General features: G+C 35.4%; 2 protein-coding genes and 1 non-coding gene across 3 annotated transcripts; all 3 read right to left on the minus strand.

Moving 5' to 3' along the window:
• Nucleotides 1–16724: 16724 nt before the first annotated feature.
• Nucleotides 16725–26591, minus strand: REP (Rab escort protein). Its single transcript, XM_039045539.2, has 9 exons — nt 25723–26591; nt 25394–25516; nt 24804–24903; nt 24019–24057; nt 23669–23900; nt 23511–23586; nt 21486–21681; nt 17451–17531; nt 16725–17147 (listed from the first exon to the last, which is right to left on the minus strand). Exons 1-9 carry the CDS (start codon nt 26418–26420, stop codon nt 17061–17063), a joined length of 1632 nt encoding a protein of 543 aa, XP_038901467.1. The 5' UTR covers nt 26421–26591; the 3' UTR covers nt 16725–17060.
• LOC120089597 (U6 spliceosomal RNA) lies at nt 20992–21094 on the minus strand. Its single transcript, XR_005485272.1, has one exon. It is a non-coding gene; the product is annotated as a U6 spliceosomal RNA (small nuclear RNA).
• Nucleotides 26592–45895: 19304 nt separating the features above from the next.
• LOC120089195 (uncharacterized) lies at nt 45896–47710 on the minus strand. Its single transcript, XM_039046608.2, has 2 exons — nt 47548–47710; nt 45896–46646 (listed from the first exon to the last, which is right to left on the minus strand). Exons 1-2 carry the CDS (start codon nt 47642–47644, stop codon nt 46138–46140), a joined length of 606 nt encoding a protein of 201 aa, XP_038902536.1. The 5' UTR covers nt 47645–47710; the 3' UTR covers nt 45896–46137.
• Nucleotides 47711–72089: the final 24379 nt, after the last annotated feature.

The raw sequence follows: 72089 nt of genomic DNA on the forward strand, positions 1-72089 counted from the left end.
GGTGAAATGCAGCTACTCTCTCCCGGCTGTACAGATGGGACGGCTTTAATTCCTGATTGACGCGTCGAATGATTGTTAGCGATAAAGCTGAATATACTTTGTGACCGTTATCGGCTGTCAATTTAATTTGGATTCGACTGTCATTAGCTTTCTGTCCCATCACTCTTAATTGGCCTTTCACCCAGATGCGCCCACCTTGTTGCGCTGACCAAGTTGCGGCGATCCTTCTCGAGCAAATGTTTGCGAGCATGATCAACGCAAAGCCTTGCGGTGAAGTTGCACTCAACCGATGATTTCCTATGATCGCAATCTTGCATTGCGTTAACGCATATTCTGCACAAAAATACAAAACTCAATAGTTCTAATGCGCTGAACACATGCGACCGCAATATTATAGAATTTATGCTTAATGGACGCAATTTATCAACGCAATCCAACATTGTTTAATAACTTAGCACTATGATAACGTGCATTTCTGCCCGTTATCACACCCCCAAATTTAAACAATGCTTGTCCTCAAACATAAGCTAAAGATTCCTTTAGCAAGTCCACCGCAAAGTTCTTTTCCTAGATTTCTCAAGGATACTTCGTTCAAGTCCTATACACCAGAATTTTCTTAAGTCTTATTCAAGTCTCTTCTTAAAATATTTCTAAGACCTAGGGACTGCAAGCTTAACTTTCAAAAGGACTTTACTACATTTTGGAACATCGCATGATTTATTTTAAAAATAAAATTTTCTATCGGGGTGACAAATGATTTTATCCTTGCACAAAAATTTTCTTCATTGATTTTTTTTTTCTGACCTTGCGCTGATCTGAGTGCCTTGCATTCATTTTGGCTTGTCCCCACGTGTGTCATGCGGACATCCAACTACGAGCAATGCATTCTTTCTCAAACTACACTCATACCTATTTGGCAGTAGAGTTGCGGTCATTTATTTATGCGTTGGTCCTGGTGACTTACTTTCATTTTGGCTTGCCCCCACATGTGTCATGCGGGCATCCAACTACGGGTAAGTGCCTTTCACAACTTAACTCTTATCAACATGTGTTTCCTATTGCGTTGACAGTGGAGTTGTTATAATTTTTTTTTTTTTTTATAGAAATAGCAAGGTCGGAAATAAATACCCCACCCCCAAATTAAAAATGTGCTAATATCCTCATGCCAAAAGATTAAAATAAGTCATGTGATGGTCATAGAATGCGTTGTAAATAGCGTTTGAAAGAAAGCTAGCAAACCCCTAACTTCTAGAAATATTTAATGAGGCGACTATCTTAAGATTAAGTTGACTCTAATATATACAAAAGAAATATAAGCATATTTTTCATCATTGAAATCATACTTGGCAAATAAACAGAATGTGGTAACTCACTAAATTTATCTATGTCAAATGATTGCGGTGATTAAAGAGGATGCAGTGATAAAACTTTGAAGACTAAAATGCAATGTGATAGCGTAAAATTGGAAATAAAGATAAGGAAGAGTACACCCCCAAATTTTGCGTTGTCGTCCGCATTGTATTGACACATCCATCTTTGCGGCGATCTATCTTTTGTGGATTGCGGTGATGGAGTTGGATCATTTGCTTCTTCATGTAATATCTCTGCAATCCTGTGCCTTAATCCATGTAAACAGACAAAGAAATGGTCAAATGATTTTAAACAAAATAAAACTCGTTATCGCTTTTTTTTTTTTTTAGAGAAAGAAATTAAGTAAGATTCAGATAGCTAAAATAAAAGTAAAGTAACGAAGGGATAAGAGTTCAAGAATCATGTAGGTGAGTAATCCGGGTTTTTCAACTTTGCGGAGGCTGTTTCTGGCTGGAAGTCACCTCTGCAATATGCCTTGACCCGCTGTCCATTAACCTTAAATATCCGACTGACATCCTCAATGCTCAGCTCCACCACACCATGCAGAAATATTTATATAATGATGAAGGGACCGGACCAGCGTGATTTTAATTTGTCTGGGAAGAGCAATCTTGAATCGAAGAGTAAGACCTTTTGCCCGATTTAGAGGTTCTTTCCGCATATGTGTTGATCATGCCAGCGCTTGGTGCGCTCTTTATAAATCTTTGCATTTTCATATGTGTTGTTCCTCCATTCTTCCAGCTCGACCAGTTGCATTTTTCACGCTTCCTCTACCTTCTTTAAATCAAAATTCAGCTGCTTGACTGCCCACAATGCTTTATACTCCAGTTCCAAAGGCAAATGACACGCCTTGCCAAATACCAAGCATATGGGGGACATACCTATTGGTCTTTTGAATGCGGTCCGGTATGCCCATAACGCATCATCAAGCTTCATTGCCCAATCTTTCCGCGAAGGCTTTACTACTTTCTCAAGTATCAACTTAATTTCTCGATTGGACACTTCAGCCTGACCATTCGTTTGCGGATGGTATGCGGTGGCCACTTTGGGAAGGATATTGTACTTACGCAGCAACTCCTTGATATTGTGATTGAAAAAGTGTGATCTTTCATCACTTATGATGGCACGATGGGTGCCACAACGAGTGAAAATATTTTTCTTCAGAAACTAGATGACTACCGCTGCATCACTTGCGGTGCATGCTATGGCCTCTACCAACTTGGAGAGATAATCGACGGCCAATAAAATGAAATGCTTGCCATAAGAAGGAGGGAATGGTCCCATGAAATCAATCCCCCATAGTCGAATAATTCCAGCTCCAAGATAGTATTCATTGGCATTGCGTTTTTCCATGAAATGTTTTCTGTGCGTTGACACCGATTTCATTGCGTAGTTAATAGCATCCTTGAATAATGTGGGCCAAAAGAATCCACTTTGCAAAACCTTGGCTGTAGTGCGCTGCCCTCCAAAGTGCCCACCATATGGTGAGTCATGGCATTGTGACAATATGCGTTGTTGAGCAGCATTTGTTATGCATAATCGAATAATCTGGTCTATACCTATCTTATACAGATTTGGCTCATCCCAATAGTAATGTTTGCATTCGTGCTTGAGCTTCTTCTGTTGATGATAGGTGTAATCTTCAGGAACTTGCTCACAAACCAAATAATTAGTGATGTTCGCATACCAGGGCAATTCTTCTATGTGGAACAGTTGCTCATATGGGAACACGACACTCACCTCAGTCTCATTGCGGTCAACTTCAGAATTTTCCAGTCTAGATAAATAATCCGCAACATGATTCTCTGTCCCCTTCCGGTCAATTATTTCAATATCAAATTCTTGAAGGAGAAGAACCCATCTGATCAACCTCGGCTTTTCATCCTTCTTTGTCATTAAGTATTTGATCGCCGAGTGGTCGATGTGGATGAGTACCTTGGTTCTCAACAGATATGCTTGGAATTTTTCCAATGCAAAAATCACAGTTAGGAGTTCTTTCTCTGTAGTGGTATAATTTGTTTGAGCAGGGTTTAAAGTTTTACTCGCATATGCGAGGGGGTGCAAAATTGTTTTTCTCTTTTACGTTAAAGTTGCCCCCATCGCAAACCTACTTGCATCGCACATGATTTCAAATGGCAATGTCCAGTCTGGCGCAATCAGTACGAGAGCAGTAATCAGCGCATCTTTTAAAACTCTGAATGTGTTGAGGCAGTTGTTGTCGGACTCAAATTTTCTGTCAGCCTCTAGCAACGCACTCAATGGTCGTGCTATCTTAGAAAAGTCCTTGACGAATTGTCTGTAAAAACCGACGTGCCCCAAGAAGCTTCGCACAGTCTTCACACTAATTGGAGGTGGAAGTTTTTTGATTGCGTCGATCTTTGCTTTGTCCACCTCCAAGCCATCCCGGAAGACTTTATGTCCCAACACTATACCCTTCTTGACCATGAAATGACATTTTTCCCTATTGAGTACCAAATTCGTCTCTTCACATCTCTTCAGAATTTTCTCTAAGTTGGCTAGGACGACTTCATAAGTGTTCCCATAAATGGAGAAGTCATCCATAAATATTTCCACTGAGTCCTCGAGATAATCTAAAAAGATCGTCATCATGCACCTTTGGAATGTGCTCGACGTATTGCAGAGGCCAAATGGCAAACGACAAAAAGTGAATGTCCCATATGGGCAGGTGAATGTGTTCTTGTCTTGATCTTCAAGAGGTATCATGATTTGATTGTATCTGGCATACCCATTCAGGAAGCAGAAAAATCATTCCCTGCTAGTCTGTCTAGCATTTGATCGATAAAAGGCAGAGGGAAGTGATCTTTCTTTGTGGCCGCATTCAACTTGCGGTAGTCCATGCATATGCGCCATCCAATGATGGTCCTTTGCGATATTAATTCATTGTTCTCATTTGGGACTACCGTCATTCTGTCCTTCTTCGGCATACATTGCACGGGGCTGACCCACGTGCTATCTGCAACGGCACCAAAAACTTGATGCGTTATTTTATTGAATGGAAATATGGATGATATGCGTCGATGGAATTACGTTGTGCACTCAAGTTTCCCCAGTGGAATTCAAGTGTAAATTCCCCTGAGTTTCCTGGTAAGTTCAGGGTCGAACACAGGGACTTGTGAAAATAGATTACATTAGTAATTTTGATGAAAACTTTGCGATAACCGGGCAAATAAATGAAGTATTTGGTTTGTTGTTTGCGTTGATGAAAAAGAAATACATAAATGTGGCGAATTTGAGAAACGAAAGTTGGTTGATAGATGTAATGAGCATGCGACGAACGGGTTGAGAAGATCTTTAGCTAGCGTTACTCGGGAATGCACCAGACTATGCGATCATGTTACTACCATGCATAGCAAGTCATTTTCCAATGCAAATGCGATGCTCCTAAATCTAGGAAGCATGTGTTGAATGCAAAATGTCCATAGAGCTCATCCCTACGTCTCTAACCTTGTCCTATGCGTTGATGCAAGATGCATGAAAGAAAGGTGACCGCATACAATCATATCTTATCTCTAAGATGCATGCGATGCGTTAATAACAAATAGTGCTCATTCCTAAGCGTCTATCTCTTGTATTATGCATTCTAATCTGGTTCTTCCAAACCTAGATTCTAACCTGACCTTCCCAAGTCTAGATCCTGTCCTTAGACTATCCTTCCGAGTATCTCTCATGGATGAATGAAGCATACATAAACAAGATAATCGCAAAGAATGAAGATTCCCTAGTTGTGCTAGCTAAATGCTTCTCAACCCATTCAACTAATTTAGCTACTCATGCGTGAATCACAGAGAGTGAACAGATATATAGAAAGAAATTCCATTCTTATAAATGAGTTTAGTACAAAATGCCAATGGAAGTATAAGGTAGAGAGCCTGGTAGCAATTCCTTGTTAACCGAGGCTTTTTACACTGGAATCTCTATTCTGATCTAAAGATATTCCCGCTTCCGCAGGCGTTGACCCTTTCTCTATCTTTGGAGTTTTCGGCGCTCTTCCAAGCTTACCAGAACGATCTGCCAACACAACCTTCTCCCTCACGTCCGCCTTAAGATGAAAGAAAACTAAAAACGAAGACGTGCGAACTGGAACAAAAGATTGTAAAAGTGGTGAACCTCTTTTCTGAAGAATGCACTTGGTATTTATAGAGCATCAATGTTGAAATGCAGCATCTCTCTCCCGGTTGTAGAGATGGGACAACTTTAATTCTTGATTGACGCGCCGAATGATTATTACTGATAAAGTTAAATGTACTTTGTGCCGTTATCGGCTGTCAACTTAATTTGGATTCGACTGTCATCAACTTTCTGTCCCATCGCTCTTAATTGGCCTTTCACCCAGATGCGCCCACCTTGTTACGCTGACCAAGTTGCAGTGATCCTTCTCGGGCGAATGTTTGCGAGCACGATCAATGCAAAGCCTTACAGTGAAGTTGCGCTCGACCGATGATTTCCTATGATTGCAATCTTGCATTGCGTTAACGCATATTCTGCACAAAAATACGAAAATCAATTGTTTTAATGCGTTGAACACATGCGACCGCAATATTATAGAATTTATGTTTAATGGATGCAATTTAACATATTTCATCAATGCAATCCAACATTGTTTAATAACTTAGCACTATGAAAATGTGCATTTCTGCCCGTTATCACATCCCCAAATTTAAACAATGCTTGTTCTCAAGCATAAGCTAAAGATTCCTTTAGCAAGTCCACCACAAAGTTCTTTTCCTAGATTTCTCAAGGATACTTCATTCAATTCCTATATACCAGAATTTTCTTAAGTCTTATTCAAGTCTCTTCTTAAAATATTTCTAAGACCTAGGGACTACAAGCATAACTTTCAAAAGGACTTTACTACATTCCGGAACATCGCATGATTTATTTCAAAAAGAAAATTTTCTACCGGAGTGACAAATGATTTTATCCTTGCACAAAAATTTTCTTCATTGATTTTTTTTTCTAACCTTGCGCTGATCTGAGTGTCTTGCCTTCGTTTTGGCTTGCCCCCACATGTGTCATGCGGACATCTAGCTACAAGCGATGCACTCTTTCTCAGACTACGCTCATACCTATTTGGCAGTAGAGTTGCAGTCATTTATTTATGCGTTGATCAAGGTGACTTACTTTCATTTTGCTTGCCCCCACGTGTGTCATGCGGACATCCAACTACGGGTAAGTGCCTTTCACAACTTAACTCTTATCAACATGGGTTTCCCATTGCGTTGACAGTGGAGTTGTTATATTTTTTTTATAAAAATAGCAAGGTCGGAAACAAATACCCCACCCCCAAATTTAAAATGCGTCAATGTCCTCATTGCCAAAAGATTAAAATAAGTCATGCGATAGTCATAGAATGCGTTGTAAAGAGAGTTTGAAAGAAAACTAGCAAACCATTAACTTCTAGAAATATTTCATGAGGTGACTATCTTAAGATTAAGTTGACTGTAATATATACCAAAGAAATAGATGCATATTTTTCATCATTGAAATCATACTTGGCAAAGAAACAGAATGTGATAACTCGCTAAATTTATCTATGTCAAATGATTGCGGTGATTAAAGAGGATGCGGTGATAAAACTTTGAAGGCTAAAATGCAATGTGATAGCGCAAAATCGGAAATAAAGATAAAGAAGAGTACACCCCTAAATTTTGCGTTGTCTCCCACATTGTATTGACGCATCCATCTTTGTGGCGATCTATCTTTTGTGGATTGCGATGATGGAGTTGGATCATTTACTTGTTCATGTAATATCTCCGCAATCCTGCCTTAATCGTTGTAAACAGAAAAAGAGAAAGTCAAATGATTTTAAACAAAATAAAACTCGTTATCACATTTTTTTTTTAGAGAAAGAAATTAAGTAAGATTCAGATAGCTAAAATAAAAGTATAACAAAGGGATAAGAGTTCAAGAATCATGTAAGTGAGTAGTCCGGGTTTTTCAACTTTGAGGAGGTTGTTTCTGGCTGGAAGTCACCTCTGCAATATGCCTTGACCCGCTGTTCATTAACCTTAAATATCCAACTGCCATCCTCAGTGCTCAGCTCCACCACACCATGCGAAAATATTTCTTTAATGATGAAGAGACCGGACTAGCGTGATTTTAATTTGCCTGGGAAGAGCCGCAATCTTCAATGGAAGATTAAGACCTTTTGCCCGACTTGGAGGTTCTTTCCGCATATGCGTTGATCATGCCAGCGCTTGGTACGCTCTTTATAAATCTTCGCATTTTTATATGTGTTGTTCCTCCATTCTTTCAGCTCGACCAGTTGCATTTTTCACGTTTCCCCTACCTTCTTTAAATCAAAATTCAGCTTCTTGACTGCCCACAATGCTTTATACTCCAGCTCCAAAGGCAAATGACACGCCTTGCCAAATACCAACGCATATGGGGGACATACCTATTGGTGTTTTGAATGTGGTTCGGTATTCCTCTAACGCATCATCATGCTTCATTGCCCAATCTTTCCGCGAAGGCTTTACTACCTTCTCAAGTATCAACTTAATTTCTTGATTGGACACTTCAGCCTGACCATTCGTTTGCGGATGGTATGCGGTGGCCTACCTTTGGGAAGGATATTGTACTTGCGCAGCAACCCCTTGATATTGTGATTGAAAAAGTATGATCCTTCATCACTTATGATGGCACGAGGGGTGCCAAAACGAGTGAAAATATTTTTCTTCAGGAACTAGATGACTATCGCTGCATCACTTGCAGTGCATGCTATGGCCTCTACCCACTTGAAGACATAATCGACGGCCAATAAAATGTAATGCTTGCCATGCGAAGGAGGGAATGGTCCCATGAAATCAATCCCCCATACGTCGAATAAGTCCAGCTCCAAGATAGTGTTCATTGGCATTGCGTTTTTCCATGAAATGTTGTCTATGCGTTGACATCGATCACATTTCATTGCACTATGATAACGTGCATTTATGCCCGTTATCCGAGGTCAAATAAAGAAACGCGCAAAACTGTCATCCTTTAGGGGGACACTTCCAGGGTGCCTCAAGGCGATGCGCAGTAACTTTATTCAACCTAACAAGGGAGACCGAGGGATATGCTATCGCACTTCCCGCTCCCACTTACTATGAACATTCTCTTCATCCATCTTGATATTGACCTACCCAAACACCATCCGTTGAGGGGACACACCAAAGGTGCCACGAGGCTGAGGATAGATCTCATGGTGTGGACTTAAGGAGAAAAATGAAAGGTTTAAATGAAGCATCTCATGCCCCAAGTAGCTCCCACTAAATGTTTTACCTAGGGATTCATTAACCTAGACAATCCGGCTACTGATTTTAGTCTAAGTGGTCTTTTTAAAGACCGCTCATAAACAACGTTTGTTTATGTAATATAAACAAGTTCAAGTAGTCCCATTTAAACACTTTAATGAACTGTCCTTAACTTGCATGCATGCATCAAATCTATCTAATTCACCTTTCCAGGTAAGTTCCCAGGTAGGGGTATTACGTTTCTGTCAACTTAAATACCCCAGCCTAGACAGAGCCCGCCTTAGTCAAAAGGTCTCTTATAGATAGATTTGGTACACTTTAACCTTTTATTAGCTAATTTAATCTTATTAAACTGATTAAAAGATTAAATTCTTAGGGTTGTTAATCATATTAGAACCGTGATCTTAGGTCTATGTGATCCAAGTTTTAAACATTTTAAAACATGAATTAAACCTAAGTTAGCATGCATGTCTATCTTATTTCTTTTAGTTCTAATTTCTCTTTAACTTTTAAAAAGAAACAACTAAAAAAAATTGCACACAACTAGGCGTTTATAACATTTATAAAATAACCAATGTGTCATGCTTAATGCAATGTTAGGTCATTACTATATAACTTTTATATAACTCGTAATAACCAAGGAAACATGTTATCATTCACCCTTATACTATAACAATTATAATATAAAGATTATGCATGTCTATGTTTTTTATGCATGCATAAATATAACTCTTATATTATATGATGCATGAGCATGCTCTTACATAATTAAATCATACTTCTCTAAATTATAATAATTACAATAAAGAGATGATGTATGATCAATGCATAACCTAAGATGGGATTTACTATATGTGCATACCATATGACATATAAGACATACATCGCATGTATTAAACAAATAGATTAATGGACCGGGATGAGCTTTTAAACCGAAATGAACCGGAATGAAAAACCCTATCTATTACATTTATCATCGAGCAACCCGGTTCACAGGCGAACTGGGTCTTGAACCGCTAGGAGGTCTCCATCGTGTAGCAATCTTTATTAGGTAGACGATCGTTCAGCACACACTAGACGATAGGACTTTAGCAAACGATCGTGTAGACAAAAACGAGGTTGCGAAGCTTGATGTCCATGCGATCGTATAGCGCGACGATAGCTAAACGATTTACCTTGAGTTACTAAGCGATTTTTTAGTCAGTTACTAAATGATGAAGCTTGCTGACCTAAACGATCGTCTAGCGCGCTTAAACGATATGCGAACACCTGATTGTTTAACTTAGCGTGCAACTTGTTAAACGATTTACCTTCCGATGCTAAGCGATCATTTAATCAGTGACTAAGCGATGAAGCTTGCTGACCTAAACGATCATCTAGCTTGCGCGTAAATGATACGTGAGCGCCTGATCGTTTAACTTAGCGTGTAACTTGGTAAACGATTTACCTTCCGATGCTAAGCGATCGTTTAGTCAATTACTAAGCGATGAAGCTTGCTGACCTAAACGATCGTCTAGCTTGCGCGTAAACGATACGCGAGTGTATGATCATTTAACTTAGCGTGCAACTTGGTAAACGATTTACCTTCCAATGCTAAGCGGTCGTTTAGTCAGTTATAAACGACAAAGCTTGCTGACCTAAACGATCGTCTAGCTTGTGTGCACTTTAAATGATGCTCAGTGATCGCATGCCCGATCGTCTTCCCGATACGACCAACGCTTGATCGTATACGCCATCGTTCAACCGATGCGTTCAACCACGATCGCTTACGCCTTCATCTTCACGATGCGATGGACAATGATCGCGTATAACCTCTTCTGCATAATACGATGAACTCTTGATCGTCTCCTTCCTCAAAGAGTTGCAACCTTTGCCCAGAACTTCAACGAACGACTTAAAACTCAAACACTTTGAATACAGACTCGATGACGATTATATATGCCCAAAAAACGCAGGGGCCTTTACATACAACCGCAAATGTAAAACAAATTTAAACAAACCAAGGCAATACATCCCGTAAACATCCATTAATTCGGCACATCCACAACAGTATTAACATTTAAAACAGTGTAGAAATGCACCCACCACAAATGTATACGTTATTTTGTTGCAACAAATGAAATAAGAGTATCAGAAAACTTGGCTCTGATACCAATTGAAGGATCTCGAAACCGAGAATTCCATGAGCGGGTTTAGATCGCTCCGATTTTCATAGTGACCGGAATATAAACGATATACATTCTAACAGTTATGCATAATACAATTCAACAACAGCATGCTCAGTATACCATAAAGCATAGAGAAAGGGTTCATTACTAGAGGAAAATGATCTTCGAATGTATGAACCCATGACAACAGAAGAATTCCACCGATCTACCAGCACCTTGACAAATCTCTCATCTGATACTGCACGATCCAAACATACACGATCAAGAAGACAGGGACAACACCACCAATAGGGAGACCTGGGTATCCTTGGCATCAAAAACCCAGAGAGTGGGCTCTGGTGAGTTTGATAGAAGACGGAGGAAAAGAAATCGTGTAGACGACATGCGTGCACGAGAAGAACTTTGCTATCATATAACGGGGGTGTTAATCATATAGTAAAACTATACGATCGTTTAGGAAACTGATGTACGATCGTTTAAGGGACGCGTGAGTTAGACGATCGTTTAGACGACTGAGAAGCTATCGTATAGGCTCTTGACGATCAGTCTTTCACATTTTCGTTTTGGGTGCGGGGATTCTTCTGCACGACTCAATTCCTTCACAAATTGAAAACCATTTTCAACTTGTATCTCGCCGGTTACCCTAACCTTCGGTGCCCACGTTCCCATTTCCTAAACGTGAAAATTGGTTAATTAAAAATAATTAATCAATTAATTTATTTAACAAATATAATCATATTATATTTATATCCTATAGTTTGATATCATATATCTACTATAGTATTTTTCCTATATTTGATATAAATATCTAATTTTCTCCAAAATAATGTATCTCATACATTTAGCCAATTATATCATATATAATTGGCCATTCCAATTATATCATATATAATTATACTTCCTCTTGTCAATTTGAACATTTCAAATTAACCCAAACACTGGTTCTCGACTTTATCCAAGCTACCTAGGTGACCTAATGAACCTGTGGCTCGAAGCTCCAATGGTATGTGAATAGCTGACTAAACTCTTTAGCCACGAGATTCACCATCCATTAATGTCAGTGATTCCACTAAAGACCAACAGCTGAACTCTTCTTACCATAGATATATTTCTGTGTCCATTGGATATAACTAATCATGAGTACGATGACCCTTCAAAGATGCTCGTAAGTACAGCTGGGCCAATTTATCATTTTGCCCTGTAGTTACATCTCCTTAAGTACCACTGATTCCTCTAATGAACAATACAACATAATTCAGCTATGTGTGAACACATCTCGAGCCAAGAAAAAATGTGTGGCACCACATCGTTCAAGCCCCGGAATCAGCCCTTAAGGGAGCCATCTATCTACTTACCCCTACGTCGAGAAAGGAGTGAATTCCTTCTTGTGTAGCTGAGTTCCCAGCTCCCAAATCAGACGTATCCTCAAAATGGTAGGTTTGAATCGACGAATATACAAATCAAAGGACCGCCCTCGATGGCAGGAGTTCCCAACTCACTCAGGATTGAGGTCATGTTATCTATGGTCATCCTAGAAAGTGAAGTCTCTGTCATGAACGGTGTTATATAACGAGACATTAACACTTCGTGGTCAGGTCTTATACAAACTCTTGGTATAGAACGCCCTCGCTCGCATGTCCCCAACACGAATGATCAGGATCAGATCATCTGTGGCAAGCCACAACACTTGTGACCATTCCACAAAGGGGCCACGTTCGTAGCATTACCAGGATAAGGTTTCCCTCCTATATCCATATACTACAGACCATTTTGGTTATCACTCAAGACTGATCCACTTGTATGTCATCACATACATGCTTGAGTCACATACAGATAATCAGGGATTTTATGTTTATTGGTTTGTGGTAAAGCAACTAAAACAAAGTAAATATCATATATTAACAGTCACAGGTGTTCGTATGTACTGTTTACAAATTACAAGACATAAGACTTTAGGGCATCAACCCCAACAGCAATGTCGTAAAGTAGAAAGCTACTATGCTTCGCCCATTCATCCAATTTGCTCCGTTCTTGCTCCAAATTTTCACCGATTCGAAGCCAAAACTCCATCACGAAGGACACAAACAATTACAAACTCAATTACATGAAATTAAACACCCAAAACACCAAGCAATTATAACTTTAAACACCTTTAAAGCAGTAAATTCTAGGCTAATGTTGAAACCATCCAATATGAAAAACCCATACATTCATAATGCAATATTAACCCACCAAAACTCTGAATTAAAGTTTGAAAATAAAAAAATTGGGACTCAAATGACCTGACTCTGATACCAATTGTAAGGATTGAAATTCCCCGTAGCAGAAGAAATCGTGTCTCAATTTTAATTTTACAGAACAATAATCAGAGGACGGAAACACAAGATAAACAAAACTAATTAAACATGCTTTCTATTGTACAAGAAGAAGAAGAAAAGTTAGGATATCACGTACCCTTGAAGAGTAATTCTTCGCGTTCCTCTCCAATTCATGTCGGCTTCTCTCGATCCCATGAATACTACAACCGTACACCACTATGGGGTATTCTCTGTTATTTTCAGGGATGAGAATCGTGCAGAGGTGTGGACTTGCACTCAATCTCTGCTTAGGGAGGAGTATAAGAGATTTTTCTGAGAAAATATTCTGCAGAAAAAATAGAGAGAATGAGAGGGAAGAGAGAGGAGGGGAGGAAAGAGATAATGATTAGAGAACCTCTTCTCTCTTTCTTTTTTCTTTACGTAAAAATTGAGAGATTTGAGAGTTGAGGGAGTTATAACTCCCTCCCCTTTTTTAATTCAAAATTCAGATTTAAAATTTGGATTTTAATAATATAGCTAACTTAATATATATATATATATATATATATATATATATATATATATATATTATTAAACTATCTGTTATATCACATATAACCTATAGTTTATATTATATCACATATAATATAATCGATATAATATAAATCATAGATTTTATATAAATCGCATTCATATAATTTAACATTTGAATCACATTCAAATAACAACCACTCTCATTAAACTATATAAATTTAATATGAATCACATCCATATTAATTTTAACATATAGTTTCTGTATGAAACATATTCACATAATTAATATTTGAATCATATTCAAATATTTATTTCTCTCATAAATTTAATATGAATAAAATTTACATTAAATTTTAACATATAGTTTTTATATGAATCATATTCATATAACTAATATTTGAACCATATTCAAACATTTATTTCTCTCATAAAATTATATAAACTTAATATGAATCATATTCACACTAAATTTTAACAGATAGTTTTTATATGAATCATATTCATATAATTAATATTTGAATCATATTCAAATATTTATTTCTCTCATAAAAATATATAAATTTAATATGAATCATATTCACACTAAATTTTAACATATAGTTTTTGTATACATTATTTTACTGTATCTTATACAATTAATTCTCTTTGATTAATTTGAACAATTTAAATCACACCAAGATTAATTTGACTCCCATCAGTCCTCATTGAGCTAATGGGGGGACCTTATGGACCTATAGATTGAAACTCCAATGATACGAGATTAATTGATTAAACTCTTTTAATCAAATTAATCAACATTATTAACTATCGGACACTTTACTAAAGACCGATAGTTGTACCCTTTGCACTATAGATATATTTACGTGTCCATTAGATATAACCAATCAACAGTGCATTGACACTTCATAAATTGTTCGTAAGTACAGCCAGGTCAAATTACCGTTTTACCCCTATAGTTATATCTAACTCTTTAAGTACCATTGATCCCTCTAATGAACAATTAGTCATAGTCAAAATATGACCAAACCCCTTTCAGGCCAAGAGAGAGTGAAGCGCATCATTGTTCAAGTCCCAGAATCAGTTCTTAAGAATACAATTTATCTTCTTACGCTGACTATAGGGAATGAGTGAATTCCTTCTTATGTAGCTGTGTTCCCAACTCCTCAGTCAGACGAATTCCCAAAATAGTAGGCTTATTGAGTTGGCGAATCTGGCCACTCTCACCCATACAAATCAAAGAATTGCTCTTATAGGCAGGAGTTCACAACTCACTCAGGATTAAGGTCAAGTCACCTATGTGAAATATAAGTCTCTTCTAGCAACTGCATTATAAAGAGAGGCTTAACATTTCGCGGTCTGGTCTTTATACAAACTCTTTTGTATAAGATACCTTCACTCACATGTTTCCAAAAGAATGATCAAGATCACATCATTTGTAGTACTTTACAACAATTTTAACAACTACAAAGAGAGTCATATCGATATAGGCACCCAACCTTATCTATATACTACAAACCATTTAGGTTATCACTTAAACATGATCCACTTGTATGTCTCCACATACACGTTTAAGTTACATTAGATAGTATTGGATCTTAGGTTAATGGATTATTATACAAGTAATATAAAATTAATCAATCATTGATTCAACTAACATAAAACTACAAGGTTTTATGGCATCATAAGGATGGCCCCCGACCCCGTCTCCCTTTCCCATTTCATTTCCCATCCCTGCAGAATTCCACACGGAGACCGGGGCGAAGATTCCCAAGAGGGATTCGCGGGATCAATGATATAATTTATGTTAAAATAAATTATAGAATTATTATTTTATAATATTATATAATTTATATTACATTACATAACACATATTATATTTTTTAAAAAATGAATTATGTTTATAACACAACATTTATATTTCTAAATATCTTTATCTTTGTTTAGTATAATTCTATATTTTAAAATTTGAAATTCAAAATCTAGATACAGTGAAAACATAAAGATATATTTAAAATTTGCACAATAATCACAATAATCCGAAAACAATTTTTCAGAAACAGAATCTAAGTTGTCTACCAAAAACATATTTACTAAACTAAATAAATCTAAAAACATAAAACATATTCTAGATTCTCTACCGAGCAAGTCTTAAATTTGACTAATTTTTTTTATATGATTAGTTACACAGACAACTTGAATTTAAGAACGAATTACTCAAATTTTTTAATAGAAAGAAATAATTATTAATCAAATTATTCATATATATATATATATATATAGATTTAAAGGTTAAAATCAAAGGCTTTCAATATCTTAATTAAAAAATAAAACTTGAAATTCAAATATAATGTTTATATAATAATAACAATGTGACATTAAATTATTATAGTAAATAAATAAAAGAGGTTAATAGGACAAAAGCACATGAAAAATGATTTTTCATCTCTATTTTTCGGAATTTTTTCTCTCCCTCCCTCCCTCATTTCATGCCTAAACGGGAAGTTCAACCCCATTTAAGACGAATCCCCACGAAGAAAATGAACATCTCTAATGGCAATTTATGATAAGCCATAAATATTTTCTTCTATAAAATTTTTGAACAAACGTTTGTGGACAAAATTCATTTTCTCCTTTTGCCATGAGTACGTAATCAATTACGTTAGACTGAAGTAAGATTGAAATTTGCTTATTTGCTATCAACAATTAAACTCACAGACATCCATCCAATCCATAAAAACTGTAAGGAAGCAATTCATATAAATGAAAAGAACCAGGCTACTGCAAGAAGGCATGTTCTCATTGACAAATCACAATAGAAAAGGGTAAAACTCTTAATCTATGCCAATATTATCATATATGCCTAAGTTGGAAAATCTTTGACTATCAAACCAAGTAGCATTCTAACTTTGTATTCCCACAATGGAAATTTAGAACATCTTATGTCCCTTCATAAGTTCCCTTGACAAAAGGGCCTCTAGCCTAATGAAACTCATAAGCTAGACAATGATTTTATTGCCTAGTCTGATTAAATACGACATCAATCATATCAATGAAAATAAAATAATACCGTTCCAGAGATACATAAAAAATAACAAACCTCAAAGAAAGTTATGGTTTCTTCCCATTTAGGAGAATGCATATAATTTTAACTTGTGTAACATGGAGTGTTGAACATAGATATAGGTGTACAACATTAGGAAATCCACCTCAAATTCTTTAGCATTCTTTAAGAGAGCCCTTGTCTATGCATATATTTGATCGAGTCTTGCAGACGCCAAAAAAACACATCAGCAATATGCATTTTGTTGATTCATTGGAGGTAGGCCCGACACCCAACCGATCTCACAAACTAAGTTGAAGGAAGTTTTCCTGGACCAATTCAATGACGACAATATCCATAACAAGAAGATCTATTGACGCATAATAGGACACCATTAGCTCTCTTCGCCATCATCTTGACGAACTCCAGCTGAAGTTGTCTCCGGAAAGAACTCTTCATTGGGATACATCTTCTGAAATAGCTGTCAAGTACAAAAACCAATAACAGATAACATCAATAACATGTCTAGCGTGAATAAATTCGTTAAAATGGGAAAAGGTTGGAACCAGGTTATCCCTCATGCATGCAAGGGAGCAACACTCGAAATATGTCATGGACATGTTCATTGAGGATCTAATGGATCCTGGATGTGGTTACTAGATTTCTGACATGAAGCAATTGTGTGGGAGGGAATAAATTATTTCTTAGAGAACACTGGAAGGAGGTTCCATACAAAGGGAAGTAATATATGCAACTAAACGACTATGTCAAAGAAACTGTATACCTCAAAAGTTGCATTCAAAAGGTCATCGTAGTTCAGATTTCCATCAGGCATAGGAGTGAAGCTCACTGATCCAAATTGACCCTGACACAATTAACAACACATTACTGGTAGAATTACATTGCATATCAGCTGATCAAACAAAAGATTTAGTCTTCCAATTACAAACATCATCCCGAATGATTTAGTTCCCTACTATAGACCAACAATGAACTTTATAAATTAATTGTATGCCTTCAAAACATCAAAATTCAGTTCTCTAAAGATTAACCGTATACCTCCAGAATTTTATTCATTGAAGTTACTTTCTTTATTTCTCTCAATGGAAACCATTAACTTCACAGAAAGGATATAAAGGTGCAAAGAAACGAAATCAAAAAGAAAAAAAGTACACCCACCAAAGAAGCGATACCAATACAATATAGCACAAGAATCACGATCCAACAGAAACCAACAAATTAACCACCACAACAGAATTAAGATCATCAAATTTATCTTTCAAGGACTCTGCTGCACCGCAATCATAAAAGAGAAACAAGTTCTTAACAATATCACAAAATACATCATCGAAATGACCGATTCCATCGTTTATAGTCGAAAAGAATAGTCACAAGATGGCCAAAAAGAAGGATGACTGGATCAGATCTTTTATTCTATTGAAAGATCGATGATGTGCCTAAAAGCTTAAAAACCATTATCCAAAGAAAGTGTTTTTTTTTTTTTTTTTTTGGATATCTGTAGGCTAGTTTACGCACACCTCAACTGATCTCACAGGATAACCCACTTGACTCTACAAATATTTTGATGTCAAGAAAACTTGGAGAATATTAAATTCTAGAAAGATAGCCACCATAGATTGAACTCATAACATAACCTCTTACCCTTTATCAAGGGGATGTTCCCTTATTTAAGAAAGTATTTTAGAAGTTATCACAAGAAAAACCAAAGAAAACGTGCAAGATTATTGGTGGAATGGATTACTTAAAAGTTCTTTTTTGTTTCTCCCTTTTTCTAGATGAGAAATTAGAGAATTTCATGTTTTCAGATATGTGTTTGGTAAGCGATTCAGAAATTGGATTCTGATTTAAACAATTGTTTAAAATGTGTTTGATACTATATATATTTATAGATCATAAAACTAGTTGCAGTTACCCACTAATATTTAGTTGACAATAAACTATCATTAATTTATTTATGAATATGATTTCTTAAAAAAAGAAATTAAATAATAATTATTTTGTAATATTATATAATTTATAATACATATTATATTTTTCTAAAACTGAATTGAGTTTATAACATGACATACTATATTTCTAAATGTTTTTATCTTTATTTAATATAGTTATGCATTTTAAATTTAATATTCAAAATTTGGATACACTGAAAACATCAAAATGTTCTTTCAAAATTTGCACTATTTGGATCACAGAATCCGAAAATAGTTTTTAGAAACATAATCTAGGTTGTTTACTAAACACATATTTTTTGAACTCGGTAAATCTGAAGACATAAAAAATAATCCGGATTCTCTACCAAACAACCCTAAGCTTTCACTAGAATAAATGAAAGAATACAAAATAAAAGGTCCACAAGCATACAAAAAATAGCCTACACCAAAGGAGCCAAGCAACTCACTGTACAAAAAATCACAATACTAATAATAAGATGATGCATGAAGTTTTAAGTATATTTCTTGAGAACTTTCTCGCAATTCTTGTGAGGTTCTTTGGGTCTTTGTATCTGTTTCTTGGTTGGTCTTTGTTAAGTTTTTTAAGTTTGGTAAAGTGTTGTTTTACTACAGTTCAAGTTTAGATCTTCGGATTTGACCATTTGGTTTGTTATTGCTTGGTAAAGGTTGTTGTCCGGCCTATAAACATGTGTATTTTTTTCTTGAAAAGGAAACATAACTTTTCATTGATAAAATGAAAAGAGACTAATGCTAAAGGATACAATAACAAATGTACTTTGTGGAGTTAATATTGAAGAAAATAGGCTGCTGGTCACTGCATCAAGGTTGAATTGTAAAATAAAATCATTACCGTTTATGTATCTTGGGATTCCTCTTAGAGGATAACCAAGGAAGGTGTCCTTTTGGCAGCCAGTTATTGGTAAAATCCAAAAGAAATTGGATAGATGGAGGCAATTTAATTTATCAAGAGAAGGTAGGCTCACCATGAATAAGGTGGTTCTTTCTAATCTCCCAATTTATTATATGTCCTTTGCAATCCTTTGAAAGTATTTACGGAAATAGAAAAGATAATGCGGAATTTCTTTTGGGAAGGGTCCAACGGAAGCAAGATTGTTCATCTTGTCAAGTGGTAGTTGGTTTCAAAACAGCAAAAACACGGAGGTCTTGGCCTTGGTGACCTGAAAGACAGAAACATGGCTTTATTGGCAGAATGGGGATGGACGTTTATTCATGAAGAGGAAGCTCTTTGGTGCAGTTGTAAAGAGTATACATGGGAGTGGCTCATATGATTGGCATATGTCCGGAAAAGAGGGAAGAAGCCTTAGAAGTCCTTGGATAAATATTTCTCGAGCTTGGTTACAAGTTGCAGATTTTGCTTCCTTTAATCTTGGCCGTGGCACTAGAATCTCTTTTTTGGCATGACAATTGGGTGAATTCTTCTTCCTTGAGTACATTGTTTCCAAGATTACTCAGAATTGCTTCTAATCCTAATGGATTGGTTTGAGCGTTGGGATTCGATTACTTTATCATGGGAATTCAACTTCAGAAGATTTTTAAAAGAAGAAGAGATGCTGGATTTTCATAATCTTTTGGGTCTTTTAGATGGTCAAAGAGTAGTCAAAAGCAAGACTCCAGAACACGGTCATTGGACGCTTCAGGAGTGTTCTCAGCTAAGTCTTTGTTAAGACATTTGGCTTCATCCTCTCCGATCGATAGCAAGTTGCACAAAAATCTATGGAAACCAAGCTGTCCAAGGAGAATTAACATCATCATTCGGGTCATGATTTTTGGGTCCCTTAATTGTTCAAAGACTCTTCAAAGGAAGCTGCCAAATCATTCACTTTTGCCCTCAATTTGACTCCTTTGCATGAAGGATAATGAAGATTGTCAACATATCTTCTTTGATTGTCACTTTTCTAAGGAATTGTGGAGAAAGCTATTCTGGTTGTTTAACTTTCATAGGGTCTTTCGTAACATCTTTAAGGAAAATGTGTCTCAGCTCTTATTAGGCCCATCCTTAAAAGCACATTTGCATCAGTTGTGGGTTAACGTTGTCAAAGCTATTCTTTCAGAGATTTGGTTTGAAAGGAACCAATGCACCTTTCAAGACAAGTCACTTCAGTGGTTTGACTGTTTTGAGATTGCTCGAGTCAAAGCTTCCTCTTGGTGCTCTCTTTCCAATTTTTTTTTTCAGATTATTCAGTTCAAGACATTAGCTTAAATCAGAGTACTTTTATTTTCTCTTCTTCCACAAAATAAATTGTTATCGCTTGCCAAACATTTGTCTTTGTTCTTGATTTGTTGAATTTCTGGATTTTGGTTTCTGTTTCCTACCATGTATTTTGAGCAATAATCATATTTCATTATTTCTCGATTTTTGCATGCCATCCTTGCGCAAAAGCCATGCTAATCTTCTTTGTATTGTTCCAATTTTATCAAGTGTCCCCAAAGGGACCTCATTTCATTATTTCAATAAAAAGGCTTGTTTTCATTTAAAAAAAGTGTTTGGAATGTATTGCATCATAAGACCTAATGGATAATTACAAAAATCCTTGTGAAACTAACACTTAGATAGAAGTGTTAAACCTTGGCAGAGATAGGACAATGAGAAACTATAGTATTTGCTTCTTATTCTTGGTTTCTTGTGTTTTGTAATTCCTCTCCAGCTTCTTATGACTTCTTAGTGTTTCAGTTAGACCTTTTGTACTTTTCTCTCATCACCAAAACAGTTTCTTTGGAAGAGGTAAGGACACGTATATTTATATTTTACGTGAGTGGCACCAATCATTATGATGGTTTGATCAAGAAACAAAAAAACAGTTTTGCAGGCATCAAGCAATTCTCACCGCACATGAGTCCTGAACGTATAATGCACTCCAAAGTAAATCAAAATCTTTATCTTCTGCATTGGTATCTTGATCTACAGAACTAGCATCAGGACAATCAGAAACAAAGAGAGACATGATTGTGTTTATAGCTGAACGAACCATCTCTTTCCCTTGATTAGCATTATCACATAAGGTAGATATGTATATGACAAACCTACACAAGAAAGGCAACACTGTAAAACAGGCTCCAGTGGCATGAATGGAAATGATATAAAAGCGTGTGAAACAATAAAAATGATTAAAACAAAATTCGTTCGTGTTTCAAAGAAATATATTTATTACACTACTTTTTAGATTTTGTTTTTTTTAAAAAAAAAAACTCATAATAATTTAAGATGTTCCTATTAACCAAACTGCTCACAACAAATAACTGTTGAGATTAACTGCCATTGTAATCAGTACCCTGCTTCTCAACTATAACCATAACCATCACCACCACTTTCTTTTTGGCAAAAATGAAGAGGGATGACAGGGAATTTATAGGAGAACTGAAGCATATGCTCACCCCTGCTGAAGGCCATTTGTCAAATGAATGCCCTCAGATAAAGTCCATAGCAATCACAATACAAGTAATCAGATACAAGAGGAAGGTGGAACTGATGAAGAAGTAGACTATCTAGAACCAGACAATGGTGATCATTTATCGTGTGTTCTGCAGAGAATCTTGCTAACCCCAAATAATATACATCCACCAAGGCATTCTTCATTCTGAACCCATTGTACTATTGAGGGAAAATTGTACCAAGTAAATTTATATATATATATATAAAAACAACTTTCATGGAGAAAAAAAACGAAAGAATGAAAAGTTTGCCAAGTAATTATAGGCAGTAGTAGTAGTAAAAAATTAGTTTCAAGAAAGCTGGTTCAGGCTTTAAACTAAAAATGGATCCCCAGCAAGCTGGATCAAAATGGGGGAGAAGCTCAAGCCACTGGAATTTGCATTGTTTCTTTATCAATAGAAAATAACTATAAAGACCAAATAATTTGTGACATTCTAGACATGGATGCTTGCCATGTGCTATTAGGAAGGCCATGACAATTTGACATGCAAGCCATACATAAAGGACGAGAAAACACTTACGAATTCCATTGGATGGGACGAAAATGTTAGTTTTACTTTGGGAAATGCCTTATATGACTCAGGAAAAAAAATCACAAAAAATGATAGATCCCTTTTCACCATTATTGGGGATGCAAATTGCTACAACTAAGACTGGAATTTGGGGGCTGCTGCCCAATTCGAATAACCATTCTCCAAATAATTTTCAACACGATAATGCATTGCAAGTACTCAGAGAATTCCTGAGCTAATAAGGGAACCAAAAGATCTACCTCCCATACGAGATATGCAACATCACATTGGCATGCCACCCGATTCTTCATTACCAAGCCTTTCACATTATAGGATGAACCCACGAGTTTACAATCTTAAAAGAACAAATTCAAAATCTTCTCGATAGAAGTAGAAACACAATGGAATCTGATAAGTGAGATTTCGAGTCAGTGTTTACATGATCTTCTTCTGTACAAAGAAATGATTGAGCGAAATAATGAGTCACCATCGATACCGACACATCTAAGAATGCCAAATGTTCAGGAATTCCTCACAATTTTTTCTCAATCTAATAAACCTAATATCTTTTTCACATGCATTGGATTCAAAATTGAAGACTTCCACCTAAAGACAATATCTGATATTGCCTAACCAATGGGGCTGGTGATAAGACATTAAAATAGCACCTAGATGACTGTGAGTCTGTGACTTTAATATGACATTCGCAAAAACTATTGGAGGCCACAATGCACAGTCCTTGAGCATTTCTTACATAACAAGGTAGTTATTTTGTTAGACAAAACAAGCATATCAATTAGAAATAATTTCTCATTAATAAAAATGAAGTAAGAATAGATTAATAGAAAGAAAGGACAAGGAAATATAAGACAACAATGAAGTTATTTCCAAGAGTCAAATGAACTCACATATCCTCCGGACAAACAGCTAAATTGCCACCTATTTGGAGAACCCGAATCGATGAAACTTGCTCAGGAAACAAAGCTATGATGGAGGAAGGAAAACTGTTAATGCTCTCCTGCTAAATGGTTTGATAACATACATACATAAAAGCAAGGAAGCTTACTTTTAGGAGGATAAACCAACAGGAAATTCTTAACATCTGATACTAAGGAGTGCTTTGTAATGCATATTCCTCTAGCCACCTTGTGGTTAATTTCTCTCAGGCTAACATCTTGAAGACTTTCTAGAGATAATTTTGACAGGCGAGGAACTATGAAGCATGGATCCAGCACCAACTGTTGACTAAAGATGTCCTGTCCAGAAGCCAACCGAACACCCTTATAATGCTCATTACTCTGCAATATTTCAATATGTACTATATCAATCCATTTTCACCTCAATGGAAGAGTTGATTAGTTCATTCCCAGTAGTCCACACAAGAAAAAAGAAAAACATACTATTATAATTCTAAACCTTGTCCTTTAATAGAGCAGCCACAGGCATCCGCAGTACCTATACAACAAAAAGAAGATGTAAATAAGAGTAGAAGTTTAACCTTATCATGGAAAAGAAAGACAAAGATGAGTCGGGTAGACCTCTTGATATTTAGCAGAAGTGAAAAGAAAAAATGAGACCAACGTTTATATTTCAATTAAGAGATCTATCTAATATACAATATATAAAGAAGAAAATTGATTGACCAAGTAAAATAGACATAGTATTAGCAATCGCACCACACAAATAATGCAATAAGAAAGATTTTTAGTAAATGGTCCTCAATCTTCATATGTCACGTTCTACCAAAGGAGGTCTAAGCAATATAAATTTTATAACAAGCAAGTTTCCTTGGACATTAACTTCTTATAACCACCCAATTCCCGAATTAGAACCCCCACCAAAAATCAACCTTTAAACATTGTGAATCACCACATTGACTACATGGCATCAAGCCACCAGAAAAGGTGCTTCTCTATGTCATGAATCCTGTACCAGTTTCTTTGATCTACCCAAAAAAAAAAGATGATGATAATCATAGTAATGCCAAGATCAATCTTTAAAACAAATCATGATAATGCAAGGAAATGAAATTAAGCCCGGCACTTAACAATCTCTAAGTGATGTAGAAACGAAACCGGTACATTAAGAAGGAGAAGTATGAAGATGAGCTATGCTATTTAACAGAAAAAATTGAGGGCATTCCATGAAAGAAAGACATTCTATTGGGGGAGAGAGGTTAGAATTCTTGCAATGGAACTTACATAAAGACAACCTTTGACTGCAGCTCGACGGCAAAATGCTTGAGAAAGCTCCCCTTGACCATAGATAGGATATAATAAAGCTCCTTGTGCATTTTGAAATCTAGTAAGAATTAACACGGTAATTTTTTTTTTTTTTAAAATTGAAGAACATAGATTATGTAATGTCCTTAACTATATGTGTACATTTAAATTAAATATCAAAAAGAAAATAAACAAAGTAAATAAAATATGTGGCACAAGAAATGTTATTCTGTTTGCTATAGAGGTAAGGACAATCAGCACTATGGCAACAGGGGAATTCGCATTTTATATTGATCTACAATTTCAAATTACAAAAATGCATGCTGGAGTTTGTGTCAATGAAAGCAATCAAAGCCATAATTAATAAAATTTACTAAGGTAGGATTTATCATTTTGCTATGTCTCAAATGATTATCTGATATATTCAAATCCTGATGAGTGTCTCTCTGACGTGCTTGTGCACATTTGAGAGAAATATACAGATGAAAGGTGAGTCCCCATAAACAAGTCAAACGTGAACTTAAAAAAGATAATATATATATAAAAACCATAACACAAATGATAATAACCTGCCAATCGAAGTGTGGTAAAGAGCTAGACGGTCGATTCCTTCTTTTGTAAGTAATCTGTTTTTACCAACTTCAATGTCGTTCTGATCATAATCTGCCAAGGATATGGCATACAGAATTATCCTACACGTTGGAACACGACAGGAAATCATACTTGTGGTAAACTAAGTAGTCTAGTTGAAATCTGGATGTAATAGTTGTTTAGAACTTTTTGTTTGGGATTAATAACCAAAGTTGAATATCAAATATGATAAGCACAGGGTTATTTAGAACTTGAAAAAGAGAAAGTTGAACACACATGCACAAAACAATCTAACTGATTGACTTACGACTTCATCTTCTGAGGCAACCGCAATTTATTCAAGAACTCCACAAAAGGACTATCCAAGTCCTCTTGGGAGATTTTAGAATTTTCATTATCCTCGGCGGGATCCAAATGGTGCTGAACAAGTTTGAAAAACCTCATCAACTGGTTCTTCTCCGTCAGACTCAGACTCTTGTCCTTAAATATGGCTGCTCGAGAACCAGGCACATTAACCAATTTTCCATTCTGATCCCACAAATAGCTCGCATCAATGCTCTTAAATTCCAAATACTGGTGAACACCCAGTTTCAGAACAGCGTCGATGCATTTATCAGCACAAAACAAAACCCTCGGTCCAGCCAAATCAATGTTGAACTTTCTGGAATGCTCTTGAAGGACTTCAGGTGCGTAAGAGGAGATTTCAACATCTGAGTACAGAGATCTAGTTTGAAGATCAACAGAGACATAATCAAGAGCATCGTCGGAAGCGGAGGGTCGCAATGGCAGTGAAGGGACAGAGGCGGAATTGAGAAAGGAGGCGAGGTCGTGGAGAGGAAGAGTGGCGAAGTGACCTCCGTAGTAGGGGTTAGGGTCAAGGTGGAGGACCGTTTTTCCAGCAGCGGAGGCGGCGGCGGCGATGATGGATTCAGGTAAACCAGTGCCGACGACGATTAAGTCAAAGGTGGAGGGATCGATGAGAGGGTGTGGAGAGAGGTCGGTCATGTTAGAGCAACTAAACAGTGATTCGCTCCACTCCGAAACAATCTCCAAACTTCTTTCTCCGGCCTACGGTCAAAAAACTGCTATACCATTGGATTGGGACCGACTAACTCGTCATAGTCGGTCACCGAAATTTAGAAAATGGAAATTAACCGGTAAAATTAGAGAAGCTTTGGTGGATGAAAAAAATCACATGAAATTTCTACCTGGGTCAAATTTTGAGGTGTATTCGAGATTTGGCCCATCTTTCAAAAATACTCGAACTTTTGTCTTTCAATGACGTCAGTCGCGTGTGAAATATCTGTTTAGTTCTCAAAACTTTTGAAGACACATGCACATCTCAGTTTCTCGCTTGTTCATCTCGTTTCATGTTCATTCATCTCGTTCTTGTAATTAATATCCCGCCAGTTTGCATGTAATTAATAGCCATTGTATGAATTTCCGAATACTTCGAAAAACCCACAATTCTTTCAAATCAATTTAATGAAAAGTGTTGTGCACGCTAAGTCCCACTAAGATAACAAAACATTTTGACCAAATCGAGTATCAACCATTCTCATAAAACGTTCTCTCTAAAAAAAACCATAACATTTAGCTGCAAAGTTTTCCAAAAATATGAATTTGTAATGTTCTAATCGTTGTTGAATCAACACATACCAGAAATTTCACACTCCAAGTAAGTATAAACATGTAGTACGTTGTTTCTCATTTACTTAAATCGTACGAGTTGTGATAGGAACGGTTTGTTTGTGAGTTGGTATTATGCTACTATAGATAGGCAAGAGGAAGAAACGATAGTGAGGCTAGTCCAACGTGAGGAAGGAAATACCGTGTACAATCTATTAAAGGAGAAAAATAAATGAGAGTGATTGTTAACAAGAGAAAGAAATAAGAGGAATGAACAAGAGTTGTTTACAAGAGTTTTACAGAATCTAAAATTTTAAATTCACTCGTTTGTGTATTAAGGATGGACGAGAAGCAACTGTTCGCTCGATTCGGAGGGTCATGGGATGAGAAGTGTTGAATACAGAACTTTTCTTATATTTCTTATGATGATTTTACAAGAGGAAGCATCCTTTATATATACACCTATGATAGCTAATTAAGGAAAACATTATAACAGTAAAAATATACATATGGAAAGAATAGAAGTAAACCCAAATTACAGAGAATGAAATTATATATATAAGGTAAGAGGTTCTTTCCCATATTCGACACTCCCCCTCAAGCTGGGCAATATATGTTGATTAAGTCTAGCTTGATTTTTAAGTCTTCAAACATATTCTTGGAAAGGGCCTTTGTTAGTATGTCAGCAATTTGCCTCTTGGTAGGTATGTAGTTGAGTGAGATGCTTTTGTTTTCAATTTTTTCTTTAATAAAGTGCCGATCAATGTCCACATGTTTTATGCGATCATGATGGTCTGGGTCTTTGGTGATACTGATAGTAGCTTGATTATCACAGTGTACCTCCATTGGTTCTTCTGATTTAATTTTAAGCTTAGATAGAGTGCTTTTGAGCCACATTCCTTCACATATTCCTTGAGCTAGAGCTCTTAGTTCTACTTCAGCACTGCTTCTGGATACTACAGATTGTTTCTTGCTTCGCCAGGTGACAAAATTTTTCCAAACAAAGGTGCAATATCCGAAAGTTGACCTTCTGTCTGTTTTTGAGCTTGCCCAATCGGCATCTGTGAAGATTTCGTTGTTTCTTTTCTTAGATTTCTTGAAGTATAATCCCTCTCCTGGAGTTCCTTTCAAGTACCTGAGTATTCTGTATACAGCTTGCATATTGTCTTTTGTTGGAAAGTTCATAAATTGACTTACAAAGCTAACTGCAAAACAGATATCAGGTCTTGTGTGTGTTAGGTAAATCAATTTTCCAACTAGTCTTTGATATTGATCTTTGTTAACCAGTTTGTGATTGTTTTCTTTGATTATGTGATTGTTAGTGTCAATTGGAGTATTGGTAGGCTTGCATCCAAGCATTCCAATTTCCTTTAACAGGTCAATGACATATTTTCTTTGAGAAATACTCAAGCCTATTTTTTAGCGGGCTACTTCCATTCCTAGGAAGTATTTAAGATTGCCTAAGTCCTTTACTTCGAATTCCTTGGCTAAGAGAAGTTTTAGATTTCTCATTTCTTCTTCATGGTCTCCAGTAAAGATAATGTCATCTACATAGACAATGATAATTGCTATTTTACTTGTGCAAGAATGTTTGACAAAGAGAGTATGGTCAGATTGACATTGTGAGTACCCGTTTTCCTTTACCACTCTTGAGAATTTATCAAACCATGCCCTAGGGGATTGTTTTAGGCCATATAGGAATTTTTTGAGTTTGCAAACCTTATTTATAGTTTAAGTAGATCTACACCGGCCGGTATATCCATATACACTTCTTCTTCTAAGTCTCCATTAAGGAAGGCATTCTTTATGTCTAATTGGTGAAGAATCCAATCATTATTCACAACTAGGGAAAACAGGACACGAATAGTATTTAATTTTTCTCCCAAGGCAAATGTTTCTTCATAGTCAATGCCATAGGACTGGATGAATCCTTTGGCGACGAGTGTAGCTTTGAACCTATCTATTTCTCCATTAGCCTTGTACTTGATGGTGAAGATCCATTTACATCCTACTGTTTTCTTTCCTGGAGGTAGGTCTGTTATTTCCCATGTGTGGTTCTTTTCCAAGACCTTTATTTCGTCTAATACAGATTACTTCCAATTAATGTCATTGAGGGCTTCATAGACATTGTTTGGAATGTAAACTTGGGATAGTATGGTTGTGAATGCTTTAAATTTGGGAGAGAGGTTTTTGTAGGACAGGTAGTTTTGTATGGGATGCATCGTACAGGTTCTTACCCCTTTCCGTTTTTCAATAGGAAGATCAATGTCTTCATTAAGTGTTTCAGCTGTGGAGTTGGAAACGTGATTTTTCCGTATTTCGGTTGGGTTTTGATTGAGTACTGGTGCATGTTCAAGGGTGCTCTTCCTTCTAGTATAGACTATAGGGTCTTTCCTACTTTCTGATGGGCCTTGATTGGGAATATCCATTTCATGTGTATAAGGAACATATGCAGCACTCTCTTCAAAGAGATCTAGTTTTTGGGTTTCTTCGATTTCCAAAAGTTTTCCGTTTTCTATGATGGTGGAAGGTTCAATGGTGTCTTGTTTTTTGAAGTAAGGTTGGGTTTCAAAGAAGGTTACATCCATGGATGTATAGAACCTTTTTGTAGTTGGTGAGTAGCATTTATACCCCTTTTGACTTGGAGCATAACCGAGAAAGATGCATTTTATTGTCTTAGGATCTAACTTACTCCTATTGGGTCTATGATCTTGGACAAAGACTGTGCAACCAAATATTTTTAAAGGGACTTGAGAAAAAAGTCTATCATGTGGAAATACTTCCTTAAGTTTTTGTAAGGGAGTTTCGAAGCCTAATATTCGAGAGGGCATTCTATTAATAAGGTAGGTGGCTGTTAGAACCGCTTCTCCCCAAAAAAGTTATGGGATGTTAGCGTAACACATTAAAGCTCTAGAAACTTCTAGGAGGTGTCTGTTTTTTCTTTCCGAAATTCCATTTTGTTGGGGAGTGTTAGGACATGTACTCAGGTGGGCAATACCTTTTTCGTTTAGAAAAATTTTCAAGGAAGTGTTAAAATAATCCTTAGCATTGTCAGTGTGAAGAATTTGGATTTTAGTGTTAAAGAGATTGAAAATCATGGCAAACAAATTCTGGAATATGGAAGTAACTTTAGATTTTTCTTTCATTAAAAATATCCAAGTAAGTCTAGTGTGATCATCGATAAATGAAACAAACCATTTAGCTCCTGTTATATTCTGAACTCTAGGGGTGTTCAAAAAACCCGGTAACCCGACCAACCCGGACTACCCAACCCAAACTGTAAAGGTTAGGTTGGGTTAGATTTTATTTTGGGTTGGGTTGGGTTAAAAATGTTAAATTCGGGTTGGGTCTAGGGTTACCCCATTTAAGGGTCGGGTCAACCCGACCCGATCCGAATATATATATATATAAGTTAAAAAAACAGTCAAATTAAAAAAAAAAAAAAAAGAACCGGTGACCCAACCCGAAAATTTTGGGTTGGGTTGGGTTGACCCTCCAAAAAAGAATTAATAGAGTTCATTATTAGCCAACCCGAATTTTTGAGTTGGTTCACAAAAATCTTCCAACCCGACCCAACCTGGACTATGTACACCCCTACTGAACTCTACTAGGTCCCCAAACATCACTATGCATCATAGAAAAGGGATAAGAGGGTTTATATGCGCTTATCGGATATGAGGATCGAGCCAACTTTGCCATTTCACAAGACTCACATTGAAACGCCTGAGAACTTTTATTGAAAATATCTGGAAACATTCGTTTTAAATATAGAAAATTGGGATGTCCTAAACGATTATGCCATAACATTATTGTACTATCATAATTGTCTTTAGAAGCAACAAAAGTAGATGTACTAACATAATCATCTTTAGAGACAACAAAATTAGATGAACTAGATGTACTATCATAATAGTCTTTAGAAATAAAACGAGATTTGCTAAGACCTAACTCCTTGAGGCTTGAGAGCATTTAGTATGTAGAGACCCGAGGTTTCCTTAGCATTGTCAATCATCTTCCCCGAATTCAAATCCTGAAATATGCAATTATGTGAGTAGAAAGTTGCACTGCAGTTTTTCATAAACGTTAGTTTGCTTATGGAAAGAAGATTGCATTTAAGATTTGGGACATGCAACACATTTTCTAATACTAGATCTTTAGATACAAACACATGTCCAGTTCCCATTACTTTAGAATAGATACCATTGGCAATCTTTACAGTAATTTGACTGTTACAGCGTGTGTAGTTAGTTAAAAGTGAGATGTCACCTGTCATGTTATCTGATGCACCAGAGTCAATAATCCATGTACTACAATTTTATTTGGTTGCATTAAGGGCCCAAAGAAAGTTACCTGATCGTACCATTGTTGCTATGTTGGTTTCTGATTTTTTTTAGTAGGTCTCGGTTGACCGAATAGTTTTTGGAGAAGGTCCAATTGCTCCTTAGTAAACACATGATATTCAGGGTTGACGTTACCTTCTGATGATGTACTTGTTTGATAGGCCTTTCCACATATGCCTCCTGTACCTTTGTTGGGCTTCCAATCTGGAGGTTTTCCATGAATATCCCAACACACTTCTTTAGTGTGTCCTGATTTTTTACAGTATTCACACCATGGTCTTGGTTTTCGTTGCCTCAGTTTCTGTGTAGTTTTGGTTTCGATTGTAACGGTTATCATGTGTATTTGTACGTACCTCATTACTAAAGTTTCGAGCAAGTAAGGCTGATCCTTCAGGTTCTGAACTGGCAGTCACTCCTAACATTAGTTTCTTCCTACTTTCTTCTCTTCTTACTTCTGCAAAAACTTCTCTGATGTTAGGTAATGGTTTAATAGCTAAGATTCTGCCACGTACCTCATCAAGTTCTTTATTAAGGCCCAGCAGAAATTTGAACACTCATTTCTTTTCAACTATCTTTTTGAATGTAGCTTCATCTGCAATGCATTCCCACTTATGGCTTTCAAATACGTCTAGTTGCTACCAAAGTTGAGATAGTTGAGTAAAATAGTGAGTGACTTTCATATTCCCTTGCCGTAGCTCATGAATTTTGCCTTCAATTTCAAATGACTCTGCAGTATTTTCTTAGTCAGAATAAGTTTCACGAGCTGCTTCCCAGATTTTGCTTGCAATTGAAAAGAGTAAAAAACCTTCACCAATCTCTGTCGTCATGGAGTTGATTAGCCATGACATAACCATATTATTTTCTGCTTTCTATGTCTTGTATCTTTTATTAGTTTTGGTCTGGGATAGGATTTTTACTTGACAGGTAATCTTCCTTTCCTTTCCACATATGAACATCATAACTGATTGTGACCAATGTAGGTAATTCCTTCCATTTAATTTGTGATTAGTAATTGGAAGTACGGTCCCTTCAATATTGTTAGAATTTATGGATGCCATAAAAGATTGTTGATTGGCAAAATAATCGATTAAGCAGGAAATAGGGAAAAGGGGAAAAAACCGATGAAAAACTGATAAAAAATCGTCAAAGCTGGAAAAAAAATTGTCCATACCCGATTCTAGATCCGACTCATGCTTCAGACCCGAGATTTCACCTGATCCGACCCGACTTCGTTCACTCGCGGTTCCGTCCACCCAATCCGGCCCAGAAGAAACTGACCCGATTTTGACCCAACTTTGTTCGCGCGACCCGACTCAACTTAACCCGTTCCCTTGAGATTCTGTCGATGATGCTGCCACGATTTGGTTTTCGGCGATCTCCACCTATGATCCGTGACTACTCACGATCGGAGGCAAGACTTTTGGGAATCGGCACCCACAGTCGATGACTTCCGGTTGATGAACGTGTTCGTGGTCGTCGGATGAACATTTTTGTTTTAGAGAATATGTTTTTCTTTGGGTCGGATGGTCGTTGGATGAACGTTTTCGGATTGTTGGCTGGGTTTAATGCATTTTTCTTCGGACGTGAAGCTTCACGCAAGGAATCAATGGAGCTACTAGGTATGTTTGAGGTTTTCTGTTTTCTTTTCTAGGATTTCGGACGTGAAACCTATAGAAAAGATTTATAGGGTTGGCTCTGATACCATGTTATACAAAACTTTTCTTATATTTCTTATGATGATTTTACAAGAGGGAGCATCCCTTATATATACACCTATGATAGCTAATTAAGGAAAACATTATAACAGCAAAAATGTACATATGGAAAGAATAAAAATAAACCCAAATTACAAGAAATGAAATTATATGTATAAGGTAAGAGGTGATTTCCCATATTCAACAAGAAGAAACAATGCTATAATGGAAGATGTTTGAGGGGTATCCTATTGCCAATGACATTGAAGTATAGTGAATTAAGAGATCGATTATTTGACCTTATGGAAATTAATTATTCAAAGTTCAACTTGATAATGGGAGTGAAATATAAATAGGATTGTGAATGTCCTCATGTAATGATGAACGACCATGATGTTAAATTTCTACTTTTGAAGTTGGATCATAACAGACCAAGTGTTGAGAAAATCCATCAAGTGGCAGAATTTAGTGACATAAAGGCAGAATGCGAATCGATGCATGTGGGTGATATTAATAATGAACCAGATACTTTTCCATTAGTGGTATTGATGGAAGACGACAACATGAATCCATGGGATTTGTATACTCATGGCCGCAAGTGGGGTCGTAATGAGAATGTTGTGAATGAGAATATTACGAATGAGAACCTGGTGAATGAGACTCCGGCTACTAAAAGGGGTGATTCTGTCCTTGCTTTGTCCCTGATTCTCCATAATGACTGGAAATTTCATTGATAATGTGTATCGGCGAACTAAGGTAGTAGAAGAGAGTTTTCCTCCTAAAGTTCGACCATCTTCGAGTACTGTGAGAAATGGGGACCTGATCATGCAACCGCAATCTTCATCTGGATTGGATATTGAAGAAGGCCAAATTTTCTTTTGCAAGAACGATGTGAAAATGAAGTTGTCAATGTTGGCCATAAAGAATAATTTCGAGTTGTAGGTTAGGAAATCAAACAAAAAACTATATATTGTCTGATGTATCCACGAGACATGTAAGTGGGGAGTACGTGCAGTTAGAGTGGATGGTTGTGACATTTTCAAGATAAAAAAAAAATATACAGCTACCCACACGTGCTCGATTCAAGTCCTTAATCATGACCATAGGCAAGCTAGCGCGTTTGTAATTGGCCAGTTAATCAAAGATAAGTTTAGCGTTGATCGTGCTGAAACCCCATGCCATATCATTGAGGATATGCAGCTGGAATATGGTGTGAACATAAGTTACGACAAGGCATGACGTGCAAGAGAAACTACTTTCACTCTTCAAGGGTACTCCTGGGGAATCTTACGCCTTGTCGCATGTTTATGATGAAGCTTTAAAGATTCAAAATCTGGGGACCGCTTTTGAGATTGAACTTGAAGAATCTCAATACTTCAAATATGTGTTCATGGCACTAGGTCCTTGCTTAAAAGGGTTTAAAAGTTGTCGTTCGGTGATCGTTGTTGATGGAACTCATTTGAAAGCTAAGTAGAAGGCACAATGTTTGTTGGTGTTGCAATGGATGGTAATAACCAGGTGTAGCCTTTGGCATATGCTATCATCGACAATGAGACTGACCGATCATGGAAGTGGTTTATGAAAAATTTGAAAGCTTCAATTAGAGAATGCCTTAATCTTGTATTTGTTTCAGATCGACATCAGATATCACCAATGCAGTTGATGTTATATTCCCAACAACATTTCATGGACTTTGTACATTTCACTTAAAAAGGAATATCAATAAAAACTTCAAGGATGAGACGGTGGGCAAATTGTTTGATAGTGCAGCAAGAACGTGTCAGAAGTTTGCTTTCAAAAGATATTGGGACCAAATATTGGAGTTCAAGAATGGTAGCCTTGGAAAGTATTTAGAGGATGTGGGGTATCGAGTGATGGGCACAATGTTATCAATATGTGAATTGATATGGTAACATGACGAACAATAATGTCGATTGTCGAGTATTTCAATTCGGTGACGAAAGAAGCGAGGAAACTGCTAATCACAACACTAATTGAATACATAAGGTGTTTGATACAACAATTGTTCTATGAGCGACAAAATATTTGGTTAGTTAGCACATCGACACATTCAAAATATGCAAAGGAAATTATATCATTGGAGTGTGAGAAAGCCAGGCGATACCGAGTCAACCCAATCAATTGTTACAGGTTTCATGTGAAAGATGGTGGGTTAGATGGTATTGTCAGTCTTAACACACTTGAGTGTAGTTGCAGACAATTTCAGTGTTTGGAGATTCTGTGTTCACATGCTATTGCTGCAGCTAGAGAGCAGAACATCAACTCATTCACCCTATGTAGTAGGTTTTATTCTGTGAAGTCATTTGTCCTTGCATATGCAGAATCGATATCTCCACTTGGCCATGTGATTGAATGGAAAAAACCGCCGGAGTATGCTAATGTTAAGATCCTTTAACCAAAGAGTGTCGTTCATATTAGAGTGTATCAACATGCAGCGAAAGAAACAAAGATCAATAAGCATTCAAATTCACTAATTTTGGCATAAACTAAAGCATGTTCATCTAAAATAAGAGGGTTTGGGATCATACCTTTGTAGAACTCTTCAATATCTCGATCAATCAGCAATAGTCTTCTTCGAAGAACATCGTCAACCACCTCAAGATCTTCCCCACTATCCTTTTGGAGCTTTAGAACGAGTTGTGGGACTCAAGAACAGCTTGAAGCAATGAATAAACCAGAGAGAAGCTCACAACACCACTTGCTTGAAAAACTCTTTTTCAACCCAAAATTTTCTCTAAAATTTCTATTGAATGCATGCCTCAAATTCACTCCAATCTTCTTTATTTATTGCAGGTGAACATGCAAAGAAGAACACTGTGGGAACATTTGGCATGCAGAGTTGAGTTGAGATGAGTTGATAATTATTATAGGAGGAGAATAATTGGGAGAGTCAATGCGAATAACGAGGTGAGAAATGTGAGTTAACGCAAATAAAGAGGTAATAAACCTCTTTGATAATTGGTGAACCAAACGATGGGTGGGTTTATTTTACCCACCCAACCCAACCCAACTTAACTTGGGGGGCCAAACACCCCCTACATGAGTTGCAATTCATGCTTGGTAGAGGAGGAAATGGTGTTTGTGTGAGCATGTGGAAGATGGGTAATGGAAAAACTTGATTTTCCATTTTGTGCATGATTTTTAACTTTTCAATTTTTCTTAAAATCAAAACTGATTTTCAAAATATATTTTTGATTTTAAAACTAAAATTTTAATTTTATAAAATTAATTTTTAAATAATAATAATTAATTTAATATCAAATATTAAATTAATTTTTGCACAAATCCATCTTCATATATTTAATCATATTTAAATATATATTCTCATATTCCATTTAATTTTAATTTGAACGTTTCAAATTAGCTTATCAAGCTACTCTAAAGCTTATCCATTTACAAGCTAGTAGGGACCTCGCGGACCTACAGATCATGGGCTTCAACAATCTAAGATTAATCGGCTAAACTCATTAGACCGATCTAACCCTCATTCGTTAACTAATGGGTCACTCCACCATAGTTGAATTTCCCTCACTGTAGATATATTGTGTCCATTTAATATAACCATAATCAATAAGTTGATCATTCACAGGTTGTTCGTAATCACAACTAGGTCAATATAACCATTTTACCCCTGTGAATACATCTTATTCCTTAAGTTTCCATTGACTCTCTAATGAACAATTTTGATTCATAATCTCTATGAATCAAATCCTTTCTCTATCATGAGAAGGCGGGGCTCCGATTATTCAAGACCTGGAATCAGTACTTAAGAGAACAACCTATCTACTAACCCTAAATCGGGTAGAAGTGAATTTCATCTTGCAGGGCTATGTCCCCAGCTATTCAACCGGTCTTGTCCCCAAAATAGGAAGCTTATTGAGCAATGTTGTTGAACTACTCTCACCGTTTGCAGAACAAAGGATAATCCCGAACAAACAGGAGTTCATAGCAAGCTCAGAATTAAGATCGAGTTAACCTAGGTTACTTAATAACTGAAATAGTCAGTTTTAATAGTAAACGATCGTTATAAAAAAAGTGACTATTTTCCCAATCCAGTCTATATACAAACTCATCGCATAGGATGCCCCCACTCACATATCTCAACATGAACGATCTGTGGATCATATCGTTTGTAGCACTTTACAATATCTTGTAACAACTACAGAGTAGGCCACATCCAATAGTATTACTAGGATGAGATACCCAATTTCATCCATATACTTATTAGACCATTTTAGGCTATATACTGTTAACTTGATCCTGTTTATGTCACTACATAAAGTTACAGTATTCAGACTATAGCTATGGATAAGTTTATTGGATTTTCATAATAGAATGCAAAATCAACAATTTATTATTATTGATAAATAGAATGTTTAACACAAACTGCGAGTTCTAGGACATTTCCAACAGTTCAAGTAGAACAGAGGCGGGTACAGAGGATCCCGTCCGCTGGAGAATATCAACCCTCGAGAAAATGCAAACAATGTGGTGGTGTCGGCCACAATAGACAAACTTGTAATGAGCCACTCGTGAATATAAACAGTTTGTTAACATTCACAAGTTGTACTAATTTTTACATTCACAAGTTGCATGTTTTTTACATTCACAATTTGTACTATTTTTTATATTCACAATTTGCACAAATAAGTATACAACTTGAAAAATACAATCTAGTAAATGAATGTATCAGCCCATAGCTCACAAGCATATTGGAATCCAAAGTCTGCCATCTTTTTTTGAACCAACACCCCTTTCGTTGGAGATCTGGTAAGCATATGCTCAAAAAATTTTAAACAGAAGATACCACAATATAATGTGTTGTGACCTTGTATATCTCCCGTTTCTGCACAATAAACTTGCATGGGTCATGAAGTAAGTCTGGTTTCTTTTGATAAAGCATGCAAAAGTGAGCCAATGACGACAATGTATGTGTCAAAGGAGTCAACATTAGTGCAATATCATCCATTGAGATGTACGATGGCATGAAGTCTCCGTCCTCTATTCACATCAATCATGATCAAGATCCAATGTTCACGTAGGTTGATTGCACTATACATGTAGTCTACATTAGTCCTGTTGGGGTTGATGCCCTAAAGTCTCGCATCTTATAGTTTGTAAACAGTACATACGAACATCTGTGATTGTTAATATATGATATTTACTTCACAACTTGTTGTTTTGCTCATTTACTTGTTTTAGTTGCTTTACCACAAACCAATAAACATCAAATCCTTGGTTATTTGTATGTGACTCAAGTATGTATATGGTGACATACAAGTGGATCATGTCTTGAGTGATAACCAAAATGGTCTGTAGTATATGGATATAGAAGGGAAACTTTATCCCGGTAATGCTACGGACGCGACCCGCTTTGTGGAATGGTCACAAGAATTGTGACTTGCCACAGATGATCTGATCCTGATCATTCGTGTCAGGGACATACGAGCGGGGACGTCCTATACAAAGAATTTGTATAAGACCTGACCACGAAGTGTTAATATCTTGTTATATAACACTGTTCATGACAGAGACTTCACTTCACTAGGATGACCACAGGTAACATGACCTCAATCCTGAGTGAGTTGGGAACTCCTGCCATTGAGGCCGGTCCTTTGATTTGTATAGGTGTGAGTGGCCAAGTCGCCGATTCAAACCTACCATTTTGGGAATATGTCTAATTTGGGAGCTGGGAACTTAGCTACACAAAAAAGATTTCACTCCTTCCTGAAGCAGGGGTAAGTAGATAGATGGCTCCCTTAAGGGCTGATTTCGGGGCATGAACAATGTGGTGTCACACATCTTCTCTTGGCCCGAGAGGTGTTCACACATAGTTGGACTATATTGTATTGTTCATTAGAGGAATCAGTGGTACTTAAGGAGTGAGATGTAACTACAGAGGCAAAATGGTAAATTGGCTCAGCTGTACTTACGAGCATTTGTGAAGGGTCATCGTACTCATGATTGGTTATATCCAATGGACACATAAATATATCTGTGGTAAGAAGAGTTTAGATGTTGGTCTTTAGTGGAATTACTGACAGTTAACGGATGGTGAATCTAGGTAGCTTGGATAAAGTCGAGAACCACAGGTTCATTAGGTCACCTGGGTAGCTTGGATAAAGTCGAACCAGTGTTTGGATTAATTTGAAATGTTCAAATTAACAAGAGGAAGTACAATTATATATGATATAATTGGAATGGCTAATTATATAAGATTGACTAAATATATGAGATACATTATTTTGGAGGAAATTAGATATAAATACGATTTATATCAAATATAGGAAAAATACTATAGTAGATATATGATATCAAACTATAGGATATAAATATAATATGATTATATTTATTAAATAAATTAATTGATTAATAATTTAATAATTAACCAATTTTCACGTTTTGTAAGTGGGAACGTGGGCAGCGAGGGTTAAGGTAACCGGCGGGATACAAGTTGAAAATCTTTTTCAATTTGTGAAGGAATTCAATAGTACAAAAGAAAACCTGCGCCCAAAAGAAATCGTGAAAGATTGATCGCCGAGAGCCTATACGATAGATTCTCAATCATCTAAACGATTGTCTAATTCACGCATTCCCTAAACGATCGTACATCAATTTCCTAAATAATCGTCCAGTATTTCCTAAACGATCTTGTAGTTTTACTATATGATAAGTGTCCCCGCTATACGATAGCGAAGTTCTTCTCATGCGCGTTTTTCGTCTACACGATTTCTTCTCCTTCGTCTTCTACCAAACTCACCGAAGCCCACTCTCTGGGTTTTTGACGCCGAGGATACCTGGGTCTCCCTATTGGTGGTGTTATCCCTGACTCCTTGTTCATGTACGTTCAGATCGTGCAGTATCAGACGAGAGACTTGGGGGGGGGAGGGTGTTGGTAGATCGGTGGAGTTCTTCCGTTGCTGTGGATTCATATATTCGAAGATCGTCTTCCTCTGGTAATGAACCCCTCTCTATGCTTTATTGTATACTGAACATGCTGTTGTTGAGTTTTATTATGCATAACTGTTATTTTAGAATGTATATCGTTTATATTTCGGTCACTGTGAAAATCGGAGCGATCTAAACCCGCTCATGGAATTCTCGTTTGAGATCCTTCAAGCCCATCGTTGGTGATTCGGCTCCAAACCAAACACAAAGTTAGTTACACTGTCTTCTTTCACCCATACAGTCGTGGCTTCTTCCTGGTCCTATCGTATATGGCTCTGAACAAGTTTTCAGGTGTGAAAAAGTTCAAATGGCGCTGTTGGCAAAGAATGAATTAATTGTTAATGAACTAAGTATACAAAATGAATGAATGAATTAATTAATTGAAAAAACATATACATACTAATATTCCCTATGGGACGTCATGAACTTATTGACGCATATCGTGGGCTGAGCAAGCAACTTTCTCCTTAAAAACATGAATATGCTCTCAAACACCTACAAAGGAAAGTCCAACATGTTATTAACCAAAACATAGTACATGTAACGATATAAAACTTGTATAACAAAATTAGATTGTACATCACACTCGATCCATTCATTATCCTTCGTCAACTCATAAAAAAGTTCTTTTGCGCTTTTGCCCTTCCTAAACAAAGCCTCCATGTTGGGTATGTGAGGCTCCACATCATCGCTCGTCAGCCATTGTAGGAAGGCGTTAAACATTTCCTCTAGGACTGGATAACTGGATCATATCTAACCCTATCAACCATATTAGGAAGACAAACACCTGGATCATAGTACTTCCTCTTCAACTTCGGTCATTTCACTTCAACCGGAGGGGTATAAAGCTTAACCTTTTTCCTCTTTCTACCCATACGTCTTGAAGCCTTAGTGACCTTCTCGGGTTTTTTCTCCACCTTGATTTTCAACTTCTTCTTTGGAGGTGATATCGGGCATAGATGGATATCATCATCCGTAGAGGATGGATCTGGCATAGGTGGCTCGATGGCAATGGTGGTGGTGAGTGTGGCGTCAATAGTGGTTACAGGTACAATGGTAATGGTGTTGAAGAGGCCAGGATTGGAGATAAGGCGATATGAGTGGTGCTCGGGAGGTTGGGATCGGAAATAGGGTCAACAAGAGTGGTGTTTAAGAGAGTGGGATCAGTGTTAAGGTCGGTAGGATTCCTCTCAGCATGTTCTTCATCCACACCATCATGGTCATGTTGCTCTTCTCACCATCATGCCCACGTGACTCATCTTTCGCATTGTTCTACACATTACACCATATCATTAGTACATAACGCACGAAACACACCCACTCATCCACAAATCGTGAAATGTACATACTCGACGTAATTTTTGCAATATCTTAGTGATTGCCTGCAGTTGTACCTTCACCTCCCCCAAATCAGACTTCACTTCCACCAAATCAGACTTCACCTCTCCCAATGTAGTCTCTACTTCGAATGCTCATCCTATTTGAGTTGACATTGGGCTCTAGTACACGGTGATCTGACTCACGGATCTCAAATTCCTCTTCGTGGTAAGACTCATGCTCAAATTGGAAAGGCATATGGTCCCCCTCATGAGGTTCATGTCTACCAGATACCTCCTCCTGGTCAACGTCTGTAGGTTTTTCTTCTAAGCTCCTTAACACTGACAACATCAGATCCTTCTCCTGAAGCTCTAAATACATTGGGCGTTCGTCAACTCGAGTGTCCCTAAATTTCCTTTCTACATCGAACATCGTTAATGGTCTGATAACTAACTATATGAAAAATATATTGTAAGCAATGTTAAATAACGTTATATACTAAAACAATGTAAGGTGGTGCATGTTACTCACTGGAGGGGAGTTGAAAACATCTTTCTACAATAGCTTGTAGGACAATGAATGAGAGCATGACCACCTTAGAAATCGAGGCACGACATTATCGTTAAGTCGAACTGTAGCTCTCCCAACAATAGTGGATATAATCTCATATGCCCAAATCTATAAGACCATTTTAGTTATAAAAAAGTAATGACAATTCATTACACATTTATGGTAAAGAAAATGTAAGAATTGATACCTAGAATGCATGAGGAAATCCAGGTAGATTGTACTTTAGCATGTAACTTTTATTTGTTTTCACATTTTTCTTGTACAAGGTGACCTTGTCCTTTAATGCTTTCTTTAGACCATTGAAGGTTTGCTCCCATAAAATATGTCCCAAATTTAAGCTGTTGAAGTGTTCGAGGTCTTCCACATTATTCAACAACAATTTCTTAATGCTACTTTTTATCTTGTCTTTTCCTATCAATCCCAACTCATAATAATATACAAGGTAACTTTCACTCTATCCAAATCATTTTCGATAACGCCTTATAACATTCTTCAAACTTGGTGGGATGCACTTCCATCGCCATTAAATTCTTGAAATACTTCGACCGTAGAGATTCTGTCACTTCAACATTACAAACCAATTTAGTAGATGACCGCCAATAGGAAATCTTCCTTCGAAAATTCAACAATCGTCTCATCCAAGTCAAAGGTCATGGAATCAGGCATACTACTTTCCACCTCTGTCAATAATATGTGGTGGACTAGCGGACTATTTAAGACTATGTTCATATCCACTAATTTTCCAAACACAGTCCTCCTAAATATTCGAAGCTGCCTCTCTGTAAGTTTCCCTTTGATTATCTTATTTGCGATCCCAATGTGAGATGAAAGACTTGTAGCCTGTCCAGGAAAATGATCCTTTATAACAATCTTTAGATTAGCCATTACAGCTGCAGGTAAAAGAAAAAAAAAAAGAATTAGGGAAAAAAAAGGAACAAAATCACATTATCGAGCATTCTGGAAAACTCTCATTTTAATATCTCACTCATTCCTCTCGTTCTTCTCGTTTTTTCATCTTGTTCTTCATCTAGTTCTTTCTCTCGTTAACTTTATATAGAAATGGAATCACATGCAAGAAATGGAAAACGTAAACCACAATTTGTACCAGTGTTACCTTAACTTTTGGAGGTGTAAAAAGAAACAAACGAGACAGTTCACTAGTGGAAGAAGACTGTACGAAATTTTTTGGCATTCGATGGTACAGAAATCAAATCGCATGCAAGTTTTAGCATTCGATTTCAACTGTACTGAGAGAGATAAAATATCATACTGAGGGAGAGGAAAGAAAATGAAGAGAAAGGAATGAGAAAGTCTGAAATTTTAAATTTTAAACGTTCGATTTCATTCCGATGAAGAATGAGAGGAATGAGTATAAAACGAGATGAACGAGTGAGAAACTAGGGTGCACACATGTCTTTGAATGTTTTGAGGATTAATGGATATTTCACATATGGCGAACGTTATCAGAAGGCCAAAATTCGAGTGTTTTTTAAAGATGGGCCAAATTTCAAGTGGGCCTCAAAATTTGACCCATCTGTACGAAATTCCCAAAATCAAAATCCTCTGTTGGTGTTCTGATACGTAAAAATCTGTATGTTTAAGCTGTTGCTAGGAATATGATGTTGATCTGTAGTGATATGAACTGTTTATTAGGTGCTAAGGATACAGATTTACAGAAGTATGTTGGTAGTAGTTGTCATGAGAGGGTTGACAACTGCTGTCTTCACATCTCTTCTCGAATTAGGAAGGTAATCTGAGAAACCCCATTCTGAAAAATCTCGTTCAATAAAACTCCGTTCAACAAAACACGGTTGAAATGAACCCCGTCAAAGGAAGTAATCATAGTTGAGATGAAGTTTAGATTTTAAAGAATTCACTATTGTATATTTAAGGTATTAACGATTTGAGGCTTCAGACAGATGATTTTGTGAAAATTGTCAAATTATTGGTACACTGACAAGCAATCACATCACAAAGGAAGAGCGAGAGCAAGAGTGAGTAAAGCGAGAGCCAGACAAATATCTTGAGGAGGTAATTCCTGTAATCTGGTATGGAGATAACGTTAACAAAGCGTCATTTGACATTTTTTTTAAAAAAGGCCATTTGGCATTTTGGGCCCAATATTTGGGTCATCCATACAAATTTTCCAAGAAAATAAGAGATTATTGTTGGATTTTTAAACAAGTGCTCAAGTTAAACTCATCGGTTGCCAGCGTTTGAAATGTCAAATGGGTAAATATCGAGATTTTAATTTTATGAAAATTTTGATATAAATATCGATAAAATATCGATTTTGATAGATATTTCTAGAAAAATTATAAAAAATTTAAAAAAATTAACGAGTAAATAAATATTTTGTGATTTTCAACCAAATTAACATGCCTATTATTTATATTATATTTTTAATAGTGACATTTTTATGGTAATTTTTTGTGTTTCATAGATTTTTCTACGGAAAAATAGATTCACCCCTCGTGTAAATGTCGAATCCATGGAAACGTGAAATACCTATCAAAATATTGACATGTCATGAAAATTTAATACTATGGTTGTCACCACCTACTCTTTAAAAGAAAAAAAAAAAAAACTAAGTTCTGATTTTCTTTAAAATCGCAATATTTTATTAATAATCTCATAAAATAAATATTTTTCTAAAAGAATTTAAAATATACAATATTTTTAGAAAAGTACTAAAGATGAAGAGGGTTGTCTTTTTTTTTTCCTTAAGAGTATAATTGCAGAAATATTTGCTTTCTTTCCTCATTACTTCTACGTATCCCAACAATACATTCTTTTTATTATTAATCTAGAATTCAATGAATTCATTGAGTTGCAAATAAAATTAAGTGTAAAGATGATTAAATGAAAATAAAGTTAGTAGAATATTTAAATTAAATTTCAATTTGAACAAAATTTAAAAAATGTATTTTATAATAATTTATAACCCGTAAAACTAATTATGGTTATCTATTGGGAATCTTTATGTTAAAATTTTGTATATTAAAATTTTTATGTTAAAATTGTTATGAGTTTCCGGCCAAATATGTGTTTTATAATATATTTATAACCCGTGAAACTAATTATGGTTATCTATTGAAAATCTTTATGTTAAAATTTTGTATATTAAAATTTTTATGTTAAAATTGTTATAAGTTTGCGACCAAATATGCCTCAATATACTAAATTCCTTTTCATCTTCTTAAAATCTAGTAAGTTAATTATAATAATTTTGTTTTGATTAAATGATATTCTATGTTTCTTATCGATATTTTTAATGAAATATCTTATAATTATTAAAATAACTTTTTACAAAATTACAGGAACATAAAAGTAAAATATCATACTTTCTATTTATTCTTCATGTGTATCTAAATAATAAATATTAATTTGTTTGATTTCAAATCATTTTGGTTTACTTGCATCTGACGACTACATTTTTCTCATTTTTTTCCAAATATCATATCAAACGACTTCTACTATCTAGTATGATTACATAAAAAGTGTATATGTTAAAGGTTCTGTTTGTTAATATTTTATTTTAGGAAAATTGAAATATGTTTTTTTTGTTTTGTTTTGTTTAAGTTTATTTCAATCAATGTAGACTTGCTAATTTGTGTACTTTTTATTTCATAATTATTTCCATAAGGTAGACAAGGCTTTATGAAATATTTTTACCCAATTTTAAGAACTTACAATTTTGTCCATTTACATTATCCCAATGTATAAACTTAATTATGGGAAAACACGCATGTTTTAGAGGTTTAAGTTTGGTTTCATTTGGGTGTTTGAGTTTTGATCAATTCTTTTATAATTATTATTGGTCGTCAACTATCGATCCTAATTTGTTATTAACAAAAAGAATAATTTAAAAAGTTTGGTTTTTTTTTTCCTAATTAGATATTTAGAGGTAATCTTTACACATATGTTTCACCACGCATCTTTCGAGTCACACTTATGTGTCTTAGGATTCAAAAACAATAATTAAAAAGTTAATGTTAAAGAGAGGTACGATTAGTTTGCTATATTTCTTCTATGAATTAATTTTTTGAACAACCTGAGATTTTCTACCTTATGGTAAATTAGGGCATAGCCCGAAACTTATTATTAGTTGACGCATTATAAATTATATTGTTAAAAATTATGTAGTGTGTTGTTTTATTGTTGTAGAGTTTCTCAAATCACCCGTCACCAATATTGAAGGAATCATTGTGGAGGTTCTCCAACTCTGGCAGACACGGTGGGGCTCAGCCTCTTAGCATACCAAAATAGTAATAAAATAGCTGTCAGCAAAATAGGCAAAACCAAATTGAGGAAGACTCCATGAATCACCTCCTTCAAGCGTCGTCCTTTTGGAATTGTAGGCTTGTTGTTGATATTTGGAGCGTCTGTATCGGGTGCGTTGTCATTAGCAACCGAATTAGTTTGCTTTGTTTCTTCCAAATTTGGCTTATCTAGAGTGTCTTTAGCCTGTTGTTCAGGGGTTTGTTGATCGAGTGTGTGTAGCTTGGAGTGGTCCAACAATGGCTGGCGGACATGAAGGATGCCACCCTTGTATTTGGCAGTAATGTTAGCGGTGTCGCAGTTTGATGGGATTTCAAACTCCTTGTAGAAGCGCTGCCATGTGTGCTTGGAGTTCCTGTAAGGCCGCTCCCCACTAACCCTCAACTTTCCTTTCGAGGATACCTGAACTTTAATATGCTCCTTACTGAAACCTGTTGTGCATAGTTAGTGACACCACAAAATTAAAAGGTCTTTATTTCTTTTTTCTTCGGATATAAAACATATTTTGTTTAGTACACTCCGTATTTCAAATCATAATCGATTTAAAATGGATTCTACGTTGAAAATTTCTTATTATGCTCTTATGAAATGTTGTCTAATTAAGAAGATTGAGTTTTAATTGATACAATTTTTTAATAGATGTGAGATGAGAGAATAAAACCTCTAATATCGATATTTATAGTACAAACTTTGTGCCATTACAATTTAAAATAATAACTTGAATGTCAAGTCACATGATTAATTTAATTATAGGTTTAAATACTAGTTTGGTCTCATACTTTAGGTTTTGATTCATTTTGATCTCTATACTTTGAAAGTGTTTATTTTGATTTCGTACTTTTGATCCTTATACTATGAAAAAATGACCATCATAGTTCTTTCCTTTTTAATTTTATTTTATTTTCAAGGGATTAAAATAATCACTTTTTTTTTTTAATATATAAGGACTAAAATGAACCGAAATTGAAAGCACAATAATCAAAATAAATATTTTGAAAGTAAAAAAATCAAAACGAACCAAAATTGAAAATATAGGGACTAAAATGAACATTTTAAAATGACCAAAATGAACTAAAACCAAAGTATAGAGATAAAAAGTATTATTTAAACCATAATTATATTTATATTTTTATCTCTCTTTCCATTTATTGACTTAATTAAAGGCCCAATAAACATCCTCACAAAAAGAAGCCCAATAAACATAAATTGATATCAATGGGGGGAAAATGTGATTGGAGGATTAGAAAGACTCTTATTCTAATACATACAACCAGTGAACAGAATTAACAAGAAAGAAGAAAAATGGTTACAATTAGGGGGACAAAGACAAACCAGGGATGTAAAGGGTGAGAATGGTGCAGCCATCCTCTTCCGACCGCTCGACCGGAGGTTCGAAATCTTCGTAAGTCCGGTGATGTTTGGATGCCATGTTGTATTGATTTTGAGGATGAGGAGAGGACGAACTAAAAGAAATTTATGGTATTGGTTTTATAGAGATGGGGAAAGGGTTAGGCTTATGATGAGCATTAAATAATTAAGGTATGAAAGACATATTTCTTGATGTGGGGGAAGCTGAATGTTCTTTAATTTGGCTTTCTTCGGTGTATATACCTTTACCTTGTTTTATAATCTGCAATTACATTTGAACAGAATATGGAATAATGTCCCTCATTTAAAGGTGTGTGTGTGTTTTCTCTTTTTCTTAAATGAATTCGCCACCAAGCTTTGAATCTATCAATCCTCCTCTTCTCTTTCTGCTTTCTTGACGTTGTTCCCACCAAGTTCAATGCGAGGGTTTTTTTTTAAAATAAATAAATAAATGTAAGATGGATTTTAAAATTTACGAAATGATATATTATTTTATTTTTTAATACAGCAACTATTGACTTTTAGGGAGGAAAACTATATCAATTACCGTTGAGCTAAATTCAATTCGGCCACTAGATATATTATTAGTAATTATCCATTATCATATTTTGTAATTAAAATGTTGTATTTATAAACAAACATTTATAAGCTAATTAAGAGTTTTTAAATAATGGTTTAAAATGAGATCATTTTAAATAATGGTTTACCTGAAAATAGGGGGAAAGTGAAAATTGCCTTGCTCTTTGGGATTAAGGTTTTTTTTATCCTTTCTTGCATCATATTCGGGTGAAAATATCAAAATGAAACTCATGCTTGCAGATTAGGCCTCTCGCTCTCAGTCTCTCTTCTCTTCCTCACTCTCTCCCATGCAGATCAAACTCCTCTTATTTTCTCGCTCTCACACTCCCCCTCTACAACACAAATCATAAGAAAAATGATGGAAAACACGGAAGAAAGAAGAAAGGAAACCCACAGAAGAAGATAAAAAGATGTGTGAAGGAAGAAAGAAAAGAGAAAACTTGAGGTAAAAACGGAAGAGATGAGAAAGAAGAAGGGAAAGAAAAGAAAAGTGAAGGTGGAAACATCGGAGACAAGGAAGATTAAAAAAAAAAAAAGAAAGAAAAAATTGATTAAAAGACCCATACTCAATGCCCGAAATGATTTTTGCCTTACTTTTTAAAATTGAATTTTGACCTTTTACTTACCTCATCATCAAGTAATTTTACAAAATTACCCTTATTTCTTCATCATCTTCTTCTTCACCTGGTGCTCTTCTTCTCCGATATGACCAACTTTGATGAGACCACACACCAGTTTCGACGAGTCCACAAGAGCAATTTTTGTCATCTTCTTCTTCTTCTCTCCCTCTATTCAACTTGTGTTGTAAAGCGAGAGTACAAGAGCAATAGTAAGAGAGCGAGAGTAAGTGATGCACCCCCAAGATTACCTCTTTAACCTAGAAGAAGATTGGAAGATAGTAAATACCAACCCTTTTATGATACTTAGTGCTCACTTGATCTTATTCTTCCTAGTAATTCTTTATAACAATTTTAACAATAATATAATTTAAATTTATTATTTATTCAAACCACCCATTCTAACATTCATATAAATTATTTACAAGTCCCAACTCAATTAACATAATTCTAAGATACTGGAATTATATGGGAAGACCAACGCAAATGCAATGGCAAACCTCGACTTCAAGTGGCACTCGAACTCTTACACTATCTTGGGGAGGGGGGAGGGGGGAGAACAAAACATAAAGAATGAGTTGAGAAGCTCGGTGAATGGTGTTTTTAATAGGAAAATAAGGTATTTCTTTTTTTAAAAGACATTTATAAAATCATTTAAGTCAATCTCAAACAATTACAAGGTATCCAACAATGTAATTAATTCCATAACATAAACATAGACAAAATGTCACACCCCTTCTTAGATTACCCTCCTAATCCGAAAAAAGATGTGAAGACTGCAATTGTCAGCCCTCTTATGATAACTACTGTCCAACATACTCCTAAAAACTTGTCCTTAGCACCTGCTAAACCGGATTAGCAGTTATAATTCTCTAGAACTTAACATACAAACTCAGCAACAACTTAAAACATACAAATTACTACTAATCAAAATATAAACTTCAACATACTTAATAATTTTAGGAAAAAAAAAACTTATTTACAACATTTGTTCAACAAAAACTCTACCCTGTTTCCCATGACATGAACATAAAGACTGGATTATCAAAACACAATGAGCCACCTAAGCTTCATACTTTCTGAAAGGGCTGAGAAGTGACTGACTGGCAGAACTGCTAGGCCTCGGGATTTCGACTGCTACCTAGGAAGGAAAACATTAAAAAGAGTGAGCTAGAAATCCCAACGAGTGACTTCCTTTAAAAAAAAACATGCTTTCATAACTCATAGTATAAACAACTTTAAAATAAAACATTCTCATTAACATACCAAGGTTCAGAAATAACATTTAAGAAATAAATAAAACATTACATAAAAATCCTGGTTTAAACTCATCAACATATCCTGTAGAATGCCTCTACTCCCTCGCCTGAACATGCGAGAGAGCCATTTTGCTCAATCGCTAATAACCTTAGTTGAGAGAAAGCCATTTTTCTCGATCTCATCAACGTTGATAACATAATTCTTACGTGCACGTAGAACTGAATAAGATTCTGCTTACCTTACCCTACCTTCGGTAGCAAGGATCATCATATAACGGGTGCCTTACCATACCTTCGGTACCAAAGCTTAGGAGTAGGTTTTCATATCATTACACATGTTAATGTCATTTAATAGCATGCTTCCAAACTTATACAAATCAATGGATAACTCATGTAAATGCTAAGTCATGTCATAAAAAATCAAGTAAAATACACGAGGATTTCTTATAACATTTTCTTTAGAAACATCAGTCATGCATTTAACTAAATGTCCATTACTAAAACTATGCATTGAACATTGAGATAAGAGCAACTATGCATTGAGTATTCATAAGTAAAACACTTAGAAAGTATTTTGAAAACTAGTAACTCACTGTCTTAAGCTACTTATCTAAGGGGTCTATAGGCCTCCTATAAACCCCTGAACTTGTTTTACTAGTTAATTAAGTTTAAGTCCTCTTAATTAAGAGTTAAAGATGTATATTAACATCAATGAAAAGAGTAAGTTAAGTGTGTATAATGAATAATGCGTCTGAAATTTAAGAGAAGGAAAATTTTCTAAGTGTTCTAACTAATATGCGTTCAGGTTATAAACATGGTTAACACATAGAGAGTTGGAGAAGTCTATTAATGGTAAACCAGGAAAAGTGCAAGAAAGTATGTTAAGTGTGGAACGCTGAGTTCTCGGGTGAAGTAGAAAACAAGTTAACACTAAGAGAAGGAGAGAGGGTTCCATGCATTGGAACTATGAGGTGCCACGCAGCCAGTCCGGTTGAACTATGTGGCCAGAGGTCCAAGAAATGGGGTGTTATGGCTAAGTACAACAAAGTGGTATGAAAGATTTATGCAACCAACTTTGTATATCAATGTTGAGGCTAAGTTGACAAGTGATGCGGTAGAAGAGCATGCGTTGAAGGAAGAAGACTTGGGTAGCCGCAAGGCCATGCGATAAATTTTAAGCTAAGGAATTCAACTTAATTAACGAGTAAGTAAGTTAGGTGGCAGCCTTGTAAACGTCAATGAAAGGATAAGTATGTCAGGTGGCAATTAATTAAGCAAACTATTCATGCATGCTCAAGTATAAATAGGCTTAGCAACGAAGGAGACTGATTTGCCAAATGTTTTCCTAGCGCCTAAGTGAGGAGTATTGTTGCCATTTGAAGATTTTGAAAGTTGAAGAATTTTCGGCTAGCTAAAGGAAAATTTGAGAAATTTCTAATCGATTCCGGAAGAAATAGTGCTCAAATTCTAAGGTAAGTAAAAGTTAAGATGCTTTTTTAGCAATTTCCTAAGAGGGAATTTAGGTTTTGTGAATGTTGGAATTAAGTTAAGAAATTTGGAAGATTGAATCTGGAAATGATGTTGTTGATGAATAAGCAGGTAGCTGCATATGAAGAACAAGTAAGCAACTCACCCAGTAATGTTATGCATTGACGCATATAGCATAGTTAATCTACAACGAAGATGCTTTGAGTACGTCGCATAAACTAAGAAGGTGTTTCAGCACTTATCCGACCACCTTGAGGAAGGATTTTCGATTATCAGCCAAGTTATAAGGTAAGATGACTAAGGATAGCCGATGCAGTGAAGATAGTTTGATGCGTCGAACGTAGTTTTGATGCGATGACTTTAATATGCAGTGAAGTTAAGTTATGTGTTAAGCTCAAAAGGGAGCTAAGTATACTGACCAAGGGATCTTTTCTTTTCAGGGAAAATACAAATAGAAGAGGTGTATAACCCTTTGGATAAGTAGCTTAAGACAGTGAATGACAAGTTTTAATAAATGTTTTTCCAATATTAGTTTTATGAACGGTTTTAACGCATAGGCATGTTATATGAGGTTTTTATATTATGATTTTATTCGACGCATGCCTTAAAATGAATATTGATTGCATGATCCATGCTTTTAAATGATGAAGTTATTTATGAGTTCAACATGCATTTTCCAGTAAGCCTATGCCATGTTTTACTGCATGATGAAATTTATCGAGGAAACAACGTAAGTATACCCTATGTTTTACAAGGCACTATGCGTTGATATGAAATCATGAAGTATGAATATTTCCAAATATGTATTATGTATATGATTCTATATGTTTAAATGTTGGTGCCTTGTACAAATCCTACTCCAATGTTGGTACCGAAGGTATGGTAAGGTACCCAGATTTCAGTGATGTTGGGATCCTTGACACCGAAGGTATAGTAAGGTGATCAGGATTCAGCTCTGTGTGCACGTATGACTATGTTATCGATGTTGATAAGATCGAGAAAAAGGGCTCTCTCTCAACTAAGGTTATTAGGGATTAAGCAGAAGGGCTCTCCCATATTTTCAGGCAATGAAGTAGTGGAGTTTTCAGGATGATGTTAAGGAATTTTATTTTAGGGTTTTTACATGATGTTTTTTACAATTTCAACTCCATTTTCAAAACCCTTATTATGATTTTATAATCATTTCCTTGATAAGTAAGTTCATGTTATTTATGATTTAAAGTATGTTTGTTTAAGATAGTCACTCTCTGGGCTTTCCAGCCCACTTTTTAAACATGTTTTCCTCCCCAGGTAGCGTCGACGTCCCAAGGCTTAGCAGTTCTTTTAGTCAGTCACTTCTCAAACCCACAGAGAGTGGAAATTTAGGTGGCTAATCATGTTCTGTTATTTAGTTTTATGTCCATGTCATGGGGAAAGGGTAGAGTTGTGTCGAACAGATGTTGCTTATGGGTTGGTTTATGAGAACTGTTATATATGTTGATGTTGATATTTCTTATTAGCATTAAATTATATGTTTAAAGTTTTTGCTGAAATTATGTATTAAGTTTTAGAGAATTATAAACTACTAATTAGGTGTAAGAGGTGATAAGGATACGGGTTTTCAGAAGTATATTGGGCAGTAGTTGTTATACGAGGGTTAGTAATTGTTGTCTTCACATCCCTTCTCGGATTAAGAGGATAATTTGGGGAGGGGTGTGACACTTTCCCTATTTGCATCTATATGAAATAAGGAAAGATCCCTTGGTCAGTATAATTAGCTCCTTTTTTCTTAACGCATAAACTTAACTTCATCGCATACTAATAATTCATCACATTACAACTAGGTTCAACGCATCATAACCCATGTTCATCGCATCAACTATCATTAGTCATCTTACCTTATAACTTAGTTGGAATTTGGATATCTTTCCTCAGGGTGCTCGGATAAATACTAAAACACTTTCTTAGCCTATGCGATGAATGTTTACTATGCGATGTACTTAGAACGCCTTAGTTGTGAACTCTTTGTCTACGCATCAATGCATATCATCAATTGGTCAGTTGCTTGCTTGTTCTTCATACGCAACTGCCTGCTTATTCATCCACAATACCATTTCGAATTTCAATCTTCCAGATTTCATAATTTTAATTCCAGCATTCAACTAGCTAAACTCTCTTTAACGAATTTGCTCATAAACATCTTAACTTTCACTTACCTTAGAAATTGAACATTATTCCCTTTTGAATTGACTGGAATTTCCTTCAACTTTCCTTCAGCTTTCTAAAAACTATTCAAACTTCAAAGTCTTTAGGTGGCAGCAACACTTCTTCTCTCAAGCGTAAGAAAATTGTTTGGCAAACCATTTCTCTTCTTCATCAAGTTAATTTATACTTAGGTTTGTATGAAATTTCAACCTAATTAATTGCCACTTGGCATACTTATCTTTCAATTGATGTCTGCAAGACTTCCACATGGCTTACTTACAGTTAATTAAGTTGAACTCCTCAGCTTAACTTCATCGCATGGCCTTGCGACCACTTAAGCTTCTTCCTATCAGTGCACTTTTACTTATTGCCATATTCTCTGAGTGTCACCTTCAACACATGATCTTCTGTCGCCTTGTTTGTCAACCTAGCCCTCAACATTGGTATATAAGGTTGGTCGCATAGTTCTCTCATACCGTATTGTTGTACTTAACCATAACGTCCCCTTCTTGGACCTCTGGCCGCATAGTTCAACAAAGCTGACTACATGGCGCCTTAGAGCTCAAACACATGAAGTTCTCTACTTTCTCTAAGTGTTAATGTCTTTCTAATTCACCCGAGAGCTCAACATTCCACACTTAGCATAATTTCTTGCCCCTTTTCCATTTCCATTGTCTAAACTTCTCAAACTCTCCATGCGTTGATTGTGCTTACAACTTGAACGCATATACTCGTAACACTTAGAAAATTTTCCCTCTTTTAAAATTTCAAACGCATCATTCATTACATACTTAGCTTATTTTTGCATTAGTCTTAATACACATTCTCAATACATAATTAAGAGAACTTAAGCTTAATTAACTAGTAAAACAAGTTCAGAGGTTTATACAAGATATCTTTGAAACATATACGAATTAGTGAAAAAGGCATGATCATAAGTTTCCTCAAAATACACTAGAGATAAACTCAACATAAATCCATTCTAAATCCAAAAATCACATCAAACCCTGTACCTTATTTCCAACTCGTCTAGTGTGCACATGTCGACAATTCCTACCAATGTACACGAGGCACGCAGACCTTACCCGAGTAAATAATCCAGTGGTTTGAAATCCATTACCATCAAAATGCTATAAATATGAGTTTTCATAAACAAAACCAAACTCAAAGAATTCCAAAACAGTTCACACTGACAAATACTTATAAAACAAATCATGCCAAAATTTTCACAAATGAGACATATACTATAATACCATATATATAGAATATTAACCAAAGCATTGAAAACAAACCACTTATATTTACCGACAAGAATTTCTCTACCTTCAAGCCTTCCTACACTCTACTTGGATCCATAGCTTCTCCAACTTCCAACTTGACTTCAAATATTCCAAAATTATCTTACAATCCAAATTGGCCTTAGAAACAGCTCAACAATACCTAAATGGCCCAAAAAAAGCATTGACACTTAAAAGGAGGCTAACATACGTTGTTAGGCAACAATCAGTCGTTGACATGCAACAATGCACGAGCTGGGCATTTGGCACGTGTAGATAGGGTGTTGCATCTACGCTGGACGATGTTGCTCTGTATAAGGCGTGCACAGATGGTAGGGCATAGATGCACGCGATCAACGCGTTGGGCATGCTGAAGGGTGTGATGCGTATGCGAACGCAGGACATACGTCGAGCAACGTGTGAAGGTGTACACGACCACAAGCGTGCGTGGGTGAGGGCACTGATGGGTAGCATTGTGTGTTGGAAGGGCGTGCACAGTAGCAGGCACTAATACACAACATGCGAGCGATACATGTAGGAGGGTGTGCTGGCACACGCGACTGGACTATTACTCAGTTGTCTGATAGCAACCTCTCCTGCTTTTCCACCAACGTTTTAGAGCTTGTTTCTTCAATTTATTTCACAATCAGCCGGAATAGCTTCCATAGACCTTTAAAGGGATCTTAAACTTACCAACCCTAAGTTTAAGAGATTAAAACTCCCCCGAATTCCCTTGAAAAAGCTCCTCAAACTAAAACTCTCTAGTTTACTCGTTTTTCTAACCACCTTGTATTTCTTCATGATTTTCTCAACTTTTCCAACCTCAAATCTTCATGGCAGCCCTAGGTCTTTTTCCTCACCCAACTCTCTTTCATTCCCTCCAGAAAAATCAGATTTCACATGAAGGGTTTGTTCACGCCAACTTCAACACTCTTCCCTTTTTATACTCTATGTTTAACTAACCAATTTTTTTTTCCAGAATTCTTGTGTTGCCAGCTCCTACTTTCATCCTTTATTAAGTGTCTTCCTCAAATCACCCCACATACACCTCTCCTTTTAAGGTGGCTACACCAAATTTTATTTGGTTCTCTTTACTTCAAAATTATCCACCTCTTTCTTAGAATTAGTTAGATTTTCTTTGATTTAGCCACCTCCTACTTCTAAACTTACTTACTTGGCTCCAGCTGTCACTCATCCCATATCTCCCTATGCACTATTATAAAACTAACTTTGACACTTGGAACTTTTGAGTACTTAACGTTTTTATAAAAGAAATATCAAGTAACATGTAATTTTGATGAAAAATGTCAAGAATAATGAAAAACATCAAGTAACATGTAATTTCGTCTGATTGGGGGAGTTGAGAACACAGCTAAACAAGACGGAATAGCTCTCCAAGAAGAAATTCACTCATTTCCTGATGTTGGGGTAAATAGATAAATTGCTCCCTTAAGGGCTGATTTTGGGGCTTGAACAATGTGACACCACAACCTCTCTTGGCCCGAGAGGGGTTTGGTCATATTTGGACTATGAATTATTGCTCATTAGAGGGATTAGTGGAACTTAAGGAGTTAGATGTAACTATAGGGGCAAAATGGTAATTTCTGGTCCGGCTGTACTTACAAGCAATCTATGAAGGGTCATCGCATTGTTGACTAGTTATATCCAATAGACACAGAAATATATCTGTAGTGCGAATAGTACAGCTATTGGTCTTTAGTTGAGTGACCGAGAATTAATGAATGTTGGATAATTTAATTAAAGGAGTTTAATTAATTATCCAAGTACCATTGGAGCTTTAATCTGGAGGTCCATAAGGGTCCTTCGGTAGCTCAACAGGGATTTATAGAGAATTTTTGAATTAATTTGAATTGTTCAAATTAATTGAGGAAATTAATTATATATGATATAATTAATATAATTTATTTGATACATTATAGTATAAAGTTTTTTTAGAGGAATTAAATATTTGAATATGATTCAAATACTAATTATATGGATGAGATTCATATAATTAATTTTGATATGAATTTGAATTATATTAAATGTCATTAATGATTGAGATAATCCAAACTATAGGTTATATTGTATTTAATATAATATAAAAATTATAGGTTATATGTTAACACATAGTATAATATATATATATATATATATATATATATATATATATATATATATATATAATAAAGTGGTTACTATATAATTATTTTTAATTAAATCAAAACAATTTTAATTTAATCTGAATTTTATAAAAGGAGGGAGTTATAAGTCCCTCCCATGGTTTCTCTTTAATCACGTACGTGGGAATGAGAAGTTATAAGAGATATTCTTCTTCCTCTTGCTTCTCATGTAGATAAGCACTATGGGTTGCTCTCTGGTCTTGATCTCCTAGTAATCTCTCTCATAAACATAGAAAAATTCCTCTCATCTCAAATCCTCCCACTCTCCTAAAACCAATAGAGCTCACACCTCCTGTAATTTTCAACCCTTAAAGAGAATACAGAAGGCTCTCTTGTGGTGGTGTCCAGCCAAACAGTGATTTGGTGATTGCTATGGGATTTTTTTGGGTATTCGTGTACTGAGATTTGTTCATGACCCAAAGGAGGAGACTCATAAGGATTAAGTTCTTTAAAGGTAAGTGTTGATCCAACCCTTCATCATCCTTTTGGATGTATGTTGTAAAATATGTGACTATGCATAATGTTCTTTTGAATTCTAATTCACTGTAAAAATTTAAAATTGGGACACGATCCACGCTTTCGCATTGGACCTCACAGTCCTTCAATTGGTATTAGAGCGTGGTTTTTGGTTCCCAAATTTAATTTTTCATAATTAAAATTCAGTTTATGGTGGGTTGCATTATTGTACTGTGTTCATGTTGATGAATGATGGTTTGCAATTATGGATGTTTTCTGAATTGGTCCTTAGAATTGATTGCTTTAAATTTACAATTTGGTTTGTAAGGGTCCGATGTTTTGGGCATTAATTTTGCAATTGGGTCTGTAAATTTATTGTCCATGTCAATCGCGACTTTTTTTATGTTTCTCTAAAGAAAAAGCGACCCAAAACAGAGCAGAATTGGAGAAGATCGTTGTTGTACAATAGGCGACTATACAATAGCGTTGCAACGCTGCAAAGAGGCGGATGGAGATTTTTTTTGTACCGTTGCAACACTAAGACACAATGTTGCAATGCTCCAAGACGAAAAAATGACGCAGTTTGTGAAGCTTGGGCAGCCCGGTTTGCTTGGTTTGAGTGGTTCGCGGCTTAGTTCGAGTTTTTTGGTCGGGTTCAGCAGTTCTTGATGTAATAGTTAGTTTTTAATTAATTAAATTAGTATAAATGTTATATTAATTTAATTAATGGTTTATGACTCCAATCCTGATCCATAAATTGTTCTTTAAATTATACATTTGATGTATGGTTTATTTTTATTAATATATATCATAATGTATGCCATATAGTAAAATCCCACCATAGGTTATGAATTAATCATGTATCATGAATATTATAAATGCTATTATATAGTTGAATGATTTATTTTATAGTATGCTCATGCATCATATAATATAAGTGATAATATATGTTTGCATGCATAATAACATTGTCATGCATCATCTATATTATAAAAGTTATAATAAATAGTTGGATATATGTATGAATGTTATTATTTTTATTTCATTACTTTAGTATATAAGTTTTATGTATGTTAAGTAATGAAATTGAAATTGCATAAAGCATGACACTACTTTAAATAATTTATAAATGTTATAATTTTACTAAGTATGTCATTAAATGCAATGTAATGTTTTAATTTGTTTAATTTATTTTATAATAGTTATAATTAAATGAAATTATAAATTAAAAAGAATAATAAATAATTGCATGCAAACTTAGGTTAAAATCTTTTTTTTTAAAATAGTTTAAAATATGATTGACATAGACCTAAGTTCACAATATTTCTAATATGATTAGAAATTAGTTTAATATTTTTAATCAGTTTAATAGGAATAAATTAGTTTTAATAAAAGATTAAAATTGTAGCAAATGTATCTATAAGGGACCTTTGTCTAAGGCTAGTTCTGTCTAGGCTAAAGTATTTAAGCTGACGGAAACGGAATACCCCTACTTGAGAACGGACCTGAAAGGCGAATTAGATAGATTTGCTACAAGCATGCAATTGTCGATTAAAGTTTGTTAAAATGTTTAATGAACATTAATCAAAATTGTTTAAATATCCACAGTAAGTGTTACTATTGAGCAAACTTAAACAATCATTTAGTAAAAATAATTAGTCGTAATTTTCCTAAGTTAAATAAACCCTAAGTTTTTAAAATACTTAGTGGGAGAAAAAAAGATGTATACGATACGTCAATCTTTCACTCACGTTTCTCCTTTATTATTCACATAGTGAGACTCATGCTTGGCCTTAAGGCATCTTGGGAGTGTCCCTCTTTAGATGATGTTTGCATGAGTCAATATCAAGATGAATGGAGAGAGTATTTATAGTAAGTGAGAGAGGGATGCGTGTTAATATGCTCTACGGTCTCCTTCATTAGTTTTCACTGTGAGATCTTCTTGCACGACCTCGAGGTGCCTTGGGAATGTCCCCCTTCGGATGGTTTGTGAAGTAGGTCAATATCAAGGCGAACTCCAGAAATGTATAGGATCACTTTAGTTTTTGCCCTAATCAGTTTTTCCAGTCAATTGGCTTATGGGGGCAGAATTCTAGGGTCTAAAATGAAGGGTCACACTTACGAGAAATTGTTAAGGTAGTTATGAAGGAAATTTTCGGGGAAAATCCTTTGAGCGGAAGCAAAGATCGTCCCAAATTCCATTTTTTATTGGATGTAAAGGTTTATAGTAAAACAACAAGCAGATATGCATTTACTTAAAATTACAGCATGCTTTAAAACAAATACAAAAGGTTTCAGAAACGCTTACCTTTGAAGAACTCTTTCTTCAAGGAATCCCTCGTACAAGCCATGAATGAAACTCCTTCCTCGCGGATCTCCTTCTTCATGCATGGATATCACCACTTGAGAACCCTTTGTATTCTCTTTGGGATTAAAGGATTCAATCAGGAGTTGTGGACTTTGCTTGAATTGTTGGAAGAAGGAAAGGTGATGGAGAGGAGGAGAGGAAATATTTTTCAGAGAAATTTTCTCTTAGAAAGTGAATTTACGAAGAAGATGATTCTTTCACACGTTAGTTTTCTTGAGAGAATGTGGAAGGGAGTTATAACTCCTTCCATTTTTATTAATTTCAAATAAATTTATAAAATAAAAAAATATATAGTAACTACTTTATTATATATATACACTATATGTTATATCAAATATAACATATAACCTATAGTTTTACATTGCATCAAATACAACATAAACTGTAGATTTTAATCTCTCTCAACTATACATGACATTTAATATAAATCACATTTATATTAAATCCACTTGTATGAATCTCATCCATATAATTGATATTTGGATCATATCCAAATATTTAATTTCTCTCAATATAAATCATATTTATATTTAATTACATGAATCTCATTCATATAATTGGTATTCGAATCATATTCAAATTTCTCTCATATTACCTTAAATTATAATGTATCAAATACATTATATTAATTATATCATATATAATTAATTTCCTCTATTAATTTGAACACTTCAAATTAATCCAAAACTTAAATCCCTGTTAAGCTAAAGAGAGGACCTTATGGACCTATAGATTGAAGCTTCAATGTATTGAGATTGGTATCCTAATTCTCCCGGTGGTCTCGTAGTTTGTAAACATTTTGTACACATTGTTATTAATAAAATAAATGTTATTTTATTTGCATTTACTCAAATCAAATAAACTAAGATCTGTGATTATTTCATGTAGCTTAAGTATGTATATGAGATATACAAATAAATCATGCCTTAGGTAATAACCTAAATGGTCAAGAGTATAAGGAAAAATAAGGGATACCTGATCCTGTTGACAATACAAATACGGTCCACTTTATAGATGTTACAAGTGTTGTAAAGTGCTACAAATGGTCTGATCCTAACCACTCATGTGGAGACATGCAAGCAAGGGTGTCCTATACAAAGAGTTTGTATAAGTCCAGACCATAAGATGATTAGTCTCTTTATATAACGCTGTTGATAATTGAGATTTACATTTTACTAAAATAACCATAGGTGACATGACCTTAATCCTGAGTGAGTTGGGAATTCCTGCCTATGAAGGCGGTTCTTTGATTAGTATGGGTGAGAGTGGCCAGATTGTCAACTCAACAAGCCTACCTTTTTGGGAATTCGTCTGATTGGGGAGCTGGGAATTCAGCTACACAAGACGGAATTCACTCCTTCTTCGAAGTAGGGGTAAGTAGATAAATTGCTCCCTTAAGGGCTGATTCCGGGTCTTGAACATAGTAGCCACACCTTCTCTTTGGAAGAGAGGACTCAGTCATAGTAGGACTACGACTTATTGTTCATTAGAGGAATCAGTGGTACTTAAGAAGTTAGATGTAACTACAGGGGCAAAATGTTAGATTGGTCCAGTTGTACTTACGAGCGATTTGTGAAGGGTTATTGCAGTGTTGATTGGTCATATGGACACAGAAATATATCTGTAGTGTGAATAGTGCAACTGTCAATCTTTAATAATATAATTGATATGATGTATTAGATACATTAATTAGAGGAATTAATATAAATATGATTTATATTAAGTACCATAAAATAGAAAAAGAACTATGGTTTATATGTTTCATATGATGAAATATTAAAACTATAGGTTATAAATATAATAGGATAAGTTAGTTATCATATTTATTTATAATATATTAATTTTATGATAATTAATTCTTTTTATCTAATAACTGTTTTGAGTGGGAGGTTATTAGAAGTTTTATGGTAACCGTGAGATAAAAGGAAAATTGTTTTCCAAAATTAGTAGTTGATTCATTTCAGATTAATCTCACAAAAAGGGCTATTAAGTAAAAAGTGTTTTTACTAAGCGATAGCGTTGACATCATACACGATTGAGCTACGAGTTGACTATAGGATAACTACTCAATTGATCGTTGCTACACGATCGAGTACTTCGTCTATACGATAGACAGTCTTCATATTTCCCACTTACTCGATCGTATACCTTTTGTCTTTCTCAATCCAAGATCATACAGAGCCCACAACTCCTGGATTCTCACACCGAGAATACCAAGGTAACACTTGTGATAGTGTTCTAAATCCGTTCGTGGATCGAGTTGGACTCGATTGGGTTCGAAGTATGTCCAGACGTTCGTGGAGGTCGTGTTCTGTTCGTTACGTTTGAGTGCTGCATTGGACGCATTGGAAATCAATTGAGGGATACTTGAAGAATAATTCTTTAAAGGTATGCATACTCTATCCCTTGTATTTTCTTGTAGCATGCTGTAATTTTTGTTTATGCATAACTTGTTCATTTCCATTTAAAACTGTAATTGTTGTGTTAATTCTGGATGGGATTTGGAACGATCTACTTCTGCTGCTCATGGAGATCTCTGTTTTGATTTCCTTCATAATGGTACTCAGATAATTAATTAAACACTTTAATTAAATTACCCAACATATGTTAATTGTCGATCACTCCACTAAAGACCGACGACTGCATTCTTCGCACTACAGATAAATTTCTATGTCTATTGGATATAATCAATCAATAGTGCGATGACCCTTCACAAATTACTCATAGTACAGTTGGGCCAAAATACCGTTTTGTCCCTGTAGTTACATCTAACTTCTTAAGTACCACTGATTCCTCTAATGAACAATAAGTCATAGTCCCACTATGACCAAGTCCCTCTTGGGTCAGGAGAAGGTGTGGCCACTATGTTCAAAACCTGGAATCAGCCCTTAAGGGAGCAATTTATCTACTTACCCATGCATTAAGAAATGAGTGAATTCCTTCTTGTGTAGCTGTGTTCCCAGCTCCCCAGTTAGACGAATCCCCAAAATGGTAGGTTTGTTGAATTGGCAATCTGGCCACTCTCACCCATACAAATCAAAAGACCGCCTTCATGAGCAGAAGTTCACAACTCACTCATGATTCAGGTCATGTCACCTATGGTCATCTTAGTGAAATGTAAGTCTCTATTATTAACAGCGTTATATAAAGAGACGAATCCTTTCGTGGTCCGGTCTTGTACAAACTCTTTGTATAGGATACCTCTGCTTGCATGTCTCTACATGAATGATCAGGATAAAATCATTTGTAGCACTTTACAACACTTGTAACATCTAAAAAGCGGGCTATATTCGTAGTGTCACCAGGATAAGGTACCTTGCCTTATCCATCTACTACAGACCATTAGATTATTATTTAAATAAGATCCATTTGTATGTTTCTACATACTTGTTTAAATTACATGACATAGCCCCAGATTTTAGTTTACTCAGCCAAAGAAAGATGATGGAGAGTTGGCCGAAATGGGCACTAAATACTTTTCGAGAGATCTCCTCCAAATCACTAGTATGGCTATCGAAATCGTGAGCATCAGCATGAAGGTTCTAGATCCAAGTGGTAGTATCAGGACCCTTAGCTATTATTCTCGAGAAATGACCCGGTCTGGCCCATTCCTCGAAAGAAGTTTTTATGGGATCCCTATCTACCAAAATTTTGGACTTCTGGTTCTAGCGAACGAATAATCATTTAGTCCTCCTCTTTCCGGACAACACATACAAAGAGACCTGCCAACAGTTAAGTAATTAGTGAACCTATGAGAGATTTTTATACTTAGTTTCTTTCTCTGTTATCTCCCATCTATTTATTTATTTTTATTTAGTTATTCACTAGAGCAATTATGATCTGGGGCAAGTGTTCGGATCTTATGACATAGCCATGAGGCGCTCAACAGACCTTTTGAATCTTATAAAACCTTTTTCCGGGTTTTGAATTGACACAAAAACTGGGTGGTTTAACAAAGCATGTGCCAATTACAAAAAATGCTTTTTTTGTTAGGTACCCTTTCTCTTTGTGGTATTCCACCCCTTGCCTGCTTTTGGTCCAAAGATGAAATTCTTAATGATAGTTGGTTGTGTTCACCGGTTTTCGCAACAATAGCCTGTTCCACAGCAGGATTAACAACATTTTATATGTTTAGCATCTACTTACTTACTTTTGATGGACATTTAAACCTTTATTGTAAAAACTACAGTGGAAAAACAAATAACTCCCTTTATTCAATATCATTATGGGGTAAAGAAGGATCGAAAATCATTCAAAAAAACTTTCGTTTCTTATCATTATTAACAATGAATAATAATGAAAGGTCTTCTTTTTTGGTGAAAAAAACAACATATCAAATTGATAGTAATGTAACAAAAATTATGCGCCCTTTTGTTACTATTCCCCATTTTGGTACTAAAAATACTTTTTTGTATCCCTATGAATCAGATAATACTATGCTATTTCCGATGTTTGTGTTATCCCTATTTACTTTGTTTGTTGGAGTCGTAGGAATTTCGTTCACTTAATTCAATCAAGAAGCAATGGATTTGAATATATTAGACAAATGGTTAACGCCTAGCCCTGGATTTTAGTTTATTGGATTGAGTATATGCTTATAAAATATTATTTATTTTATTAACAATAATATGTTTATACAATGTTTACAAACTATGAGATTACAAGGAGATTTAGGATATCAATTCCAATAATCTTCCACTTGTCCTAAAACTTAGGAAGACTAATGTACAATACAAATAAAGTACAAAAATACAATAAACTAGGGCATACGCTATACCTGAGTAACATCTCCCACTTTCCCTAGACAATGTGCCGCATATCCTGTAGCTTTCTAGATGACCCTCAAACACTTTAGTCGTGAGAGCCTTTGTAAATGAATAAGCAACGTTGTGCTCCGAAGCAATCTTCGTGACAATCACATCACCTCGATGCACAATCTCCTGAATTAAATGATATTTCCGTTCTATGTGCTTGCCTTTTCTACGACTCCTAGGTTCCTTAGAATTTGCCATAGCACAACTGTTATCACAATAAAGTGTGATGGGCAAAGACATATTTTAAACAACTTCCAAATTAGTAAGGAACTTCTTAAACTAAACAACCTCTTTAGTAGCTTCACAAGCAGCTATATATTCGGCTTCCATAGTGGAGTCTGCGATGCATCCTTACTTGATGATTCATCATACTATAACTCCTCCATTCAAAATAAACACCGACCATGATGTGGATTTTTTAGAATCCCGATCAGTTTGAAAGTCAGAGTCTGTGTATCCTATAAGGATAAAATCCTTATCTTCATATACGAGCATATAGTCCCTCGTTCTCTGAAGATACTTGACTAACAATCCTTATGGCATAGCAAATGTCATGTCTCGTACATAATATTTCATACATAAGGCTACCAATAGCCGATGCATAAGGAATCCGTTTCATTTCCTCAGCCTCTTGAGGAGTCCTAGGACACTGTTTCTTAGACAAAATAATTCTATGTCTGAAAGATAATAAACCCTTCTTAGAATTGTGCATCAAATATCTGACAAGCATCTTGTCAATATACGATGCCTAAGACAAAGATCCTTTTGTTCTTACAATCCCTTATAATTTGGACCCCTAGAACAAACTGCGTCTCTCCCAAATCTTTTATTTGGAATTGAGCGGCTAGCCATTTCTTAACATCAATCAGAAAACCTACATCATTCACAATGAGTAGGATATCATCTACATACAGCATGAGAAAAGCTACCGAGTTGTTGATGATTTTCTTGTAAACACAAAGCTCATTCAAAGCCATAAGATTTAATCGCAGTATCAAATCTTATATTCCAAGATCGATATGCTTGTTTCAGTCCATAAATGGACCGATTAAGCTTGCAGACCTTTTTCTCTTGATCTTGTTCAATGAATCCTTTTGGTTGTTTCATGTAGATAGTCTTTTCAAGATTACCATTCAAAAAGGCAGTCTTGACGTCCATTTGCCATATCTCATAGTCATAATATGTGGCTATAGAAAAGAGAATCTTGATAGACTTTAATATGACAACAAGTGAGAAAGTTTCTTCATAGTTCACTCTCTCAACCTGGGTATAACCCTTTGCCACAAGTCTAGCTATAAAGGTTTGTACCTTTCCATCTACACCTCTTTTCCTCTTGTAGATCCATTTACAACCTATAGGTTTTACCCCATCAGGTTGATCTATAAGCTCCCAAACAGATTTGAAATACATGGACTCCATTTCTTGACTTATGGCTTTAATCCATACATCCTTGTCAACATCTTCCATTGCTTGCTTATAAGGCAATGGATCCTCAACACCATCATCAGACATGATGTTTTGGGCTTTTGTTAAACCCATGTAGCGTACAGGTGAGTTCATAACCCTCCCACTATGTCGAGGCAATCTCAACTCATGAAATGGATGACTAGATGAACTGACATCAACAACCCTTGTTGATCTATCAGCCTATTCAACAACTCTTGTTGAAGTCTCAGCAGTCTCATTAGAAATCTCACTTAAAACAATTCACGGAGACAATTGGTAGTTGGAGATATGACTCTTAGAATCGGTACTGGTAAGGTCATTTCAATTGTTTCCGTAGGCAGCCTTAAGTTATTTTTGGACAAGAAATGATATATGTTATTGGATGACGTGTATGCAGTTCCCAATATCAAGATGAACATAATTTATGTTTCTTGTCTAATTGAACAAAATTATTTTCTATCCTTCTCTGAAAATAAAGTGTTTATTTTTAATAATGGAATGGAGCTAGGCTTTGGTTCAATGGAAAATACCTTGTATGTACTAAGGTTCATCCATCTCAAGAGTTGAGATTGCCTCGACGTAGTAGAAAGGTTATGAACCCATTTGTACGCTACATGGGTTTGACAGAAGCCCAAGACATTATAACTGATGATGGTGTTGAGGATCCATTGTCTTATAAACAAGCAATGGAAGATGTTGATAAGGATGAATGGATTAAAGTCATGAATCAAGAAATGAAGATTATGTACTTCAATTTTGTTTGGGAGCTTATAGATCAACTTGATGGGGAGTCGCAAGTGGATCTACAAGAGAAAAAGAGGTGCAGATAGAAAGGTACAGACCTTTAAAACTAGACTTATGGCAAAGGGTTATACCTAGGTTGAAGGAATGGACTATGAAGAAACTTTCATGCGTTTTGTCATGTTAAAGTTTATTAGAATTCTCTTGTCCATAGCCACGTATTATGATTATGAAATCTGGCAAATTGACGTCAAGACTTCTTTTTTGAATGACAATCTTGAAGAGACCATCTACATAAATTAACCAAAATGATTCATTGAACAAGATCGAGAGAAAAAAGTTTGCAAGCTTATTTGGTCTATTTATGGACTAAAACAAACATCTCGATCTTAGAATATAAGATTTGATACTGCAATCAAATCTTATGCCTTTGATCGGAATATTGATGAGCCTTGTGTTTACAAGAAAATCATCAATAACTAAATAGCTTTCCTCGTGCTGTATGTGGATGATATCTTACTCATTGGGAATGATGTAGGATTTTTTACTGATATAAAGAAATGGTTGGCCGCCCAATCCTAAATGAAAGATTTGGGAGAGACACGGTTTGTTTTAGGGATTTAGATCATTAGGGATCGTAAGATTAAAAAGTTGGCCTTGTCTCAAACATTGTATATTGATAAGATGCTTGTCAAATATTCGATGCACAATTCCAAGAAGAGTTTATTACCTTTCAGGTATGGAATTGTATTGTCTAAGGAACAGTACCCTAAGACTTCTCAAGAGATTGAGACAATGAGACGAATTCCCTATGCATCGGCTGTCGGTAGCCTTATGTATGCAATATTATGTACCATACCTGACATTTGCTATGTAGTAGAGATTTTCAGTAGATATCAATCTAATCCAAGATTAGCTCATTGAACAGTGATCAAAATAATCCTCAAGTATCTTCGGAGAACGAGGGACTATATGCTTGTGTATGGAGATAAAGATTTGATCTTTAAAGGATACACAGACTTTAACTTTCAGACTGATCGAGATCCTCAGAAATCCACATCAGGTTTAGTGTTTACTTTAAATGAAGAAGCTATAGTTTGGTGGAGCATCAAGCAAGGATGCATCATAGACTTTACTACGGAAGTCGAATATGTAGCTACTTGAGAAGTTGCTAAAGAGGTTATTTGACTTAAGAAGTTTCTTACTGATTTGGAAGTTGTTCCAAATATGTCCTTGCCCATCATACTTTATTGTGGTAACAATGGTGTTATGGAAAATTCTAAGGAACCTAGGAGTCATTAAAGAGACAAACATATTGAGCAGAAATATCACTTAACTCGAGAGATTGTGCAACGAGGTGACGTGATTGTCATGAAGATTGCTTCAAAGCACAATGTTGCTGATCCGTTTACAAAGGTTCTCATGGCTAAAGTGTTAGGGGGCCATCTAAAAAGTATAGGTCTATGGGATATGTGGCATATTGTCTAGGGCAAGTGGGAGATGTTACTAGGGTATAATGAATGCCCTAGTTTATTGTATTTTATACTTTATACTTTAGTTGTATTGTACATTTCATTCCCCTAGCTTTAGGACAAGTGGGAGGTTGTTAGGATTGGTGTCCTAAATCTCTCTTGTATTCTTATAGTTTGTAAACTTTGTATAAACAAATTGTTATTATATGAGCATACACTCAATCCAATAAACAAAAATCCTAGGTTAGTTTATGTAATTTATAAATGTATGTAGAGATATATAGGTGGATCACGTTTAAATGATAACCTAAATGGTCTGTAGTAGATGGATAAGGTTGGGTACCTTATCCTAGTGATACTACGGATATGACCCATTTTTTAATTGTTACAAAGTGTTGTAAAGTACTACAATTTATCTGATCCTGATCATTCATGTAGAGACATGTGAGTGAGGGTATCCTATACAAAGAGTTTGTATAAGACTGGACCACGAATTGAATAGTCTCATTATATAACGACGTTAATAGTAGAGACTTACATTTCACCAGGATGACCATAGGTGACATGACTTGAATCCTGAGTGAGTTGTGAACTCCTACCTATGAAGGCGATCCTTTGATTTGCATGGGAGATAGTGTCCAGTTCGCCAACTCAATATGCCTACCTTTTTGGGGATTCATCTGATTGGGGAGTTAGAAACTAATGGAAATAGCAAGCAATTAGTGGGAGAAATATGGATCATTAACCATTATAATTCATCAAATTTAGCAACTAATCAAGCATGTTCATATTAGAAAAGGAAGGTTTCATAAAAAACTCATCTTTGAAGACATTGAACTTCAAATTCTACTTGATTCTCTTTAGTAATTCGAAGTAGACCATTCTCTTGGACCTTAGATTGGATTGTGGTATCCCAAACAAGCTTAAATTGAGGGAATTATTTGGAGAAAGGCAGGTTGTTCTTCAAGTTTTTAGAACACTTCTTCAAAACATAAAAACCAGAGAAATCTTGCTTGCATGGCACCTCATCTGAGCTGAAGGCTGCTCAGTTTTAACTAACCATGCAATTTCATTTCCTTAAGTGTAAACAGCTCCTACTTGGAGTAATTAGTGGAATTGTGAGTTTTGTGGGGAAAACCCACTCATGGGTTTTTCACATATCAAATGAATTTTAAAATTAAATAATTAAATTAAAAAAATCTCTTTTAATTTTGAAACTTATTTTCAAAATTAATATTAAATAATTAATATGAAATTTCATTAATTTTACAAAATTAATTCAATAATTAATTTTCAAATAAAATCAATTTTCAATAATTAATTAAACAATTTAATTAATTATATTAATTTAATATTAAATATTAAAATAATAAAACACCAATTCCACAAACATGTACCTCTCTTTAAATCAAATTTAAATATTATTCAATTCTTCAATTTCGTTTAATTTAATAATTAAACATGTAATTACGTCATATATAAATACTAATTCCCTTAATTCGAATTTGAACCTTTCAAATTAAATTTATCACTTTATTCTATGGTTTATTTCGTCTGTGAGTTAGTAGAGGAACCTAATGGATCTACAGATCATGAGCTCCAACGATCCGAGATGAAGCGGTTAAATTCTTTAAACCGAATTAATCAATATCCATTAACTACTGGATCGCTCCACTAAAACCCAGTAGTTGCATTCTTCTCACTATAGATATAACTGTGTCCACTCAATATAACCATAATTATTAAGTTAACCATTCACAAGTTGTTCATAATAACGGTTGGGTCAAATATTGTTTTACCCCCGAGATTATATCTTGCTCCTTAAGTTCCACCGATCCTCTAATAAACAATTGGTTTGTGATCCAATCACCAAACTGAGTCCCTTTCGAGCCAATGAGAGAATGAGGCCCCTTGTTCAAGATTTGGAATCAGTACTTAAGAGAACAAGCTCTCTACTAACCCTAAAGGTGGGTAGGAGGGAATTCCGTCTTGCACCCTATGTCCCCAACTATCTACTCGGTCTTACCCTTAAAATAGGAGGTTTATTGAGCCGGCGCTATAGAGCCAATCCTCACCTATGCAAGTCTAAGGATAATCCTGAATAAAAAGGAGTTTATAGTTAGCTTAGGATTAAGGTCGAGTTACCTAGGTCATTGATTTGAAATAGTCAGCCTTATGTTGGGTTGTATATCCTAAAATTTACAGTTTGTAATGTTAAACATATTCTATTATCAATAAAGATGTTATTGATGTTTATTCAATAAAACTGTTATTGAATATGTAAATTGCACTTGTAAAGACTAAAACCAATAAACTAAAGATCCATGACTATTATATGAATACTTGAACTTTATGTGGCTACATAAAGATGGATTAAGTTCGAGTAAATAGTCAAAACGGTCTACAGTATATGAATAAGGTTGAGTGTCTTATTCTGGTAACACTATTGGATGCGACCCACTCTGTAGTTGTTATAATTTGTTGTAAAGTGCTACAAACGAAGTGATCCTGATTCGTTCATGTAGTGATATGAGGAGTAGGGGCGTCCTATGCAATGAGTTTCCATAAGATTGGACCAAGAAATAAATCACTCTTACTTTATAACATTGTTTACTGTTTAAGACTGACTGTTTCAATTCGATGACCTAGGTAACTCGACCTTAATTCTGAGCTAGCTATGAACTCCTATTTATTCGGGATTATTCTTAGATTTGCATAAATGAGGGTTGACTCAAGATTGCCGACTCAATAAGCATCCCATTTTAGGGGTAAGATTGGATAGATAGTTGGGGCCATAGGGTACAAGACGGAATTTACACCTACCCAATTAGAGATAGTAGAAAGGTTGTTCTCTTAAGTACTAAAACCAGGTTTTGAACAATGGGCCCCACCCTCTCATTGGCTCGAGAGGGACTCGGTTTAGTGATTAGATCGCAAACCAATTGATCATTAGAGGATCAGTGGGACTTAAGGAACAAGATGTAATTTCGGGGGTAAAACAACATTTGCAGCCGATATTTCGAACAACATGTGAATGGACGACTTACTAATTATGGTTAAATCAAGTGGACAGAAATATATCTACAGTGAGAAGTGTGCAACTACTGAGCTATAGTGGTGTGTCTCGGTAGTTAACGAATATTGATTAATTTGGTTTAAAGAGTTTAGCCAATTAATCTCAAATCGTTGAAGCTCATGATCTGTAGGTCCATAAGGTCCCTCTACTAGTTCATAAATCTTGGATTAGTATATTGAGTGAATTTGATGCGTTCAAATTTAATTTGGAAATTAAATTTGAAGTGTTCAAATTTTAAAATAGGATTTGAATTTGAGTTGTTCAATTTCAAATTAGGGTTTGGATAATTATCTTCGATATAATTAACGTTTAATTTATCGAAATTAAACGTAATTAGAGAGAATAAAATATTTAAATGTTGATTTAAATAGTAATTACATGAGTAGGATTCATGTATGTTCGTTGCTATCGTGATTCGAGCTAGGAGTGTATTGTATAAAATAATTTGGAAAAATAAGTTTTAAGTATGAATGACGCATTGATGCTTTGATCCTTTAAATTAAACGTAATGCATTGGTGTGTTAGAGATGTTCAACAGAACGCACG

This window comes from Benincasa hispida, chromosome 10, assembly GCF_027475165.1.
Source record: "Benincasa hispida cultivar pf3 chromosome 10, pf3_genome.v1.1, whole genome shotgun sequence".
NCBI classification, from domain to species: Eukaryota; Viridiplantae; Streptophyta; class Magnoliopsida; order Cucurbitales; family Cucurbitaceae; genus Benincasa; species Benincasa hispida.

Excerpts from the sequence above, each read along its gene's own strand:
- LOC120089195 (XM_039046608.2), bottom strand. The coding sequence starts at position 47,644 with ATGGCATCCAAACATCACCGGACTTACGAAGATTTCGAACCTCCGGTC. Across the intron at positions 46,647-47,547 it reads TCTCACCCTTTACATCCCTG|GTTTCAGTAAGGAGCATATT; the intron begins GTTTGTCTTTGT and ends TATGCACAACAG.
- REP (XM_039045539.2), bottom strand. The coding sequence starts at position 26,420 with ATGACCGACCTCTCTCCACACCCTCTCATCGATCCCTCCACCTTTGAC. Across the intron at positions 24,904-25,393 it reads TACCACACTTCGATTGGCAG|ATTTCAAAATGCACAAGGAG; the intron begins GTTATTATCATT and ends AATTCTTACTAG. Across the intron at positions 24,058-24,803 it reads CAGTCAAAGGTTGTCTTTAT|GTACTGCGGATGCCTGTGGC; the intron begins GTAAGTTCCATT and ends TTTGTTGTATAG.